General features: G+C 39.6%; 4 protein-coding genes across 6 annotated transcripts in view; 1 reads left to right on the top strand and 3 right to left on the bottom strand.

The window, feature by feature from the left end:
* Positions 1–349: 349 nt before the first annotated feature.
* Positions 350–11,281, bottom strand: LIPT1 (lipoyltransferase 1). Of its 3 annotated transcripts, none has more exons than XR_014297817.1 (2): positions 11,216–11,281; positions 350–598 (listed from the first exon to the last, which is right to left on the bottom strand). XR_014297817.1 is itself a non-coding variant. In XM_082672316.1 (2 exons), the coding sequence occupies exon 2, from the start codon at positions 6,218–6,220 to the stop codon at positions 5,099–5,101; it is 1,122 nt and encodes a 373-aa protein (XP_082528442.1). In that variant the 5' UTR covers position 6,221; positions 11,216–11,280; the 3' UTR covers positions 4,999–5,098. The 3 variants fall into 3 exon arrangements, 1 of the variants encoding a protein (XP_082528442.1); XM_082672316.1 differs by lacking the exon at positions 350–598 and adding an exon at positions 4,999–6,221 and having other exon boundaries at positions 11,216–11,280; XR_014297818.1 differs by lacking the exon at positions 350–598 and adding an exon at positions 8,490–8,675.
* Positions 11,282–16,152: 4,871 nt separating this feature from the next.
* On the bottom strand, positions 16,153–28,817 carry LOC309833689 (uncharacterized protein C2orf15). Its single transcript, XM_082672146.1, has 2 exons — positions 28,806–28,817; positions 16,153–17,102 (listed from the first exon to the last, which is right to left on the bottom strand). The coding sequence occupies exon 2, from the start codon at positions 17,033–17,035 to the stop codon at positions 16,760–16,762; it is 276 nt and encodes a 91-aa protein (XP_082528272.1). The 5' UTR covers positions 17,036–17,102; positions 28,806–28,817; the 3' UTR covers positions 16,153–16,759.
* A 7,451-nt stretch (positions 28,818–36,268) lies between these two features.
* LOC309834218 (large ribosomal subunit protein uL13-like) lies at positions 36,269–36,946 on the bottom strand (the record flags this gene model as incomplete). Its single annotated transcript, XM_082672853.1, is given in 3 exon segments — positions 36,269–36,658; positions 36,662–36,676; positions 36,678–36,946. Coding segments are annotated over 3 exon segments (609 nt in total). The 5' UTR covers positions 36,882–36,946.
* Positions 36,947–51,529: 14,583 nt separating this feature from the next.
* Positions 51,530–60,948, top strand: part of TSGA10 (testis specific 10) — a 75,109-nt gene continuing 65,690 nt past the window's right edge. Inside the window, exons 1-4 of the mRNA XM_082672639.1 lie at positions 51,530–51,601; positions 52,053–52,268; positions 59,512–59,577; positions 60,674–60,771. Coding sequence (XP_082528765.1) covers positions 60,721–60,771 — 51 coding nt within the window. The 5' untranslated portion in view covers positions 51,530–51,601; positions 52,053–52,268; positions 59,512–59,577; positions 60,674–60,720. The remainder of the gene's footprint in view (positions 51,602–52,052; positions 52,269–59,511; positions 59,578–60,673; positions 60,772–60,948) is intronic.

Here is a 60,948-nt window from a genome sequence, read left to right as displayed (position 1 = left end):
TGGGGGAGGAAGCACTATCAGGTGTGAGGAGATGGACGGGGCAGGATCTGCCAGACCAGGACTCCCACCTTCTCCCCTTTTTCAAAGGTGTGTGTTCTGTTCCAGGTGTAGTACCTGGATGGGTCTGGTTTGCAGCAGGACATCAGCATCCCAGTGGAGAATGAGTCATTCCTCCTCATACAGGGATGCAAAGTAACTCACCCGTCTTGGTGGGACGTCCCTTTACAAATCCCATTGCAAACTCCCCTCCCAGGTGGGACGGGGCTTGGTGTTCTCGGCAGCATAGCACGTAGATCCACTGTGAGAGGGAAACGGCTGTCTCCTGCAGTTTCCATACCTTACTGTGGGTATTGTGTGTCTAGGCAAGGGTCTCCCATCTGGCCTGTGGGGCAGCAGGCCCTCCTGGTTGATCACTCAAATGTCTTAAAGCCTGGGATAGTACTTTAGTCCATCTGGCCAAGGTGGTTTTTACCTGTTAGTAATTCAATCTGCTGCTTTAATGTTTCATTCTTCCTTTCTACCGACTCTGCTGGTTGTAGCTTGTAGGAGAGACAGAACCTCCTTCAGTGTCATGTTCCTTCACCCAATCTTATGTTGACTGAAAGAAAAAGGCACAACATAAGAGTTGTTAGTTTCAGTTTTATTCGGAAAACTTAGTGAGGACTATAGCCTGGGAAACAGCCTCTTGGTAGCCCAGAGGGGACTGCTCCCCAAGACACAGGGGAAGAAGCCAGTATATATGTGATTTTGGCTGCGGAAACGGTGCAGTGAAGTATACATCTCAGTAAAAGGTTAGTGCTGGTCATGAGGAACAGATATATTAGTTAATGATGTTAGTGCTTTTTCTATGTATGCAAAGATGCAAAAATCTGGGTTCTCTAAAAATCTTCCTGAGATATATCTATCTAAGGGGCCTGTTTTTCCAAAGCATATATGTTCTCATCCTGGTTTTCGTCCTGAATTCCTTTCAGGGTGCACCGTCAGTCAGCGACTGCAGTGGCTAATGACTTGATCCTTGTAGAGCTGGATGGTGGGCAACATTCTTTGTTCTACACTTGCATATCATGACCTTTAAAATGTGACTGCCCAGTCACTGTCTATTGGACAAGGGTATCCATAAATGGTACTCAGCTTCTCTAATGCCCTTACGGTGGCAGCCTGCTTTGCATGGCAACAGGGGAAAGCTTGAGTGAAGCCAGACCTGGTGGCCTCCTGGCACAGGAACAGTGGGCAGAACATACATTCCAAGGACAGGGGAGGAGGTTAGGAGCCTCTGATTGCCTGGGTCCAGTTTGAAGGACAACTGGCGGTCACATCCTCTTGATGGCCTCCTCCAAAAGGTGGGCTCCACCTCCCACCAAGATTTGTAAGTTGGAGGATTCCCCAAACGTAGGGGACTTGGATGCTAAACACTTTAAACTTTAGATGAATTACACAAGTCCACAATTATCCATTTTCATGATATACGATACTATCTATATGCTGTCAACTCCTATTAAGCTAAGACTTCTCCTTGGAATTCTAATCTCACATACTCAGCTGCCTGTTTGGCATTTCACCTGGCATCTCAGAAACACACAAGCATTTCAAACATAACAGGCCCCAACTGAACTTGATACACACTCCCCCACTGCTCCCGTGTACCCCCATCCATCCAGTTGCTTAAGTAAGAAATCTAGGCGTCATTCTTGATTCCTCCCTCCCCTTCATCCTCATATGCAGACATGCAGAAAGTTCTGCAGAATCGACCTGCAAAACATGCCTTTAATCCATGTGTTCCAGGAATGCTCGTCAGATTTCCCTTTTAGAACATGAAGCCCTTAACAGCCTTCACCTGATGTCCTCCTCTCGAGAAACAAAGGGTATCAGAACATCACGGCTGCTTTATTGCACCAAGCACATCATGTCAGAATTTTTATACCTTTCTTAGAAAATAATTTTCAGTTGTTGTGACACATGTAGTGCTTAAAAACGGGCCCATGAACAACCCCTTCAAAACTGTGTTTACTTGGTATTTAATATTGCAAAAGAACAATGGGGCCTGCCCGTGAAACCTGCCTCAAATGAAGAACATTTAGCCTGGCACCTGTGTTTGTCCCAGGAGCAACTTGAAAAATCCCCTTCCCTTACCCTGCTCCCATTTTGAGATAACCAGCTGCAGCAAAACCCTGTGTGTCCACCTCCGCTCCCCACAATCCCTCAGAAACAAGGATGGGATCTGGATCCACTGAGATACATGAAAGGAGAAGATCTCCTAAGAGGACTGAAATTAATGTGATAGCCAAACACTGGGTTACGTTGTTTCAGGCGAAGATGTCTGAAGGTCTCTGAGTCCTGAAACCCCTGTTATGGGTTGAATTGTGCAAACCGCAGCCCCCCCAACCCCCCCAAGAAATTCACACGTTGAAATCCCAACCCCTGGTACCTCAGAATGTAACCATATTTGGAAATAAGGTCTTCAAAGAAATAAGTTAAAATGATGTCTTTAGGGTGGCCCTAATGCAATATGACTGGTGTCCTTATAAGAAATGGACATCTGGACACAGATACGCACACAGATGAAAGACTATGTGAGGGCATAGCAAGAAGGTGCCACCTGTAAGCCAAGGAGACAGGCCTCAGAAGAAATCAAACCTGGGAATTCCCTGTCGGTCCAGTGGTTAGGACTTGGTGCTTTCACTGTTGGGGCCCAGGTTCAATTCCTGGTCAGGGAGCTAGGATCCCACAAGCTGCCAGGTGTGGCCAAATTAAAAAATAATTTTTTAAAAAAAGAAGATGACTTTATTTTTTCTTAAATTCCATATATATGTGTTAGCATACGGTATTTATCTTTCTCTTTCTGACTTACTTCACTCTGTATGACAGACTCTAGGTCTATCCACCTCATTACAAATAGCTCAATTTCATTTCTTTTTATGGCTGAGTAATATTCCATTGTATATATGTGCCACATCTTCTTTGTCCATTCATCTGATGATGGACACTTAGGTTGTTTCCATCTCTGGGCTATTATAAATAGAGCTGCAAGAACCTAGGGGTAAGACAGGAATAAAGACACAGACCTACTAGAGACTGGACTTGAGGATATGATGAGGGGGAAGGGTAAGCTGTGACAAAGCGAGAGAGAGGCATGGACATATATACACTACCAAATGTAAGGTAGATAGCTAGTGGGAAGCAGCCACATAGCACTGGGAGATCAGCTCGGTGCTTTGTGACCTCCTGGAGGGGTGGGATAAGGAGGGTGGGAGGGAGGGAGACGCAAGAGGGAAGAGATATGGGAACATATGTATATGTATAACTGACTCACTTTGTTATAAAGCAGAAACTAACACACCATTGTAAAGCAATTATACTCCAATAAAGATGTAAAAAAAAAAAAAGAAGAAGAAACCAAACCTGCTGTCACCTTGATCTTGGACTGAATAAATGACTGTTGTTGTTTTAAGCTACCAAGTTTTGGAGTGGTTTGTTATGTAGCAATAGATAACCGGTGAATCCGGATTACTCTCCTCCCTGCTCCACTTCTCATTCCTCAGGGCTCAGCTTCAATGTCAGGTCCCTGATCACTCTAGCTAGGGAGCCCGTATTGTCTAACTGCCTGGACTTTTCTTTCATACTTTTCTCATTTTGTAAGCATTTACTGATTTCTTTCCCTAGTTTTAAAAAACTCAAGTCTTGACCTATTAATGGGTCATAAAGTCAATTTTTAAAAGAAATAAAATTGAATATAAAATATCAGATAAGTAAGTAGTAAAGGATAAGCATCGTATTGTGAAACTTGTTAGGTATAGGCAACATATGTGTGTGCTGGTGCACAATATAAAATACATTTTGTACTCCAGTTTTTAAAAAGTTTGAAACCACTGCTCTAAACTGTCAGTTCTTAAGCTCAGTGAGCATGTCGCTTTCACTCACCATGAACATCCAACAACTAGCAAAGTCCTTGGCACAGAGTAGGCACTCAATAAACATGTAGGAACTACTGTAGAAATAAGAGGAGTATGTGAGTGAACTGTAGAGACAGGAAATGGTTGGCAGTGGTGGTACCCTTTGAAGAAGTCTGACAATGAAGTGATGGAGATAAACAGAGTAAAGCCTTGAGCAGGAGTCTTCGGGAAAGGGGAGACATGAGCGTGTCTATTCACTAAGGCTAAAGATCCAGTAAAAGTCGAGAGAGAGTTAGGCAAGATAAAGGAGATAAATAACTGATAGTACAATACAAAGCACAAACAGGCTGGAGAGGAAAAAGCCACCAGCCAATTCTCGAGCCAATTCTTTGAGATTGAATGAAATGAGAAAAGTTGAAGTAGAGAACACGGGGGCGCTGAAGGAGCTCATTTCTGAAAGCCTCCACTCTCAAATTATAAATCAAGGTTTGTGACCAGATTAAGAGTAATGGAATTCTGAGCTTAGGAAGAGTGGGAACATTTACGAATAAGGCCTCTGAAGAATGAGGGGGAGTCAACGGGTGAGTCGAATCTGGTACCAACAGAACAAAGAAATACAAGTTGAAAACTATGTGAATTTTCTTCTAGCATTGCCTGCCATCTGGGTATAAGAGTGGAAATCAATTGTTGGAAAAAAAAAAAAGGGTAGCTATGATAGGTCAAGAGAAACAAATGAGAATGCTGGTAAGAAATGGAATTGAAGCAAGAGACTGAGGAAAAGTTATTGGCTTAGAAAAGTGCAATAAGCTTGATTTAATGGGAGAGGACGGAAGGATAAGGAAACAATGAAACGGGAGAATTTTAGAGTTTAAGGTATCAGAGGTGGCAAGAAGCTGGGGTTATATTCCCTAGAGGTAAGAAAGAGAACGGACTCTGAGGTCAGAGTGTCCCATATGGTATACAACCCCAAGATGGTAACAGAGGAAGGAGGTGAAATACAAATGCAGCCAGGTATTAAAATCAATAAAGACAGAGAGGATCTTAGACATCAATGGAAAATATGGACTAGGATAGGTGATAGACAATTTCAAATAGGGAGAAGTTACTGAAGGAGACTAGATCTTTTTTATTTTAAGAGACAGACAATGTACTGTAAACATTTTTAATTCTGTCATTGAAACTGTCAATATTAAGAAATTTACTTGGAATCACATTATTCCCTTAATTTTTTCACAGAGCATATTCCATTTACTGTGTAGTTCATCATCTTCTGGACATGTTCTATGTAATATACTTGTAAGCATAGTCGTTTCAATTGGGCAAAATTTACTACCAATAAAACCTGAATTTAACTTGTCACGTATTTCCAGCGGCAACCAATGGTCAGGTGCTTCAATATTACAGATTTCAATTCTTCCATTCTTTATGTCTATGAATACTTTAATTTCCAAGTGTGAATGTTCATATAACACATTGAAGGAAGTGTTTACACTGAACTTTGGAGTTTTGCCATATATCCACTCCCAGGTCTGTAGTTCTTTGGCTCTGCTGTTTATTCCAGGAAACAGCGTCTCGTCTGTTGGGTTTATTAGGTGAATGTGATTATCGATTTGATGAGATGTAGCATACTCTGTGGCAATAGCATTTATCACTACTTCGCAGGTCAGGGTGGGATCTTTTTCCATAAGATTTTTTACTAAGGCAGGTGTGCTCGCAGTGGCAGTACTCCTGACCCCTTGGTAAGGGCTCTTCAACAAAGATGACAAGAAGGTCCCATCGGTACTGCATAGCAAAGTGCAGTGGTGATAAGCAGCGGTCTGGCCAATCCTGGAAGCTGTTCCTGAGATTTTAAACTGTCCATCAAGTAAAAGGTCAAACCTTTTGGTAGCCCGCACATCCAGCTGCGGCTGGACAGCCTTCAGAGCTTTAACAACTAATTTTAGATTTTCCATCCTATCGTACTTTTTTTTGGTTGTAAAAAAAGTCAAGTTGATGTTACCCATATCATGGTAGACTGTTCCTCCTCCACTTCTCCTCCGAGCTAGTTTTACACCTCCTTCTCTCATCAGATTCAGGTTACATTCCTGCCAAGGGTTCTGATGCCGACCAATTACAACAGAGGGAGAATTCCTCCAAAAGAAAAGAACCGGCTTGGCTTCTAGATTCATATGGTCATGGATCCAGTCTTCTACAGCCAGGTTTTGGTAAACATCATTGGAAACTGACTGTAAAATGAGCCCACTTTTAACTGTGTCTTTAAAACCAGCTGCTGGGACCTTGAGGTTACAAAGTAACTGGAAGCAATTCTTCATTGAAAATGGGATCAGCATGCTTTTAAAAATGGAAGACAAACAAATTAATGATGGAGAAAAAGAAAATTAAATTCTAGTTTGTAGCTATCAGTTCTTGGTTATTTAATCCAAACTTATTTAAGTATCCGGTCTGGTTGCTTTTCTTGCCTTTTAGCCTTATCATTAGTCTTTAGCAAAAATTGTACAACAGAGTACTCAAAGGAAATAAATGATACAAACCTCAAATTGTTTTAGTTGAAATGGAATAAGGGTACAGATTTTTCCAATAATAAAGCTGAAAACACATTATGTAATATATCTCAGAGACAAACAAATTATTTTGAATTCACAGGTAATACACATTATTTGAGAAAAATGAGAAAATACAGACAAGCAAAAAGAGCAAAATAAAAGAAACCATAACATGACCACCCGGAGATAATCCCAATTAACACTTTAGTGTGTACCCATTTTTTTATGTGCATGTGTAAAATACACACACACACTTTTCCCCACCAAAAGTGGAATGATACTCTTATTTCATTCAATGTTAAACCTATTTTTACATCGGTTTTAATGTCGTGTTACATTCCATTGTCAAGATACACCACCGTTTACTCAACCAGTCTCTTAGTTTGTAAGTTTAGACTGTCTCTAGTTTTTCTATGTTATCAACAATGTACTCATGAACATCTGTCTGGAAAGCTTTAATTATGTCCTTGTAGTACTTTAAAAATAATTCCTATTTAATTTTGAGATACATGTTTACTGGCAGCCTGTTTTATTTAGATCAATATTAAATTAGGATGGACCCCCTGAAGTCAGGGGAGAGGTGGTCAGAGTAGCAAGGTTAAATAGAAAGGCTAGGAACAATTTTATTATGTTTTGACACTTTACACATTATTTGTGCTAGCAGTGCTGATGAAAAGGCTGAAAATACTAGCTGTAATAATGAAGTATTTTGACTGGTTATGGTTGTAAAGAAACCATTCTATTCCGATTTCGTTTCTTAGAATGGTCATAATTTTCCTTTAGGTTAAAGACCTGGGAAGGACTGGGTTATTAAAGCCCAGAACTAGGCCCCATTCTCTTGTAGTTACATCCTAGATGCACAATTCCTAGGGTAACAAGTCTTCGTATTTTCATCACTCTTGATATATCTTGATAAGTTATGCTACAGAAAAGCTGAACCAATTTACACTCTTTCTATCTAGAAAGGTCAGGAGAGGTGTAACAGAGGAAGGGATACTTGAACTGAGTCTCGAAATCTGATGGTTTTTACCACGTTGATGGGAGTAGCATGTTCCAGGCAAATGCAAAGACAGAGAGTCCTCCAACAGTAAGGCATGTCTTGGGGACTTCCTCCTCAAAGGAGTTCCACTACCAGTCTTCCAGCTCCACTGAAACCTTTGGCTGTGCTGTCCTAGGAAGCCTCTGCAGCCAGATGCCGTTTCTTTGGTTAAACTCTTTGTTCTTGGTTCTGTTTGACCAAATTTGATATCAGTCCCTCCTTCACTAAACAAATGTTTATGGAGTGCCTACTAGGCACAAGGTAGAATAAAGAAGGGGAGGAGACAAATTCATGTAATTCTAAAGCATCTGGCCTTTTTCTAAAAGCAGCTGGATCTAGTGAGGTGTTTTAAGTAGGAAAGTGTTAAGTCAGCCATTATACAAAACTGCTTCTGCTGGCAGTGTTGAGCATGGATTAAAAACAGATAGACTAGGGGCAGGGAGACGGTTTAACCGACCCATGCAGTTGTCCCAGTTAGAGATAATGAGGGCCTGAACGAGGGTAGCAGACACTGAGAAGGGATGGACATGAGGACATTAAGGTCACAGACTGGTCCTTGCCTTCAAGGAACTCACTATCTAGTGGGAGACACTAAAAAGCAAGGAAGGTGATAATTAAAATACAGTGTCAGGGCTTCCCTGGTGGCGCAGTGGTTGGGAGTCCACCTGCCGAAGCAGGGGACATGGGTTCGTGCCCCGGTCCGGAAAGATCCCACATGCCACGGAGCGGCTGGGCCCATGAGCCATGGCCGCTGAGCCTGTGCGTCCGGAGCCTGTGCTCTGCAACGGGAGAGGCCACAACAGTGAGAGGCCCACGTACCACAAAAAAAAAAATATGGTGTCATAAGTGCTATGACAGGGTAAGTACATTAGAAGGCCATTTAACCCTCTCATCATTGGAAGTGACATTGAAGTTGAGACATAGAAGGGGTAAGGAAAAGTATTCCAACAAAGTACAGTAGCTTGGAGAAGAAGACCCATTCAAAGAATTCGAAGAATTTAACTAAATTGGCTGGTATTTAAGAGTGCAGGAATGGGGAGCTGCAAGAGATAAGGAGGCAGAAGTAGAGATCAGATTATGAAGAGACTTAAAATCCAGTTAGGGACTTCCCTGGCGGTCCAGTGGTTAGGACTCTGTGCTTTCACTGCAGGGGGCACGGGTTTGATCCCTGGTCCGGGAACTAAGATCCCACAAGCCTCGGGCCTAAATAAAAAAAAAAAATCCATGTTAAATACTTGAACTTCACCCTGAGGGTGATGAGCAGGTGCTGAAGAGTTTTACAGATTTACACTTCAGAGACATCGCCTAGAGATTTAAGCAGGGAGAATCTTGATATCTGGTAATTGGTTCAGTGAGGGTGAGAGAAAGAAGTCAAGGGTCCTTTATGGTATGATTACAAGCCAGCATTCAAATCCCAACTCTGTCTCTTCCCAGCTAAGGCAGATTAATTGACTTTTCTGTGCCGCAGATCCCTTATCTGTAATATGTGGGTAACTGACAGGACTCATATCAGGATTAAATGAACTAATACATGTAAAGTGCTTATAAGAGTGCCCGGCACATAGAAAGTACACAGGATGTTAGCTCTTTTATTAATTTTATGCATACCCTGACTTCTGGCCTGGGAAATGGGTGGAAAGAGGTGACATTTCCTAGGACAGATTTCATAGGAAGAGGAGATACAGGGTGAAGATAACTGGTCCGTTTTGACTGCATTGGACTTAAGAGTCTTTGGCTACCAGCAGCCAATGGCACAGAGCTGAAGAGATGGTAACTAAGGGCTCCAGAATTGATCCAACTAATGTATTAATAGTGATCAAAATATCTGTATTCATCCAGGCATTGTGGATACGGTGTGAGTGAAACACAGTAAAGATATTAATTCAAGAGATCTTGCATCTACTACGCAACAGGCATTGTTCTTGGCACTTGGGATTCATCAGTGAACCAAATCAAGGAAGGTGATGAGGACCATATGAAAAAGGAAAGGGAACAAAGGAAATGTGTATGTGAGAGGAACTGGGCTGCTATTTAATTTAATTTATTATTTATTTATTTATTTATTCATTTATTTTGGCCACGAGGCATGCGGGATCTTTGTTCCCCTACAAGGGATCGAACCCATGCCCCCTGCAGTGGAAGCACCAAGCCTTAACCACTGAACTGCCAGGGAAGTCCCCAGGCTGCAATTTCACATAGGGTTGTCAGGCTAGGCTTCATCAAAAAAGTGACCAAAAAAGCAGACTAAGTCAGAAAGAGAAAAACAAATATCGTATATTAACATATATATGTGGAATCTAGAAAAATGGTACAGATGACCTTATTTGCAAAGCAGAAATAGCAACAGAGATGTAGAGAACAAACATATGGACACACCAAGGGGGAAAGAGGGGGGTGGGATAGATTGGGACTGACATATATACACTACTATGTATAAAACAGATAACTAATGAGAACCAACTGTATAGCACAGGGAACTCTACTCAATGCTCTTTGGTGACCTAAATGGGAAGGAAATCCAAAAAAGAGGGGATATATGTATACGTATAACTGATTCACTTTTCTGTACAGCATAGACTAACACAACACTGTAAAGCAACTATACTCCAATTAAAAAAAAAAAAGCAGACTGAAAGTCGAGGGAGTTAGGCTAAGTGCCTACTATGTGCCAGAAACTGTTCTAGGCACCTGAACACACAAACAAATAGGACCCTGTGAAGAGGTAACATTTCCTACTGAGCCTCGTAGGACAAGAAAGAATCACACAAAGAGTGAGAAAAAGTGGGAACCCAGGGATGTCTGAGAAAACCTGAATGCCAATTTATTAATTTACAAAGAGAACTATAGGCTATCAACCGGATATTCAGATCGGCCTGTCCAACTACTCTCTCATCATAAGTTTGCTTGGTGAATACTGAATCCGGACAAAAGGATGGAGTTATATGACTTCAATGTCTGGTGGAATGAGCCTTGAGGAAAGCGCCTCTAAGCTCCTGGGCTCTGGAGAGACCCCACTGTTAACGCCAGGACACCCTGTCTCTCCCAGAGGAGGCCTGGAGTCATCCGGTCAGGCGCACCTCTCTTTTACTCCATGCTTCAAAAACAGATCAGACCGCCAGCTGCATGATGTACCGTCTTTTTTTAGTTGTCAGGATACTGTCAAGTTCTGAAGGCCTGATAAAATTTTGTCTCTTTAACTTTGCATATCTCTACTCTTACCTTTTAATTATTAATTTTTTATCGTTTTTTAATCAGAGGACAATCATATTTCCATGTTCTGGGAGGGACACTTAGCTACCACCACTTTGAATTTACCAAACCTGCTTCTCCATCATCGAACAGAAAGCAAAAAATAACAGGATCTCACCTACCCTCCTAGGCAGGCCCAGCTCCTTCAAAAAATCCCCTCCAAGTTTTATCTTGCCATCTTGCCACCTGTCTTAGTACATAACTTATCCAGTCTCAGGACAGCCGTGTGCCTGTTTGATTTCGCCTTTTTGGTTCTCGGTGGGCGCGCACGGGGCTGGCACCCAACATGTCTAATTTTTTGACCCTCCCGTGTTGCGGATAATCCGTTCCTAACCGTGGAGCTACGTCTTCCCAAGCTCTGACAGGACACTTCAGGGCCTGCAGCGCCAGCCGTGCGCACCGCCCCAGGGTCTCAGGTTCCCGCCCGCTGCCTGACCTCGGGGGCCCACGCTGCCTGCCCCGCCCCGCCTTGCCACGCCTCCGGTTTCACGCACCTGAGGCTTCCGGTCGCGGTCAAGCAGCGCGCGGGCCCGTGGGGGAAGGACGCGTGCGACCCGGAGTCCCGTCCTGCTGCGCACGCAGCCGCCCCGCCCGCCGCCCCGGCCCGCGGGGGGCGGGGCACCGGAAGCGCTGCGTAGGGGCGGGGCCGGGGGTTCTGGAGGGTCTTTACGACCGGCTGAGCTGGCGCCGAGCCAGAGGAGAGGCAGGGACGCCGCCCACGTTCGAATAGTAGTATCAATAATATCGAAAGTCCTAGAGCCTCAGGGCAGATGGAGGTTCCCCGCGTGACAGCCCAGAGCGTTAGCGGGGAACAGGTAGGAGCGGGGTTGAGTCAGTCTGGAGGGGAGCCCGCCTGGTACCCAGAGCAGTCGGGTCGGATGTTCTTTACTGAACATCCAGGCATTGCGCGGGGCTTTGCACGTCTCATAGTCCAAAGGGCAGGCAACTCCACTTGGAAGGGAACGAAACTAAAATCGGTTTTAAAAGATAAATGGCATTTAAAGGAATAAACGCTGGTATTCCCAATACAGGGACAGGTAGGAAGGAGTGGGTCGGAGAACAAACACACTGAGCGCAATGAACGTTACCACTCGGGGTGTCCCTCGGTGCAGCTGGCAAGAAAATCCTTGTGGCTTAGCCAGATGGGAAATTCCCCCGTCAGGCAAAGTTCCAAATAACTATAGCTGCGTAACAAACTGCCTCAAACGCCAGTGGCTTAACACAACGATTTATTCTAACATTTATATGGTCAAGGCTTGCTCACGTGGCTTCCTTCATTCAGCACAGGTTGGCTGAGCGGGGAGGTCCAGGACGGCCTTATTCACGCCTTTGGCGGCTGGTGCTGGCTGGCTGATGGGGCACCTCCGTTCAGCGCTAGCCTTGGAAGGAGCACTTTGGCCACATTCTGTTGACCAAAGCACCAGCAAAGGCAGCCCAGAGTCAAGGGGTGGAGAAATGGACCCCACCTCTTGATGAGAGGAGCCCAAAGAATTTGTGGTCATCTGTTTCAGGCTTCCACAGAAATCAATCTCTCTTTTGGCTTAGAATAGAAACCATCAAGACTTGCATCTTGGAGTAAGAAGCATCCAGTGTTCACAATTTGGTGATGCCGATACAATGACCAGGGCTCCATATAAAGCTACGATAAAGACACAGTGGCTCCTTATTTATTTACTATTACCCTCTTGAAGTCACTCTAATTAGTCTTTCTTGGATTATGCAGGTGGGAATGGATTCTGTGCAGTTAGTCCCAGTAGTTTTCCAAGTTATCATTAAAAAGAGCCACGCAATTCTCTTGCCCTTTGCTTATAGTACATCTTTCTAAATTCCATTTCTCTGGAATCTGAGGTGGTACAATTTTTCCCCCCCCTAATTTCCTACCGAAGTGTTTTTCAAGAATGGATCCGTCCTCCCTGCTCCTAGACTTCCACCCTGTGGTTATCTTAACCCCTCTCCTACTTCTTCAGCTTCTCCACTGGATCCTTCTTCTGCTGACACTCAAACACGACCTCCATCTCATCTTCCATCTCTCATGCTGTCTACTCCCCTTCAGAGTTGAGCTTCTTTGTGGAGTTGCTACACATCCAGTATCCACTTCCTCACTTCCCATTCGTTTTTTAACCTACTCCAATATGGATTCTGTCCTGGTGTTCCATCAAAAGTGCTTTTTGCAGGGTGAGCAAAATGGGTGAAGATGATCAAAATGTACAAACTTCCAGTTATAAGATAAGTAAGTCCTGGATATGTAAATGTACAGCATGGTGACTATAAAAATACCGTACTGTATACTTGAAAGTTGCTAAGTGAATATATCTTAAAAGTTCTCATCGCAATGAAAAAAAATAACTATGTGTTGATAGATGTTAACTTCTTACAGTGATCACTTTGCAGTATATACGAAATCATTATGTTGCACACCTGGAACTAATATAATGGCATATGTCAATTATATATCAATTTTTAAAATTTATTTTAAAAATAATAAAATTCTTTAAATCATTAAAAAACTATTCAGGGATGATGGAGAATTAGGTCAGCTACTTACTCTCAAATGGTTGGGAGGAGAGGGAAAGGCCTTTGTACCATGCTTGCAACTTTGCTGTAAATTTGAGATTGTTTCAAAATAAAAGGAAAATAATATATGTTAGGTGTCTGGCATTGTAATAAAGACTGTGAGCACCCCACCCAGGTCCCCTTTACCCTTAATTCATCATCCATTCTCCAGCTGGTGTGAATGAAGGAGCTAGCAGGCACAGGCACACCAGAGTGATTCACCCTGCATCCCTGCCCACCAGCCTCCCCACTTTGGCTTGGAGGTGGCAACCGATGCCTGACTGGCCTAGCGCTGCAATAGTCCCACCCCTTGCCTCAAAGTGGGACAGTGGGACAACTCTGCAGTATGATCCCTCCAGAGCACCCTGTGAGTCAGGCCATGAATTTATCTGAGTGCTCATTCTTCGTTGATTCCTTCTGCTTCCCTGACTCCCTCACAGGCTTACCTTAAAGAGCACACTCTCAAAAATCATGTGCATCTGGGTCCTTGTCTCAGGTAGCTCCTAGGGAATCTCAACTAAGCCAGTTACACAACAGCTCAGTAAATGATAACTATTATTACTGGCATCAATGACAACACCATTAGATGCAATACCAATGCATGTATTATAGGTCTTATAGGTATGTTGAATCTAAGGTCTCCTAACATCCTTATTTCTCCTGAACTATATTATTTTTATATGGAAAGTTTCTCATCAGAAACAACGGTAGAACTCTGAAAAATGTTCACTTTAGGATTCTTCTTGTAGAATTCTTCCATAAAACAAATAAACACCTAAGTGAGGCTGTTGTTCTGATTAAACTTATTCCATTCTACCCCTTCCAGGAAGTATTTGTGGATTTCCATTCCCAGGTGTGCTGCTAAAACTATGGCTTCGCTTGGATTTTGGGATTCCAATTCTCTGATGTCTTAGCAGCAATAGTTCTCAATCAGAGTAATTAATGCTTGCATTTGTTATCATCTCAATGACTGGATCGTGCTACAACATTTGACATCCTGCAATGCCTGGGGCATCACATACAATGAAGGACATCCCAAATTCAGTGTCCAACACACTATCAAATGTCCTGTTGGACATTCATGGAGGTGAAAAACCAGTCTGTAAATATTTGAGCCAAGTCCCTATTAAAGAAAAAAGTGGTTTTGCTAAGGTCACTAGTGCCATTCATGTTGCTAGATCCAGTGGACCTTTCAAGTCCTCATCTACCATTTCAGTTGACTGCCTCCACCTTAAAGACTTCTGTGGGCAATCTTGACATTATCCTGTCTTGGTTTTCCACCAACTCTGCCAACTCTTCAGTCCCCTTAGCCAGCTACCCCTGCGCTGACCAGCTACACCAACTCTGCCAACTCTTCAGTCCCCTTAGGCAGCTCCCCCTGCGCTGACCAGCTCCACCAACTCTGCCAACTCTTCAGTCCCCTTAGCCAGCTCCCCATGCGCTGACCAGCTCCACCAACTCTGCCAACTCTTCAGTCCCCTTAGCCAGCTCCCCCTGTGCTGCCCAGCTCCTAAGTGTTGTAGTTGCTTTATCTCACACTATACATCCACTATAAGCAACCTCTTTCGTTCCCATAGCTTTAGATACCATTCTGTATACAACTTCACAATTTGTATTTTTTCATTCCATACATAGTACTGTCTGCCTTAGAAACAGGTATGCCCAAAACCCATGCTCCCAAGCTCTTTCCCCCAGGGAACCTCCATGCATCTAGCTTTTTTTTTCTGTTTTTGTTTTTTTTTACTAGAAATCCTTTCATTTTCCTCATTTCCCACTTTAAGACCATCAGTCTGCCCTGCCAAACTTCACCTGAACTCTGTCCCCTTCTCGATATACCTCGACCATCACCATCACCTCACTTGGACAACCATGTCCCTGCAAAAGCTATACATGTCACGTCCTCAGAGAAGCCTTCCTAGTTCCCACAATTAAAAATCAAGTGTAGGGCTTCCCTGGTGGTGCAGTGGTTGAGAGTCCGCCTGCCGATGCAGGGGACACGGGTTCGTGCCCCGGTCTGGGAAGATCCCACATGCCGCGGAGCGGCTGGGCCCATGAGCCATGGCCACTGAGCCTGCACATCCGGAGCCTGTGCTCCGCAACGGGAGAGGCCGCAACAGTGAGATGCCCGCGTACCGCAAAAAAAAAAAAAAAAAAAAAAATCAAGCGTATGTGTTATGTCTCCTCTTCTGTCTCTCTGAAATTTAACTTTTTCTTCATGGCACATCACAATTTGTATCATATAATTACTGTCTGACGTTCTACCTTCCCTGGTAGACAGACAGTAAGCACTATGAAGGTAGTGGTAATTTATTCACCACTGTATCCTGAGCACCAAGCACAGTGCCGGGCTAGGTGAACAAATGAATGATTTGTGTATTTTTTCTCTCCCAAAGAATTATATTCTATAAATGATAAAGAGCATTATCTTAGTGGCTTACATCCCATTCAATTTTTTTTTTTTTTAACTCTACAAATACGTGACATCTGTTTGGTTTTTTTCTGATTTACAAAATATTTCTTCTCCTAAAAGAAGATGCCTTTTCCTGTTTGAATATGCCTTTTTCCTTTATGAATATTAAGGAGATTACTCAATTGAGCATTAGAGATCACCAGTAAATATTAAAGTACAGGAAAATGTTCAAACCATACATAATAGAAATATTTATAGGTCACTGTTTGTCCAGACACAAATGGTTTTTAACTTCAGCTTACATTACTTGGGACAATACTGCTGTTTCAAACTAGTAGATGTTTTAATAAGAATGGCAAACTGATATATACAAAACAAGAATTTTTTTTAACAACTAGGCTGTTTTATTATATTAAATATTGGTGGTATAAAATGGTAACATCCGCAAGATAAATTATTACACTTAGAAAAAACGGTTTTGTGAACTCTGAAATGAATTCCACGTGGGTGAAAAAAAAGTTTTAAAAGGATTATTTGAAATGTGAAATGCTTCTCAAGGTACGTAATTTACTGGTCTTTGAGTTTAGCTGCCAGTGATCTTTAACAGAACAGACATGAAAAAATGCAAGAAGATAAAGTATTCTAAAGCAAAATCCCTAACTGGAATTTCAACATACAAAATCAGTACAGCAGAAATCATGTGAAATACTGATGTCAAATTGTTTGGGCACTGTTTTTTTGGGTTTTTGATCACTTGTTAGAGAAATACATTATAATTAAAATGTTTTGGTGCCATTTAAATACTGTTACACAAAAACTCTGATTTTTTGACAAGGACAGAATGTAATACCAGAGAAATCTTCTTTGAATTTTGGAAAGCTTCTTCTCTCTAAAGCAACTTTTCTGAATATGTATCATCAAAAAGCGCAATCTACAGTGATTCATAAATAGTAAAAAATAAGCAATCGTCTTCCTTCATTTTGTTAGGTTTTCATAATAAGGTTAAGTTCTCATTCAACAGGCCCTCTTAGTCAAAACCAATTTTTGGTTTCTTTGGTAACATACACAAATAAGTTCATTCCACATCTATCATTTCTATTCCATCACTTTCTTTAACATACACCACTGAACCCAAGGCTTTCTCCGAAAGAGATCCTGTGCCAGTATCTTTGCTCCTTGTAAAGTTTTCTTGGTTTGTGTCTTCTAATCTTATTTTCTTGGTGTTTTGAAATAACTGAGTCACTGGTTCCAATTTGCTTTTCTCAGTGCCTTGCATTAAGTGATCATCCACTTTTGAATCCATACGCATAGCAGATACCTGAGTAGCAGATTTACTAAGAGAAAATCCCATTGGGACAGCTGAATAGAAATAGTTTGCAGGTCCCTCTTTAAGTAGTGGAGACGTTTCTTCAACTTGACTGCTTGGGGAAAAAATTGTTACAAGTGAATACAGCAGGAATTTCAACTAACGTCATGGCAATGTTTGTTTTAATGAAATTTCATGGTGATGATGCCAAAAATATAAAGTAAAATCGCCTTCCACCTCTCAGTGTTTACATTTTCTTTGTGGAAGGGGGTGCAGGTTCTACAGATTCTCCGAAAGTCTTTTTATTAAAAGGAATTTACTAGATGTTACCTTTCATCACCTTGCAGAAAATAATAGAACTTCTCTACTTAGTCCTGCCTATCATTCTTATTATCAAAAACTTTTAATTTATTATTAATGGATTAAAGAAATAATTACTGAAGGCCAAACACTCTGCTAGGTGTTCTAGGGAAAAAAAAAAAGCTGCCCAAACAACTGTAAACATTTACACACGTAATAATACACTATCAAAATAATGAAGGAAAAACTGACAGAAATGAAGGGAGAAATAGACAGTTCTACAATAATAGTTGGAGATTTCAAAACTGAACTGTCAATAATGGAGAGAACAACCAGACAGGACACAAGTAAGGAAATAGAGGATTTAAACCACACAATAAACTGACTAGAGCTAACAAACACATGCAATACAAAAAACCCAACAACAACAGGATACATATTCTTCTCAAGGGGACATTTTCCAGGATAGACCATATGTTAGGCCACAAATTAAGTCTCAGTAGATTTAAAAAGATGGATATCATACAAAGTATGGATATCATACAAAGTATCTTCTCTGACCACAATGGGATGAAGTCAGAAATCAACAACAGAAGTAAAACAGGAAAATTCACATATTTGTGGAAATTAAGCAGTATACTCTTAAACAACCAATGGATCAAAGAAATCACAAGGGACATTTTAAAAAATACTTAGAGATGAATATAAACAAAAACACAACATATCAAACTTACGGGATGAAGCAAAATCAGTACTAAGGGGGGAATTTATAGTTATAAATACTTGCATTAAAAAAACAAGAAAGATCTCAAATCAACAAACTTTACAGCTTAATGAACTAGAAAAAGAAGAAGAAACTAAACCCATTACTAGCAGAAGGAAGGAAACAATAAAGACTAGAGCAGAGATAAATGCAGTAGAGAACAGAAAAGCAATAGAGGATAATCAATTAAACCAAAAGTAGTTTTTGAAAAGAGCAACAAAATTGACAAACTACCTCGATGGACTGAGAAAACTCAAATTACTAAATCAGAAATGAAAGGGGACATTACTACTGAGTCTACAGAAATAAAAAGTATTATAAGAGAGTGCTATGAACAACTGTATGCCAACAAATTGGATATCCTAGCTGAATGGACAAATTCCTAGAAACGCAAAACCTACCAAGACTAAGTCGATAAGAAACGAAAATCTGAATAGACCTATGACTGCTCAGACCATTCAGTGGGGGAAAGGGCAGCCTTTTCAACAAAATGTGCTGGGAAAACTGGATATCCACACGCAGAAGAATGAAGTTGGACCCTTACCTAATACCATATACAAAAACTAACGCAAGATGGATCAAAGACCTAAATGTAAGACCTAAAGCTCTAACTCTTAAAAGAAAACATAAGTCAAAATCTTCCTGATGGATTTGCAATGATTTGAATACACCACCAAAGGCAGAGGCAACAAAAGAAAAAATAGACAAGTTGGAACTTATGAGAATATATAAATTTTGTGCATTAATAGACACGAGACTATAAAGGCAACCCACAGAAGGAGAAAATATTTGCAAACCATATATATGATAAGGGACTAATACCCAGAATATACAGAGAACTGAATCTCAACAACAACAAAATAATCCAATTCAAAATTTGGCAAAGGACTTGAATAGCCATTTCTCCAGAGAAGATATATGAATGGCCAACAATTACATGAAAAAATGCCCACCATCACTAATAATTAGGGAAATTCAGATCACAGCTACCAATTAGATACAGCCTCACAACCATTAGGATAGCTACTATTAAAAAAAAAACAGAAAATAACAAGTGTTGTTGAGGATGTGGAGAAATTCAAACCTTTTTTTAAAAAAATTAATTAATTATTTTTGGCTGCATTGGGTCTTCATTGCTGTGCACGGGTTTTCTCTAGTTGCAGCGAGTGGGGGCTACTCTTCATTGTGCTGCACGGGCTTCTCATTGTGGTGGCTTCTCTTGTTGCAGAGCACAGGCTCTAGGCACGCAGCCTTCAGTAGTTGTGGCTTGTGGGCTCTAGAGCACAGGCTCAGGAGCTGTGGTGCATGGGCTTAGTTGCTCCGCGGCATGTGGGATCTTCCCAGACCAGGGCTCGAACCCGTGTCCCCTGCATTGGCAGGCGGATTCTTAACCACTGAGCCACCAGGGAAGCCCGAAATTCAAACCTTTATGCACTATTGGTGGGAATGTTCAATGGTACAGCTACTGTGGAAAACAGTGTGGCAGTTCCTCAAATAATTAAAAATAGAATTACCATACGATCCAGCAAACCAACTTCTGGGTCTTGAAGACATATTTGTACACCCATGTACAAATAACATAAGCTATTATTCACAATAGCTAAAATGTGGAAGCAACTCAAGTGTCCAACGATGGATCATAGGTAAGCAAAATGTTGTATATAAATATGATGAAATATTCAGCATTAAAAAGGAGGAAATTCTGCAATATGCTACAACGTGATGAACCTTGAACACATTATGCTAAGTGAAATAACTCATAAAGACAAATACTGTATGACTCTACTTACATGAGGTAGCTAAAGTCAAAATCATAGAGACAGAAAGTAGAATGATGGTTGCCATGGGGAGGTGTTGTTTAAGGGGTATAGACTTTCAATTTTACAAGATGAAAAGAGTCCTGGAGATAAATGGTGGTGATGACAGCACAAAATTATGAATATATTTAATACACTGAACTATACACCTAAGAATGGCTAAGATGCTACATTTTATGTTACATGTATTTTACCACAATACAAGAAACTAAAGAAAAAAAAAGATGTCCAATAAAGAAACAGTACCTTTTATTACCAATGCCCAATCTGCTTAGAGAGATGAGCATGCAACATGGCGGGAGGGGCTTGGAAAGGTTGTGAAAGGAGGGGGCCTACGTCAGGGTTGGGCTTTGAAAGATGGTCAGGAATTTGGTAAGCAGAGTTGACCAGGATGGCAGAAGGGACCAGAGCTTGTTACAGAACAGTGATCTACTGAAGAAGCTCTAGCAGCAACTTGAGATCTGGAACCCACTCCACAGCTGTGAATGAAAGCACTTACTCACCTTTTAGAATGTATTTCTTTAATATTTAGGTACTGGAGTTATCTTTTATGAGTTTACAATTCCATCCCCATCAAGCCCTAATCATTTACTGACAGAAGATTTCTAAAGATATCATGTTGAAACCTTGTTTATCCATATTCGTGATTGAATATCAGTGTTTAATCTGTAACAGAACAGAGTCCAGGGTCTACAGTAGTATCCTAAACATAGTAGTTAATCAAATGTTGTTAGTATAACAAATACCTGTTTCTTAGATTTGGAAATTGAAGATGAATTTTTTTCTCATCAAGTGAATATCCAATACTACCTTCAAATGAGTAAAAGTGAGTTTATTCTGTTATTTGGTTCCTCCTCTTTGATGATTTAAAAAGGAAACACTCCTCTCAAAAATGCATAAGTTGGGGCTTCCCTGGTGGCACAGTGGTTGAGAGTCCGCCTGCCGATGCAGGGGACACGGGCTCATGCCCGGGTCCGGGAAGATCCCACATGCCGCTGAGCGGCTGGGCCCGTGAGCCATGGCCGCTGAGCCTGCGCGTCCGGAGCCTGTGCTCTGCAATGGGAGAGGCCACAACAGTGAGAGGCCCACGTACCGCAAAAAAAAAAAAAAAAAAAAAAAAGCATAAGTTGAATCTAATCATGAGGAAACAATCAGATAAACCCAAATTGAGAGACATTATATAAAATAAATAACCCGTACTCAAAAATGTCAATGTATGAAAGACAAAGAGAAGTTGAGGAACTGCTCCAGATTAAAGGGTACTAAAGAGACATGATTTCCAAATGTAGTCAATGATCCTGAATTGGGAGGTGGGGTGGGCTGGAACGTGGAGGAAATGTACTACAAAGGCCATTTCTTGGACAATTGGACAATTTGAATATGGATGGTTTATTAGATAATAATGTTGCATCACTGTTAAATCCCCTGATTGGGATAATTGTATTGTGGTTATATTAGTGAATGTCCTTGGTCTCAGGAGATAACATGCTGACATAGGGGTAAAGGATCATATCTACAACTTGCTTTCAAATTATCTAGTGAGAGATAGATACAGAGAGAAAGTAACATATGCAAAATGTTAATGACTCTAGGTGGGAAAGGATAAAAAATTCTTCAGTATATTATTTTTGCTAAACTTCTATATGTTTAAAACTTTTTCAAAATACAAAGTTAAAAAAAAATTAAAGGGACTTCCCTGGTGGTGCAGTGGTTAAGACTCCGCACTCCCAATGCGGGGGGCCCGGGTTCGATCCCTGGTCAGGGAACTAGATCCCACGTGCTTGCTGCAACTAACAGTTCATATGCCACAACTAAGGAGCCCATGTGCCACAACTAAGGAGCCCGCCTGCCACAACTAAGACGTGGTGCAACCAAATTAAAAAAAAATTTAAAAGAAAATACTAACAAAACTATAAAACATACCACATTTGAAATTGACAGAGGGTAAAATAATGGTAATGTATATAATTACCCACTAGCACATTAAACTTCACTCTAACAGAGGGACTGAGAAGGAATGAAATGCAATAGATTAGATTTGGCCCTATGAGTCTCACCTTAACTTCTCTGGGATTTTGAGGACAGGAAGGGAGAAGAAGTCTATTGGGGGCCTCTTTGACCTAGTATTTCAGTTGCCATTCAAAGGAAATCTTGTATGCATATGGAAGAATAAAGATCTATAAAGAGCTAAATAAATTTGGACATTCACACACAAAAAGCACAGAGACTTGCCATACCAGATTTTAAGATATGCCACAGGGCCTTCCCTGGTGGCTCAGTGGTTGAGAGTCCGCCTACTGATGAAGGGTACACAGGTTCGTGCCCTGGTCCAGGAATATCCCACATGCCGCGGAGTGGCTGGGCCCTTGAGCCATGGCCGCTGAGTCTGCGCGTCCGGAGCCTGTGCTCCGCAACGGGAGAGGTCACAACAGTGAGAGGCCCGCATACAGCAAAAAAAAAAAAAAAAAAAAAAAAAAGCTTCCAACAAACAAAAGTCCAGGACCAGATGGCTTCACAGGTGAATTCTATCAAACATTTAGAGAAGAGCTAACACCTATCCTTCTCAAACTCTTCCAAAAATTGCGGAGGAAGGAACATTCCCAAACTCATTCCATGAGGCCACCATCACCTTGATACCAAAACCAGACAAAGACACTACATAAAAGGAAAATTAAAGACCAATATCACTGATGAACATAGATGCAAAAATCCTCAACAAAATACTAGCAAACAGAATCCAACAGTACATTAAAAGGATCATACACCATGATCAAGTGGGGTTTATCCCAGGGATGCAAGGATTCTTCAATATATACAAATCAACCAGTGTGATACACCATATTAACTAATTGAAGGATAAAGACCATATGCTCATCTCAATAGATGCAGAAAAAGCTTTTGACAAAATTCAACACCCATTTTTGATAAAAACTCTCCAGAAAGGGGGCATAGCGGGAACCTACCTCAACATAATAAAGGCCGTATATGACAAACCCAGAGCAAACATCATTCTCAATGAAAAACTGAAAGCATTTCCTCTAAGATCAGAAACAAGAAAAGGATGTCCACTCTCACTATGATTCAACATAGTTTTGGACATCCTAGCCACAGCAATCAGAGAAGAAAAAGAAATGAGAGGAATACAAATTGGAAAAGAAGAAGTAAAATTGTCCCTGTTTGCAGATGACATGATACTATACATAGAGAATCCTAAAGATGCTACTAGAGCTAATCAATGGATTAGGTAAAGTTGCAGGATACAAAATTAATGCACAGAAATCTCTTGCATTCCTATACACTAATGATGAAAAATCTGAAAGAGAAATTAAGGAAACACTCCCATTTACCACTGCAAGAAAAAGAATAAAATACCTAGGAATAAACCTACCTTGTGAGACAAAAGACCTGTATGCAGAAAACTATAAGACACTGATGAAAGAAATTAAAGATGATACCAACAGATGGAGAGATATACCATGTTCTTGGATTGGAAGAATCAATATTGTGAAAATGACTATACTACCCAAAGCAATCTATAGATTCAATGCAATCCTTATCAAATTACCAGTGGCATTTTTTATGGAACTAGAACAAAAAATCTTAAAATTTGTATGGAGACACAAAAGACCCTGAATAGCCAAATCAGTCTTGAGGGAAAAAAACTGAGCTGGAGCTGACTTCAGACTATACTACAAAGCTACAGTAATCAAGACAATATGATACTGGCACAAAAACAGAAATATAGATCAATGGAACAGGATAGAAAGCCCAGAGATAAACCCACGCTCCTATGGTCAACTAATCTATGACAAAGGAGGCAAGGATATACAATGGAGAAAAGATAGTCTCTTAAATAAGTGGTGCTGGGAAAACTGGACAGCTACATGTACAAGAATGAAATTAGAACACTCCATAACACCATACACAAAAATAAACTCAAAATGGATTAGAGACCTAAATGTAAGACCAGACACTATAAAACTCTTAGAGGAAAACATAGGAAGAACACTCTTTGACATCACAGCAAGATCTTTTTTGATCCACCTCCTAGAGTAATGGAAATAAAAACAAAAAATAAACAAATGGGACCTAATGAAACTTCAAAGCTTTTACACAGCAAAGGAAACCATAAATAAGATGAAAAGACAACCCTCAGAATGGGAGAAAATATTTGCAAATGAATCAACGGACAAAGGATTAATCTCCAAAATATATAAACAGCTCAATATTAAAAAAACAACCTATCCAAAAATGGTCAGAAGACCTAAATAGACATGTCTCCAAAAAGACATACAGATGGCCAAGAAGCACATGAAAAGCTGCTCAACATCACTACTTATTAGATAAATGCAAATCAAAACTACAATGAGGTATCACCTCACACCAGTCAGAATGGGCATTATCAGGAAATCTACAAACAACAAATGCTGTAGAGGGTGTGGAGAAAAGGGAACACTCTTGCACTGTTGGTGGGAATGTAAATCGATACAGCCACTATGGAGAACAGTATGGATGTTCCTTAAAAAACTAAAAATAGAATTACCATATGATCCAGCAATCCCACTACTGGGCATATACCCAGAGAAAACCATAATTCAAAAAGACACATGCACCCCAATGTTCATTGAAGCACTATTTACAATAGGCAGGTCATGGAAGCAACCTAAATGCCCATCAACAGATGAATGGATAAAGAAGATGTGGTACATATATACAATGGAATATTACTCAGCTATAAAAAGGAACGAAATTGGGTCATTTGTTGAGACGTGGATGGATCTAGAGACTGTCATACAGAGTGAAGTAAGTCAGAAAGAGAAAAACAAATATCGTATATTAACGCATATATGTGGAACCTAGAAATATGGTGCAGGTGAACTGGTTTGCAGGGCAGAAATTGAGACAGAGATGTAGAGAACAAATATATGGACACCAAGGGGGAAAGCGGCGCGGCGGTGGCAGTGGTGGTGTGATGAATTGAGCGATTGGGATTGACATGTATACACTGATGTGTATGAAACTGATGACTAATAAGAACCTGCTGTATAAAAAAATAAATTAAATAAAATTCAAAAATTAAAATAAAAAAAGAAATTGTAAACAAAGTTCAGAAGACAGAGAAAGGACTGGAAGATGTGCTGTCCAAGCTGACAAGGGATTTATAGTTATAATATAACAAGAACAACTATGAATTAACAAGGAAAAAGGAAACCCATTAGAAAAATGGGCAAAGGATACAGAGACATAATTCACCGACTGGAGAATCCCCAAAAGATAACGTGTGCATAAAGCAATGCTCAGACTTATTAGAAATCAGAGAAATGCAAGTTTGCTACCATCTGAATGGCAGGTAGGTGGGTAGCACCGAATATTTAGTAGAATGCAGGAAACCTTGTGCACTGCTGATGGAGTAATTTTTAATTCCTACCTCACATTCCACATCCAATCCTTCAGTGAATCCTGTTTCTGTTTCTACCCTTGCCTATGCCTCCCCACTGTTTGTTCTTCTAACTGTATCTGGAATGAGCCTTTTAAAACATAAGCCATATCACATCCATCCTCTGCTCAACATGCTCTAGTTACTTCCCATCACAGAGTAAAGCCAAATTCTCTACCTAACAAGTCTCCAGCTGTGGTAGGCAGAAGAATGGTCCCCAAAGAAGTCCACATCCTAATCCCCACAACCTGCGAACGTTCTGTTACATGGCAAGGGGGCATTAAGGTTGCCAATCAACCTACCTTGAGGTGGGGAGATAACCCTGGGCTAATTGGTGGCTACGAATATAATCACAAGGGTCTTTATAAGTGAGGGAGAGGGGAACTCCCTGGCGGTCCAGTGGTTAGGACTTGGCACTCTCACTACCAAGGGCCTGGGTTTGATCCCTGGTTGGGGAACTAAGATCTCAGAAGCCACTCAGTGCAGCAAAAAAAGAAAAAAGAAGAAAAATTGAGGGAGAGACAGGAATGTCACTGTTAGAGTGATGACTGGCCATCGCTGGCTTTGAAGATAGAAGGGGACCACAAGCTAATAAGCAAAGCGGGCAGCCTGTAGCAGCTGGAAAGGCAAGAAAACAGATGCTCCCCTAGAACCTCCAGAGGGAATGCAGCCCTGCTGACATCTCAGTATTAGCCCAGTGAGATCCGTTTTGGATTCTAACCTCCAGGACTGTAAGATAATAAATTGGTGTTGCTTAAAGCTACCACATTTGTGCCAAACTGTTACAGCAGCAATAGGAAACAGATACACCAGTAACATTCTGTCATCCCAAGCTCTTCTCCTCTCCACTCTGCCCCCCGCCCCATGACCTCATTACTGTTCCTCCAGGACATGCTTCAGGGACCTCTTCTGCTTCAGGGCCCAGGCACTGACAGTTCCCTCAGGCTGAAGCAATTTCTGAATTGCAAACCACTTCTGATGGGGATGATTAGTGGAGATAGCTGACTTCTGCTTCTGTCCAGGATGGAGTAACATGGACCAGATTTATCCTCATGCCTTAAACATCTTAAAAACAAACAAAACACATGAAGCAATGGTTTTTAGATACTGGACAATAGGTAGTACAGGAGAGTGATCCCTAAGAGAAAGGAGATAAGGTTAAGTCTTATGAGTGCTCAGGGCCTGGAAATTTTAGGCTTCATCACAAGGAAGGGGAATCCAAATTGAGTCTGGCCACTTCAGTGAACTGTGAAGACAGACTTCAGAGTTTGCAGAGGCCAAGATGGCTAGAATTTGTGGAGAGAGGGGAGAGGTGCAGTGAGAGAGCGAGCTCCAGAGATCTGCAGAAGATTCCCCACAGTTCTTTGGCTGAATACTGATCAGTGTATGTGTGTAAAAAAACTATTGAGCCCTGGGGAAAATAACACCAAAAAGGAGAAGGCAGAATAGTTCTTAGAGCCTACACAGGGCCAAGAATAGAGTTCTCACCAGTCAGAGTAGAAAGAACTCGTAATACACTGGTCATTGAATAGAGTCCTCAGAAAGGTATTGCCTCAGTAATGGGGTCAAATTAGCCCTAAATAAAGACTATTTTGGACCTAACAAAGCTTAAAAGCAAGCTTCTAAAGCAGGTCTGTCCAACAGGACTTTTTGCAATGATGGAAATATCCTATATGGATTGTCTAATATAGTAGCCACTAGCCACGTGTGGCTGTTGGCAGGCGAGAATTCTAATACAGAACGACCGATGCAAGCTGGATGTTGGAATTTGAAATATACAGAATACAAATGAGGAACTAAACTTTAAATTTTATTTAATTTTATGAATACAAATTCAAATAGCTACATGTAGCTAGTGGTTACTATTTTCAACAGGGCAGCTCTAAAGGATCAAACTGTTTCCAAGTAAACTTGTTGCATCTCAGAAAAAAGCCTAAATATATTTAAAGAAAAACCCAAACCCAAACCTCCAGCACCCAACAATGTCAAATCTGCAACACCTGGCAGCCAATAAAAACTCACCAGGCATGAAAACAAGCAGAAGAATGTGACGCATAACCAGGAGGAAAAAAATCAGTTAATAGAAACAATGCCAAGAATGAGACAGATGATAGAATTAGTATACAACAGCTATTTTAAATATATTCCATATTTCCCAAAGCATGGGCATGATGAAGTGAGAAATGAAAGACATTTAAAAAAAATCAAACTGGAATCCAGAGATGAAAAATACAAATCGGACATGAAAAATATCGTGGATGGGAGTAACACTGCCAAAGGAAAGAACAGTGAGCTTGAAAATATATCAGTACAAACTATCCAATTAAAAAAAAAATGAACAGAGCATCAGTTAGCTGCAGAACAGCAAAAAGCAGCTTAACATGTGTATACTTTATTTTTAAGGGGACCAGGGAGGTACCGAGGAAGAAAAAAGGTGAAATAGAGGTTTTTGTAGCGAAGTTTGTGAAATGGAGAAACCCGATCTCAGACTTGCACAGGAGTATCTATTACAAGGGAGAGAGCTCAGGTGCTATAAAAGGATTAGGTGGGGCAGGAGGGGGCACTCAGCACTCTTTGGGTTTCCACAGAGGGAGGAAATTTTTCACTTTCTTGGGCTGAGGGAGGAAGTCAACAGTCCTTGATAGGAAAAGAAAGGAAACTCTTCACGCCCTGGTCTAGCTTTAAAATGATCTTTTCCCTACATTCTTTTTTTTTTTTTTTTTTGCGGTACGCGGGTCTCTCAGTATTGCGGCCTCTCCCGTTGCGGAGCACAGGCTCCGGACGCGCAGGCTCAGCGGCCATGGCTCACGGGCCCAGCCGCTCCGCGGCATGCGGGATCCTCCCAGACCGGGGCCAGGGAAGCCCTTCCCTACATTCTTTCCAAAGACTCTTTAGTAACATCTACGTGGCGTACATAAATGCTTAAACTCTTCTAATTTTTTCCCTAAAGGAAGTACTTTCCTACCACCTATATTAACAATCCCCTTCTCCCCACAAGCCTTCAACTCTATCTTAGAGTTTTGAGGTTTGTACATTTTCCCCCATTTCTTTTCAATAATGCTAGATCATGAGAACATTTTATTCAAAATAATCTTAGTATTTCAAGAGGAAATGAGATTATACTTTGTTTTCCCTAAAATAACTTTTCAGGATGGTCTTTGAGAGCTCATGCTTCTTTGTAACTTATTTTATCAGTTAGGTATAATTATATTTCACAGGAAATGTATCTCTTGGGACCTCTGACTTCTTTATCTAAAATAACAGGGACACGATTTAATTTTTTAGTATCTAGCTATACTTACAAAGTATATTATATCTGAAAATATGAGAAAATGTACTGGCACAAATAACAAATAAAATGTACTGGCATAAAAAAATCAGAGCAGAGACTGGAAAAACATATGGCACATATTTAAATGCACTTCTGTGAAATTCGTTCTAACATAAAATTTATTTATGCCTGTCAAAATACATTGTGGGAAAAAAATGAATACTCACCTGGCAAAAACAGGAAGCGTTAGTCTCTTGAAATGTGAGATTACTTTTGAAAGACACAGGCGAATACTATACCAAGATCATCAGAGAACAGCTATGAAAACCTAGTTTATTTCATCTGTAGGAAAAGACAGGGAGATAAAGCCACCTTTAGAGTTCAGAAGTCCTTGGGTTACTTAAGAAAAGTGGAACATGTTAAACATTAAGAAATGTTTAAAGGACAATATTTCTTTTCCAGCTGAGCTCCAAAAATTTGGCAGAATAATGCAATTCTCATTCTTTTTCCCTAAAAAGTTCATTTCTTCATTTTTAGGTAATGTGGTCAATATTAACATAGTTGGATGGCCAAAAATAATATTACACCTGGTTAACTTAAATGAGTGTTCCCAGACTGAAGGCTCCTATTTGAGAGGACAAATTTAAACGGTATTAAACAGGAGCAGAATCTGTACAATATTAAATATCAAGTGATATTTCTTTTTTTTGTTAACCATGATCAGTTTTTCTTCAAAGGGGACTTGGAGAAGGCCTGGACTGGGGAGAAGGCATACCGGTCAGGAACCTGCGCTGTCATCACTAGTTCTGTCACTCCCAGATTCAACCCAGACTGGATGGTGCCTGGCGGACGGGGCTCGGGGTCCGCAGGCTCCCCAGCTGCGGGCGCTTACCGCAACAGGACGGTCTCTCCCCCGAGGCTGCAAGCAGCAGCACCCGACCCGGGAGGCTCCCCGCAAACAGGCCCCTGACTGCGGCCCGAGAGCGCACCACCCTCCCAGCGCCCAAGAGCAACTCTGCGGAGTAACGAATTCACTGAACGTGGGTCCAGAATGGTACCCGATCCCTGGGGAAAATAGCACAAAAGAGCGGCAGCAAAGCAGCAGGTGTCCCAGAGCTAACTGAAGGCAGCCGGAGGGAATGGAGCCCCGCGCATGCGCATTCCACTCAGGTGCGGCCGCCGCCCCCAGGGAGCAAGGAAAAAGTCTTGGAAAAGGGGATAGCGGCTGGTTACTAGGAGACGGGACTCTCGGAGGGGTAGTCTACACGCTGCGTGGGCGTGCGCCTGCGCGGCGCGGATGAACCAGGAAGAGGCCTTATCCTCAAGCGCCCTGTAAGGCGGACAGGAGGACGTACGCGTCGCTACGTGCGTGGGTGTGCGCGCGCGGCTTGTAGTCCCCGCGAGAGGGAGGGTCGAGCCAGGTACGCGTGCGCACAGGGACTTGGGGCGCGCTGGACGGAAGCGGAGCAAAGGCTCCGGGGAGGTGGAGGACGAGTCCCCTCAGGTACAGAGCGTGAGGGCGGGGCCGACGGCGGCGGAGGCCGGCGCTAACCGTCCCCGCCTCCTTCCTGCCGGGTCCCGCCTCCCTGCGACTCCCGGGGCGGGGCCAGGTCGATTTGGGATGGGAAGGGAGAAGAAAGGGGCGGAGGATGGAGACCTCGAGGGACCTGGATCCCTGACGGAGGCGGAGTCCTGGCAGTCGCCAGGATGAGCTCCGGGGAGGATGGCAGGCCGAGAAGCCCGGGGAGGGACCCGCAGCCCCAGGTAGAAGCGCGGGGATGCGCCGTGTTGGGGTAAAAAGCATCTCCTGGGCCAGAAGGCCTCTGAGAGGGCAGGTGCAGGGGGCGGGTGTGGTGGGTGTCCGGGGCTGAGGGCGACCCCTGAGGTGGGTATTGGCTGCTGGAGCCGCTGTTAGGGGCGGTAGCCGGCGGAGTTGCGGTCCAGGGAAGCCCGCCAGGAGCAAACTTTGCCCGTGTTGTCGTTTCTCGGGAGCTTAGGGTTGAGCCCAGTTCCTATGGTGACCGCCTCGCTGCCTACCGCGGCTCTCCGCTCGGTCGTTGCGGGGATTGTTCTGTTTAGAAACGCTCTGGAGTGGAGCTGAGGAATTTGGAAGCGAGAGATTTGGGAGTTCAACCTGGCTCTTCCTGACTCCCAGCCTCTCACTTTTAAGCCACTTTATAGACTTGGCGAGGTGAAGGGCCGAGACTACGTAGTCAATTGCATGAAAATCTCATATAATTACAGTAGAAATTATACACCAGAAAGGCAGGGTACGCTGGCTTTCCTTGGAAAAAGTACTTGAGGTTTAAATTGAATAACTGCGGCGATCAGGGAGCTGATACCTAAACACGCATAGGAATACACTTTTTTTTTTCTTTAAATAAAGTCAAGGATAGCGATTTCAGGAAACGTTACATAGATGAGACAGGGTCTCTGTGTTTGTTTTCCTTTTTCCATTTAAGGCCATTATATCTCACGATATTCGTTGTTTTAAATTTCCTCTAGTGGTTTTCAAAATTTCAAGCACACTTTTTTTTTGTTTTTTCCTAACCTGTAAGGAAATAAATAGAAGAATAATCGGGTTGCAACTAGAAGAAAATAGTTTAGTTATAACTATGAAAGGAAAGGGTTACATTGCTCAGATCTGCCTCCAGGATACAACTGATTTTTGTTTGTATGTTTATTGATGAATGAGCTAAGCCATTTAGTCTTAATTAGTGGGTAGTAACTAGGAAGATACATTAATTATATATTTATTTTAAACAGTATACAGTTTAGCATTATTTAATGGCAGCTTCCAAAATAAATCTTGTTTACCTTCTGAAAAAAATCACTGCTTATGGGCCAACAGATGTAGACATTCTCTGACCTGTCTGTCTTCTTCTTCAGGTGCTTCTTTTTCCATTTGTTTTAGGATTATTCGCTTTTTTTTTTTTTTTTTTTTTTTTTGCCGTACGCGGGCCTCTCACTGCTGTGGCCTCTCCCGTTGCGGAGCACAGGCACTGGAGGCGCAGGCCCAGCGGTCATGGCTCACGGGCCCAGCCGCCAGCGGTCATGGCTCACGGGCCCAGCCGCTCTGCGGCATGTGGGATCTTCCCGGACCGGGGCACAAACCCGTGTCCCCTGCATCGGCAGGCGGACTCTCAACCACTGCGTCACCAGGGAAGCCCTACGATCACTTGCTTTTAAAAGTACTCCACATACAGAGGCAGTTAGAGCAGGTGTTGTTATTCATTCCCTTTTCCCATCACATGCTCCTCCTTGTTCCCTTTCATGACTTCTATGATAGCCACTTCCTTGCTTTTCCTTGTAGTTTCACCATCTTTGTATGTGACCATGCACTTCCTAGTTTGGCTTGTTTTTGAACTTTAGGTAGATGGGATTGTACTAAGTTTTCCTTTGTATTTTGCAAAGTTTGCTGTTGTAACAATGTTACTCAACATTGTTTTTACGATTGATCCTTTTTATTGCTTGTAGTTAGTTTGTTGTTTGGTGTTCCATTGTAAGAGTATACCACAATTTACCTACTGTTGGTGGACACTAGGGTTTCTATGTTTTTTGGTGAATATGAGGAACACTGCTGTGAATTTTCTTGTACACATACCCCATGATAATCTCTTGAAGTGTGCTGGTTGGTAAGGTAGTTCTGTTTGTCTTAGTTATGCTATTTATGTCAGTCTGTATTAAATTCCTTTGGTTCTGAAAAGCCTCTTGACAACAACTCTTTGACCCCCTTCTTATGTTTCCAAGAGGAACTGATAAATGATTCTTCTCCTAAGGCCATTGTTTTATGCTCCTTAAAAAGGGCAAGTTATTTCTTCACGGTACAGTCTGGATTGAAGAGAACTGAGGAGCTTTGGTTTGGATGGAGTGACTGGAGAGATTATTTCTTTTTAAGAAAGGTTAAACAAGTGACCTTACTGTTTTGTTTGAAGTGAATTTCCAAAACATATATTCACTTATTTTTTATAAATACAGAACCCACCTCAAAATTATTCATAAAATTTTATGTGGTTTTCTACATCCTTCTCTTAGTGAAGCTATTGCCTCCTACTTCAAAGTGTCTTTCAGTCTAAACTTTTGGAGACAGTTTTCTAAAAAGAAAACAAGTTGACCTTTTGTGGAACCAGATTTCAAAATCCTATATAAGATACTCCAGTATTTTCAATTATTCTATCAAAATATTCAGTAGACGTTTGTTGAGCACATATTATATTTTGCTCAGCACTGATGATACTTTTTAGCATGTGATCTCAACTCCTGTTTCACTGAAAAATTAAAATTCTGCCAGGCAGGAACTTCTTCAGATTTCTACCCCTTCTTATCTAAATCGTTACCTGACCTTGCTTTTTTCTGTCTTGTCTCAAGGGACAGTGCGCACCCTTTACCTGGGTTTTCTCTTACTAGCTTATTGGCCTTTCTCCTTTAGTTAACATTAACCCATGTCTTAGGAATCGTCATTGTGTTTATACTGGTAAGATTTTTTAACCTGGAGTACAAGAAATTTGGGGAGTTCTTGAACCCCCTGGAATTGTTTTTAAAGTTTTGTATGTGTTTGCATTTTCCTGGGGTAACGACCTAGGGCTTTTGCTTAATTCTGAAAGGGGTCCTTGATATAGAGGAAATTAAGAAGCAAGTTTTTCTCCTCTTCTGTTGGCCCTTCAACAGCCCTGGTCTTTTCCCAAATTTTGTTCTTTCTTCTCACAATCATGCTTTGTAAAAGAAATCTACACTTTCTATTTCTTTTTCTTCACTACTCATTCATTTGTTCGTCCTCCTACCATTGAAACTACCTTGTTTGAATCATCAAAATTCATTATTTGGGAAATGTTTTATTGAGTACCAACTTTGTGCTGGGCACTCTTCTAGGCATTAGGGATATAACAGTGACTGGACAAGAGCCTAGATCACTTGGAGCTTACATTTGGTGGGGGGTGACGAACAATAAACAAATGAAGAAATAAGTGATATAATTTCAAATAGTGTTAAGTGTGATAACCTAATGGGCGAGTGAGTAGGAGAGAGGCTACTTTAGGTAAGACGTTGGGGAGGATGCTCTGATATTTCAGCCAAATTGCCAAGGGTAAGAAGGAGCCATTCATGTCAAGGGCTTGGGGGTGAGAATGTTCCTGACGGAGGGAAAGCAAGGGAGGAGGCCTCAGAGTGGAATGAGATTGGCATAGTAGAGGAACAGAAAGAAAACCAATAAACCTGGGGGGTGAACAAAGAAGAGAGTAGTAGGTCTATTTAGGGAAGTGAAGGCAGGGGCCAAATCATGTAGGACCTTAAAAAGTTTGACTTTTTTTAAGAAAATTGAAATCGTATCAAGTATCTCTTCCGACCACAACGCTATCAGACTACATATCAATTACAGGAAAAAAGACTGTAAGAAATACAAACACATGGAGGCTAAACAATGCACTACCAAATAACCAAGAGATCACTGCAGAAACCAAAGAGGAAACCAAAAAAATACCTAGAAACAAATGACAATGAAAACACAACAACCCAAAACCTATGGGAGGCAGCAAAAGCAGTTCTAAGAGGGAAGTTTATAGCAATACAATCCTACCTCAAGAGACAAGAAACATCTCAAATAAACAACCTAACCTTACACCTAGAGCAATTAGAGAAAGAAGAACAAAAAAACCCCCAAAGTTAGCAGAAGGAAAGAAATCATAAAGATCAGATCAGAAATAAATGAATAAGAAATGAGGGAAACAATAGCAAAGATCAGTAAAACTAAAAGCTGGTTCTTTGAGAAGATAAACAAAATTGATAAAACATTAGCCAGACTCATCAAGAAAAAGAGGGAGAGGACTCAAATCAATAAAATTAGAAATGACAAAGGAGAAGTTAAATCAGACACTGAAGAAATACAAAGCATCCTAAGAGACTACTACAAGCAACTCTATGCCAGTAAAATGGACAACCTGGAAGAAATGGACAAATTCTTAGCAAGGTATAGCCTTTTAAGACTGAACCAGGAAGAAATAGAAAATATGAACAGACCAATCACAAGTAATGAAATTGAAACTGTGATTAAAAATCTTCCAACAAACAGAAGTCCAGGACCAGATGGCTTTACAGGTGAATTCTATCAAACATTTAGAGAAGAGCTAACACCAATCCTTCTCAAACTGTTCCAAAATATAGCAGAGGGAGGAACACTCCCAAACTCATTCTACAAGACCACCATCACCCTGATATCAAAACCAGACAAAGATGTCATAAAAAAAGAAAACTACAGGCCAATATCACTGATGAACATAGATGCAAAAGTTCACAACAAAATGCTAGCAAACAGAATCCAACAGCACATTAAAAGGTTCATACACCATGATCAAGTGGGGTTTATCCCAGGAATGCAAGGGTTCTTCAATATATGCAAATCATTCAACGTGATACACCGTATTAACAAACTGAAGGATAAAAACCATACGATAATCTCAATAGATGCAGAAAAAGCTTTTGACAAAATTCAACATCCATTTATGATAAAAACTCTGCAGAAAGTAGGCATAGAGGGAACCTATCTAAACATGTAATAAGGCCATATATGACAAACCCACAGTCAACATCATTCTCAATGGTGAAAAACTGAAAGCATTTCCTTTAAGATCAGGAACAAGACAAGGTTGCCCACTCTCACCACTGTTATTCAACATAGTTTTGGAAGTTTTAGCCACAGCAATCAAAGAAGAAAAAGAAGTAAACGGAATCCAAATTGGAAAAGAAGAAGTAAAACTGTCACTGTTTGCAGAAGACATGATACTATAAATAGAGAATCAAAAAGGTGCTACCAGAAAACTACTAGAGCTAATCAATGAGTTTGGTAGAGTAGCAGGATACAAAATTAATGCACAGAAATCTCTTGCATTCCTATAAACTAATGATGAAAAATCTGAAAAAGAAATTAAGGAAACACTCCCATTTACCATTGCAACAAAAAGATAAAATACCTAGGAATAAACCTACCTTGTGAGACAAAAGACCTGTATGCAGAAAACTATAAGACACTGATGAGAGAAATTAAAGATGATACCAACAGATGGAGAGTTATACTGTGTTCTTGGATTGGAAGAATCAACATTGTGAAAAAGACTATACTACCCAAAGCAATCTGCAGATTCAGTGCAATCCCTATCAAACTACCAAAGTCATTTTTCACAGAATTAGAACAAAAAATTTCACAATTTGTATGGAAACACAAAAGACCCCAAATAGCCAGAGCAATCTTGAGAAAGAAAAACAGAGCTGGAGGAGTCAGGCTCCCAGACTTCAGACTATACTACAAAGCTACAGTAATCAAGACAGTATGGTTCTGGCACAAAAACAGAAAAAGAGATCAATCGAACAGGATAGAAAGCCCAGAGATAAACCAATGCACATATGGTCACCTCATCTTTGATAAAGGAGGCAAGAGTATACAGTGGAGGAAAGACTGCCTCTTCAATAAGTGGTGCTGGGAAAACTGGACAGCTACATGTAAAAGAATGAAATTAGAACACTTCCTAACACCATACACAAAGATAAACTCAAAATGGATTAAAGACCTAAATGTAAGGCCAGACACTATAAAACTCTTAAAGGAAAACATAGGCAGAACACTCTGACATAAATCACAGCAAGATTCTTTTTCTTCTTTTTTTTTTTTTTAATTAAGAATAAACAGTCAATTTTATTGGGCTCAGACTAAGAATCCATGGGTTTTGAGGACCTCTGTGAATTTGTCAATTTTCTTCTCTGTGTTCTTTTCGGCCTGCTTCCATAGCCTCGTGAGCTGCTTCTTTTTCCAGTAGTGGATCTTGGCCTTCTCCTTTCTCTTCTCCTCAAGGGTGGCTGTTACTGCCTGGTACTTCCAGCCAACCTGATGAGCCAGGGACCCTAGGTAGGCAAACTTCCACATAGGTTTCAGATGCACAACCTGGAGGGCGGTAGGAACCACCATCCTCTTTTTCTTGTCATAGGGTGGCAGGATCCCATCAAACGCCTTGAGGCAGTTTAGAGCGGCCTGGCCTTGATTGGTCTTATTGGACAGCATGCCTTGCACTGTCTGCCAGAAGATGCAGCTGGGGGCTCAGAAGTGGTAGGGGGCTGTGGGAGGGGTTGGTGTTCATCCGCTTGCAGAGGAATGCCAGGTACTTCAACTTGTTTCTATAGAAATTGCCAGAAATGTTGATGCCCTCACAGCACATAACCACCACCTTTTGACCCAGAAGCACCTGCTCGGCCATCATGGCCACCAGGCAGCCCAGGAGATGGCCTTGGCCATCGAGAACCAGGACCTGCCCCTCCGCCATCTTTGGTAGCTGCCTCCAAGATGCTTTTTGACCCACCTCCTAGAGAAATGGAAATAAAAACAAAAATAAACAAATGGGACCTAATGAAGCCTAAAAGCTTTTGCACAGCAAAGGAAAACAAAAACAAGATGAAAAGACAACCCTCAGAATGGGAGAAAATATTTGCAAATGAAGCAGCTGACAAAGGATTAATCTCCAAAATATACAAGCAGCGCAATATCAAAAAAACAAACAACCCAATCCAAAAATGGGCAGAAGACCTAAATAGACATTTTTCCAAAGAAGAAATACAGATTGCCAACAAACACATGAAAAGATGCTCAACATCACTAATCATTAGAGAAATGCAAATCAGAACTACAGTGATGTATCACCTCACACTGGTCAGAATGGCCATCATCAAGAAACCTACAAAAAATAAATGCTGGAGAGGGTGTGGAGAAAAGGGAACCACCGTCTTGCAGTGTTGGTGGGAATGTAAATTGATACAGCCACTATGGAGAACAGTATGGAGGTTCCTTGAAAAACTAAAAATAGAACTACCATATGACCCAGCAATCCCACTACTGGGTATATACCCTGAGAAAACCATAATTCAAAAGAGTCATGTACCACAACATTCATTACAGTACTACTTACAATAGCCAGGACATGGAAGCAACCCAAGTGTCCATCGACAGATGAATGGATAAAGAAGATGTGGCACATATATACAGTGGAATATTACTCAGCCATAAAAAGAAACAAAATTGAGTTATTTGTAGTAAAGTGGATGGACCTAGAGACTGTCATACAGAGTGAAGTAAGTCAGAAAGAGAAAAACAAATACCGTATGCTTACACATATATATGGAACCTAAAAAAAAAATGGTTTTGATGAACCTAGGGGCAGGACAGGAATAACTACGCAGACATAAAGAATGGACTTGAGGATGCGGGGACGGGGAAGGGTAAGCTGAGATGAAGTGAGTGGCATGGACATATATACACTACCAAATGAAAAATAGATAGCTACTGGGAAGCAGCTGCATAGCACAGGGAGATCAGCTTGGTGTTTTGTGATCACCTAGAGAGGTGGGATAAGGAGGGTGGGAGGGAGAAGCAAAAGGGAGGGGATATGAGGATATACGTATGCATATAGCTGATTCACTTTGTTATACAGCAGAAACTAACACAACGCTGTAAAGCAATTATACTCCAATAAAGATGTTAAAGGAAAAAAGAAAAAAAATATATGAGCTACCTTTGTAGGCTAGAGATTAAAGTAAAAAAAAAAGTTTGACTTTTATTCTGATTTCAGTGGGAAGCCATTGGAGTGTTTTGAGCAGGATCTCATTATTTTAAAATGATTGTTTTGATTTCAGTTTGGAAAACAGGTTGCAGGGAGCAGCAGTAGAAGGAAAAAGACCAGTTAGGAGACAATTGCAGTAATCCATGTGGGAGATGATGGTGACTTGAACCAAGTAGGTGATAATAAAAGTGTACAGAAGTGGATGATGGATTGGGGATATATTTTGGAGGTAGATCCAAAGGGCTTGTTGATGGATTTGATGAGGTTCAGGAAAAGAGGAAACAAAGACAACGCCTTGGCTTTTGACTTTGATCACTGCACAAATGACAGTGCCATGTGACATGGGAAAGACTGGGAAGGAACATGGTGGAGGCAGGGTTGAGAGTAGAAGTGCAGGTGGGGGAATTGAGGTCTGGTTTGTTTTTTGTTTTGTGGTACGCGGGCCTCTCACTGTTGTGGCCTCTCCCATTGCGGAGCACAGGCTCCGGACGCGGAGGCTCAGCGGCCATGGCTCACGGGCCCAGCCGCTCCGCAGCATGTGGGATCCTCCTGGACCGGGGCACGAACCCGTGTCCCCTGCATTGGCAGGTGGACTCTCAACCACTGTGCCACCAGGGAAGCCCAAGAGGTCTGTTTTAACATGTTAAGTTGTGATGGCTTTGGACATCCAATAAACAATATAATGTGTTAAGTGCTCCAGTATGGATATGTTCATAGTTTGGAGGGAACATGGAAAATATATGCTAAGTCTTTGGGGGGAAGTAGAAGTCAGAAATACTTTTTTGTAGTCCTGTATTCCCTTAGCATACATGTATGTGGCACGAATCATACTGTACTGTAATTTCTGATTTGTTTTGGACTTCTCTAGATTCATTGAGGCTTGAAATTGTAAGTTTTTTGTTTTAATTTAATTTAATTTAATTTATTTTATATTGGCTGCATTGGGTCTTTGTTGCTGCACGCGGGCTTTTCTCTGGTTGCGGTGAGTGGGGGCTACTCTTCATTGCGGTGCGCAGGCTTCTTGTTGTGGTGGCTTCTCTTGTTGGGAGCATGGGCTCTACGTGTGCAGGCTTCAGTAGTTGTGGCACACGGGCTCAGTAGTTGTGGCTCATGGGCTCTAGAATGCAGACTCAGTAGTTGTGGCGCACGGGCTTAGTTGCTCCGCAGCATGTGGGATCTTCCTGGACCAGGGCTCGAACCTGTGTCTCCTGCATTGGCAGGTGGATTCTTAACCACTGTGCCACCAGGGAAGCCCCTTGAAATTGTAAGTTTTTATTTGTTTTCTATCTTTCTAGCTTCCCAATCTAATATTGGTTCATTCTTATCCTAACTGTTTATAAATTTGTTTGGTAAGTGAATAAATGTTACAATCTGATAGTATGAACTGAAACAGTGATAGTAGTGATGGAAGAAATGTGTTTGAGAGAGATTTTAGTGAAAAGATCAGTAGGACATGACGGCCAATTAAATAAGTTGAGTCAGTGAGAGGAATTAGTAATAATAGTAATTGTAAATAATAATAATATATATATAGCAGTTATTATTTATTGCCAGGCACTGTTCTAAGTGCTTTACATATAATAACTCATTTAATCCTCACAACAACTCTATGAGGCAAGTACTGTTTTCATCTCTATTTTAGAGATGAGGAAGCCATGGCCAGAGAAGTAACTTGCCTGTGGTCACGCAGCTAAGAAGGGGCAGAACAGGCATTATGAACGGAAGCAGTCTGAGGCTAAAGAACATGCTCTTAACCACTGTGCTGTGTTGGTTCCCCATTGAGAATGACTGTGATTCTAGCTTGGGTGTTTATGATGACAATTTGCTGCTTACAAAGTACTTCACTTGCGTTCTCTGAGATCTGTACAGGAACACAAGTTCCATTCAAAGCTCCATCTAGAGATCACTGGAAGGTGGAAGATATTCAGGTAGCCTGAGGTGGAGAAACTGGCATGCCAGGCATGGGCATTTCAGATACACTGATTTCTCTCCCTTTTTATTGCCTCCAAAGTTAGTGTAGGGAAAGTCGCAGCTCTAATATGATGGCTCACAATTGTCAGGTAGACTCTTGGTCTCTTTATACTTCTGATTTCTAGACTAGACTGATAGTAAACGTGACTGTTCATTTTACCAAAAAGAAGAGGGAAGGTTCCATTTTATCTGCTTTAGTACACTGCTTCATTATCAACCTCTACAAATTTGTATTGACACCTTCCTGTTAGCCAAAGAACTGTGCAGATTCATGGAATACAGAGAGCTCTAGGATATTATTTGTTAAGATTCTAATAACTGTGTGAGGAAGACATAGCCAGAAAAAGTAAATAGCTACATAAATTGTTCTGTTACCAAGATATTTGGATGTCTCAATGAAGAGGTGATCACCGTTCGATGGAGAAGACAGAGAAAACCTCCTAGAGAATATGGAATTCAAGCTGAGCCTTAGAAGTGTCTTTACTTCAGTGGAGAAAAGAGTGAGGGCAAAGCTCATGAACAAAAGATAATATGTTTCTGAATGTATGTATAAAGAAGGTGTAGAATAGTTTGTCTTTAATAGAGGGGTTCTTGGAGGTGTCAAGTAGGAGGTAAATTTGAAGAAGTAGGAAGGGACCAGATTATGAAGAACTGTATGCTAGGCAGGTTTAGATTTTAGGTCCTTGCTATTCAAGGTGTAGTCTGTGTGCTAGCCAAATAGGGATCGCTGAGCAGCTTTTTAGAAATGCAGTATTTCAGACCTACTGTGAGTAATAATCTCATTTTAACAAGATTCCCAAATGATTCGTATGTTTACTAAAATTTGAAAAGTACTGCTATAGTGAGGAGTCATTTGATTCAGTTATACTTAGTCACATGTTTATAACTAGGAACACATTTTTCAACAGAAACTATGTAAGAAATGGTAGTTAGGATTTCAGCCTAACCCATAAAGGCCTAAAACGATTCATAGTTAGAAATGCTGTGTGAGATCTAATGCTGAAGTTCCAGGAGAGGCAGGAACTGCTGGACTGGAGAACAGAAAAAGCAGATTTGTGTCTTGTTTAGGGAAAGGGAAAAAGGGAAATAAACCTGTCGGACTGTTAAGGACTGGGTTGTACAGGGCGTTAACACAAGGTCAGTGATCCTGAGCCTGAATTTCCCAAGCACTAGATTTTGGAGCATAGCATCTGTGTTGCTTTGCTTGTAGCAAATTCTCTCTTAACGTAATGGTAGCCTTGATTCAGAGAAAGAAAAATTATTTCCTTAAATTATACAGTTTCTAAGATACATAGTCAAGTAAAAAAAGCACAGTGAAGAGTAGTATGTGTAGTATGCTAAAGTGAGAAATCTTTTAACACTGCTATTTTGCACATGTGCAAATATGTATGTAGAAAAATTCTGAGAAATGGAATTATTTGTAAAGAAGCTATGTGCATTTGTAATGTTGCTAGATTTACCCAGTGGTTCTCCATAAATACTGTGTCAATTTACACTGCCACAGAATGCTAATTTATATATCCAACTTTATGATTTTGCCAATGTGATGGTTAAAAAATGGTATCCCAGTGTTGTTTTAATTTGTATTCCTCCAAATGGTGAGATTGAATATCTTTAAATCTATTTAAAAGCCATTTCTGTGAAATATCCATATTCTTGGCCAATTTTTATATTAGGGTATTTCTTTTCCTTTTTTTAATTATAGGAATTATTTATATATTAGGGAAATTAGCCCTTTGTGATATGGGTAGCAAACCTTTTTGTTAATATACAAAAATAACAATAAACAGGTAGCTAGTGAACATCATAGCCCTGGAAGTAGACTACTTAATTTGCTGCTGACCCATACTCCCTTAGATAGAGTGGAGTATGTCTTTTTTGAAAAGCATGTTCAATACTATAGTTTCATATTTGGAAAACACACAGAAGAAGTTTTATAATATAAAGTTTTAAGAAAGTAAATGTTGATGAAGTCCTTTTAGCTGGTGGAACAGGTTAAAAACAATTTTTTAATTGAATGTTGTTAATTTTCAAAATTATGGTTGTTGTGGGAAATCACAAAGCTGCTTTAAACCTGACTGTCTCTATATTATTCCCATTCCTTCCACTAGGTTACCACCAAAGAACATGCTTTTGATCTAGGGGCTCCAGTTTCTGAAGCTGAAAAACACCAGAATATTCTCCAGCTAGAACAAGAAGTGAGAAATCAAGACAAATTCATTTCTTCACTGAAGTTACAGGTTACATTTAATTTCTCTGCATATTTCCCTAAATTAATTTGGGATGGGGGCCTATATTAAAATAAGATAGAGAATAAATACCAATTCAGTGCTCATTTAAATTGTATGGGTCTAAAATCATTCCATTTTTATCTTAACCATTTTGAAACACATAGATTCAGAGTTAGTGAGTGAAAACTATATCCCAGGTGTTGTATCAGATGCTTTCAAGTACATAATCTTACCTAATCATCCCAACTTTGTGAAATTGTGATGTTATTTCCATTTTACCAATGTGGAAGCCCAAGTTCCAAGAGGCTAAAGAATTATGATATTTGACTAATGAGTGACAGAGCTAGGATTTCTCTGAACTCCCACGTTAGCTAGAATTTGAATCCAGTTCTCTGAACTCCCAAGTTCATTATTGTTTCTGTTCTCCTGGTGTCTGACCTGTGGTATAGCTATTAATAAAGGCTATTAAAAGAAACTTCCTCTTCTAGGAAAATGGAGTAGACTTACTTTTCCTTACTCTTCCCACTAAGTACAGCTAAAAACCCTGAATATTATGTATAAAACAAGCATAAGAACACTCTGAAAGGTGGGAAGAAGGAAGACTGGCTAGAGACCTCAGCACACAATGAATGTTAGGACATGTTAGGGAGTTCCTGGTTTTTCTTTTTGTTCCATATATTCCAGGCAGAGTACTGGAAAAACTGGCAACCAGAAATCATGGGTGCAGATTTATAAAGGTCTCAGAAAAGCCATCCCTTTCTAGCTGAAGGACTAGGAATTGGGCAATCTAGCAAGGCAGATTACTCTTAGAGAAGAACTGCCCATTTTAAGCAGACACCAGGGAAAAAAACTAGCTCCATTCCTGCCAGCAAAGCCTAAGAGCCCAGACACCCACCCTTCTCATGCTATAACAAAGAACCCCATCCTTCCCTCATCCCCCTACCCTGCCCCACAAGGCCCCCATCCCACCAGGGTGGTATCAAAGAAGGCTGAGTGGGGAACCAAGACTTTTGTGTCATTCAGGAAGTAAGGAAGTCCCCAACCCCATATTGTCAGCAGAGACCACATGGGGAGCCAAGAAGTCCACTGCCACCTGGTAGTAAGAGGTGCCCCATTTCCTCTTTGCTGGGATGATATCAGAAGAGACCTAATGCGGAGTCAGAACCTTTACCACCCTCCAACAGTAACAAGTCCACCCACCCACAGTGGCAGTGGAGGATACATGGGAGCGGTAATAAGGAGCCTCCATTCTTCCAGCTCTGGTGATATCAGCAGAGGCCTGGTGGGTAGCCCGAAGTCCCATCCCTGCCTAGCCGTAACGAGGAGCCCCACCCTTCCCAGGTGTCAAAGGAGGCCTAGTGGAGAAATTGGGCTTTTACTCCCATCCAACAGTAACAAGGCAGTGTCCCCCTTTTCTTGCTGGAGCGGTGTCACAGGAAGCCTACTGAAAGATAAGAGTCAGTGTCTTAGACTATGAGGTCTCAATTAAAAAAAAGGAAAAAACACTCCTCATCCCCAAAATCAGGAAGATTTCAACCTCTATGAGAAAAGACAATCAAGAGATGCCAACACAGAGATGAATCAAATATGACAATTATCTGACAAGGATTTTAAATTAGCCATCATATAAATGCTTCAACAAGTAATTTTGAGCATGCTTGAAACAAACAGATAAAGTACAGCCAAGTGGAATTTTGGTAGCAAACAGGCTGTTCGAAATAAAAGATATAAAGTAGAGGCAAGTGGAATTTTGGTAGCAAACAAGCTGTTCTTCAGTAGGTGAATAGAATAAACAAACTGTGGTATATAATAGAATATCATTCACTGATTAAAAGACATGAACTATCAAGCCATAAAAAGACATGAAGGAACCTTGAAAGGATATTGTGAGGTGAAAAAAGCCAATCTGAAAAGGTTACATGCTCTGTGATTCCAACTATACGACCTTCTGGGAAAGACAAAACATAGAGACATTAGAAGATCACTGGTTGCCAGGGATTTGGAGGGAGGAAGGGGTGAAGGGAGCACAGGGGATTTTTAGGGCAGTGAAACTATCCTGTATACAGTAATGATGGATACATGTCACTGTACATTTGTAAAAAGCCACAGAATCAACAACCCTAAGAGTGAACCCTAATTAAACTCTGGATTTTAGTTAATAATAATGTATAATGTTGGCTCATCAATTGTGACCAATGTACCACACTAAAACAAGATGTAAATAAGGGGAAACTAGGGTGAGTTGGAGGGGGGAGAAGGGGTATGTGGGAACTCTCTGTACTTACTGCTCAATTTTTCTGTAAACCTAAAACTGCTCTAAAAAAAAGTAAGTTCTATTAAAAAATACATGGGAGAAAAGACTTCCAAATTATGTATCTGATAAGGGATTAATATCCAGAATATATAAAGAAATCCTATAACTCAACAACAAAAAACCCCAAAACAATGCAATTCAAAAATGGCAAAAAACTTGAATAGATGTTTCTCCAGAGAAGATATACAGATGGCCAATAAACATGAAAAGATGCTCAACATCACCAGTCATTAAGGAAATGCAAATCAAAACCACAATGAGATATCACTTCACACCAATCAGGACCACTATTATCAAAAAGCAGAAAATAACAAGTGTTGGTGAGGATGTGGAGAATCTGGAGCTCTTGTGCATTGCTAATGTAAAATGGTTTAAGCACAGTACAAAATTTTGGCAATTCCTCAAAAAGTTAAGTATAGAATTACCATGTGATCCAGCTATTCCACTCCTAGGAATATCCCCCAAAGATTAAAAGCAGGGACTCAAACAGATACTTGTACACCAATGTTCATAACAGCATTATTTATGATAGCCAAGAGGTGGAAACAACTCAGATTCCATCGATAGATGAATGGATAAACAAAATGGGGTACGTACAAACAATGGAACATTATTCAACCTTAATTCTGAAAGGAGACTACAAGATGGAAGAGCCCTGAAAACAGTGTGCTAATTGAAATAAGCCAGGCACAGAAGGACAAATATTGTATGATTCCACTTATATGAGGTAGGAAAATTCATAGATAATTATTTAATGGGTACAGAGTTTCAGTTTGTGATGATGAAAAAGTTCTGGAAATGGATATGGGATGGTTGCACAATGTTGTGAATGTACTTAATGCCATTGAATTTTACATTTAAAAATGGTTAGAGTGGTAAATTTTATGATGTTCTATTTTACCACAATAAAAAAGTTTAAAAAAATACAGTAACTGAGATTAAAAACTCAGTGTTCTCAAACAAAAACATGAAGAGGAGGAGAAAAGAATGAATCAGTGAACATGAAGATAGAAATAAAGAAATTACCTGATCTGAACAATAGAAAATAGATTGAAAAAATGTGAACAGAGGCTCAGGGACAGGTGGGAATATAACAAAAGATCTACATTTGGATTGTTGGAGTCCCAGAAAGAGAGGTAAGAGAAGGTGGGGCTGAAAAAATATTCAAAGAAATAATGGCTACATAGTCCCCAAATTTGGCAAAAGACATAAACAAATGAAAGAAGGTGAGTGAAAAGCTACCAGGAGTCTCCCAAAGAAATCTACACTGAGACACTTCATATTCAAACTGAAAACTAAAGACAAAAAAAATCCTGAAAGAAACAATTCATTATTTATAGGGGAGCACCAATTCAAATGGCAGCAGGTCTGGAAATGAGATCAGAAGGAAGTGGCACAACATTTTTCAAGTGTTGGAAGAAAAGAACTGTCAACCCAGTGCATATTCTGTATTTAGAAAAGTATGAAGGGAAAAGTAAGAAATGAAGGGAAAATTAAGATATTCTCAGATGAAGAAAACTGAGAATTTGTTGCCAGCAAAGCTACCCTAAAAGAATATCTAAAGGAATTTCTCTAACAAGGAAGGAAGTGGTAAAAGGAGTAGTCTTGGAAGAATAGGAAGGAAGGAGGAACAACATATAGAGCAAAAATATGGGTAAACGTGATCGAATTTCCTTTTCTACTTTTCTAAATTATGTTTGTCGAATGTAGTTCTCAGTGCATGTAGAGGAAATATTTAAGAATCATTTTATTAATAAAGGAGGGTAGAGGGACGTAAAGGGAGGTAAGGTCTCTGCACTTCACTTGAACTGGTAAACTGTAGGCTGTGATAACTTATGAACATATAATGAAACACCTAGAGCAACCACTAAAAATCTGTAAAAAGAGTTATACTCAGAATTGCTATGGATACCTCAAACTGGAATTCTAAAAAATGTTCAAGAAACCCAGAGGAAAGTGGGTAAAACAAAACAGAAAGAAAAATTAAAAAAAATAACACAACAGAAAACAACAGAAAAGTCACACTTGAATCTTAACGTAAAAGTAAGTACATTAAATATATGTAATCTAAATACACCAATTAGAAGCTAGAAATTGGCAGAGTGGATTAAAAAACCATGACCTAGCATTATGCTGTCTATAAGAAATTCACTTCAAATATAATGATATAGCTAGGTTGAAAGGCATTCAGACCCAAATGAAGAAATAAAACTATCCCTGTTTATAGATGACATGATCTTCTTCCTGGAAAATCTCATACCATCTACAGTGTAAAAACTAGAACTAATAAATGAGTTCAAAAGGTCAGAATACAACACAAACATACTGTATTTTTGTTTTAAATGTATTTATTTATTTATTTTTTGGCTGCGTTGGATCTTTGTTGCTGTGCGCAGGCTTTCTCTAGTTGTGGTGAGCGGGGGCTATTCTTCGTTGCGGTGCACGGGCTTCTCATTGCAGTGGCTTCTCTTGTTGCAGAGCACGGGCTCTAGGTGCCTGGGCTTCAGGAGTTGTGGCTTGCGGGCTCTGGAGCACAGGCTCAGTAGTTGTGGCACACAGGCTTAGTTGCTCCGCGGCATGTGGGATCTTCCCGGATCAGGGCTCGAACCCGTGTCCCCTGCACTGGCAGGCGGATTCTTAACCACTGCGCCACCAGGGAAGCCCTGTATTTTTGTATATTATCAATTAACCTGTGGAAATCTAAATTAAAAATTACATGCCATTTACAGTCACTCAAATAGAAAATGGAATCCTTAGATGTAAATCTAACAAAATAAGTATGAACTCACATTCTGAAAACTACAAAATGCTAATAAGAGAAATCTAAGAAGATCTAAACAAATATTCAGGGATTGGTAGCCTCAACATAGTAAGATATCAATTCTCTCCAAATCTATATCCAAGTTTAATACGATTCCCATCAAAATCCCAGCAAAGAACAATTTTGAAAAAAACCAAAGTGGAAAGAGTCATTCTCCTTGATTTAAAAACTTAATATACAGCTACAGTAATCATGACTGTATGGTATTGCTAGAGGGACAGACATAGATCAGTGATACAGAATAGAGAATCCAGAAATAGCCTTACACGAATACAGCCAAATGATTTTTGACAGAGGTGCAAATGCAATCTGATGAAGAAAGGTAGTCTTTTCAACAAAATGTGCTGGAGCAATTTGATATCTTTTAGGAACAAAAATGAGCCTAGACCTAAACCTCACACCTTATACAAAAATTAACTCAGAATAGATCATAGATTTAAATGTAAAACATAAAACTATGAAAGTTTGAAAAGGTAACATAGGAACAAATCTTCAGGACCTTGGGCTTGCTGAAGAGTTCTTAGACATGACAGCAAAAGTGTGATTCATAAAAGAGAAAATTGATAATTTGAATTTCGTCAAGATTTAAGTCTTTTGCTTTGTGAAAGACCCTGTTAATAGGATGAAAAGACAAGCTACAACCCCTGTTTCTGTCAAAGGAATCGTATCTAGAACATGTGGAGAACTCTCACAACTCAACAGTAAAAAGCAAACAATCCAGTTAGAAAATGAACAAAGAATATAAAGACATATGTCACAGGAGGATGTATTGTTGACAAATAAAAAGATGTTCATCTTTTCTAAACATCAGGGAAATACAAATTAAGACCATGATGAGATAACAATGCACACTGTTAAGGAACGGTTAAAATAAAAAATAGTCATAATACCAAATGCTGGCAAGGATGAGGAGAAACTGGATCACTGATACATTCCTGGTGGGAATGGGGAATGGTACAGCTACTCTGGAAAATAGTTTAGTTCTTAAAAAACTAAACATACATTTACCATACAGCCCAGCAATTGCACTCTTGGGAATTTATTCCAGAGAAATGAAAACTATGTCCACTCAAAAACCTGTATACAGTTATACAGTTGTTCATAGCAGCTTTATTTGTTATAGTCCCAAACTGGAAACATCTAAAACTTCCCTTAATTGGTGAATTATTAAACAAACCGTGGTAATCCATACCATGAAATATTATTCAGCAATAAGAAGGAATGAACTGTTGATCCACTTAACAACTTAGATGTCAGGGGCACTGTGCTGAGTGAAAAAGCCACCGTCAACAGATAGCATACTGTGATCTCTATCACATGATTCTATTTATGTAACATTCTCAAAATGGCAAAATTATTATAGAGATCAGTGGTTGCTAAGAGTTATGGGTGGGGAGGGATGGCTGTGACTATACAGGAGTAACGGGAGGGTGATCTTTGTGGTGATGGAATAGTTCTGTGTCTTATTGAGGTGGTAGTTACAGCATTTTACACGTGATAAAATGGTATAGAACAATAGGCACACGTTGTACCAATGTCAAATCTCTGGGTTTGATATTTTACTGTAATTTAAGATGTAACTGTTTGGGGAAACCAGGTTAAAGGCACATGAACCTCTGTACTATGTTTGCAACTTCCTGTGAACCTTTAGTTATTTCAAAATAAAAAGTTTTTTTTTTTTGGCAAGTTTTTTTTTTAATAAAAGCTACTTTTTGAGTACCTATTGTCTGCCAAAAATTTTACTTGAACTTTTATATCTCTCTAACTACACCCTGAAAATTGTAGGTATTCTCTCCATTTAACAGATGAAACTCAAGAAGCTTCCATTTATTTTTTTCTGAAGTCAGATGCATCTCTTAGGATCAAGAAAATATGGTAAATTGTCTGAGGTTAAGTGACTGGTGAGGAACTGCAGCAGGATTTAAACCTGTCTGCCTCAGTCCAAAGCCCACATCCTTTGTAACCTCCTCTTCTAAAGTACTTGTGTCTTGGAATTAAGTAAAAGTGGGGCTTGATGTCAAGGTGAGGGAAGTGTTCATTTATTTATTTATAATGTATTTGTTTTATTCATTTAATAATTGAGCATCATGTGCTAGATATATAATAAATGATACAGAAAGGAGAGGTATGTTGATACAGAAATTAGAGACATGATCCCTTTAAAGTCGCTTAGAACTTAGTGGAAGGGACAGGGAAACAAATGATTATAACACATCTTATAAAATACTAAGATAAAAATATATAAGAAGCTGTATGGGAGCCCAGAGAGGAAAAGCATGTAACCTTTCCTGGTGGGAGGTCAGGAAACATTTTTAGCATGTTCTTGTTGCTCAGAGACGTGGCCCTGTTGAAGCCATGAACAAAGACAAAAAGATAGATAAATTGAAGTTTGTTTATCCCTATAGTTAAAAAAAAAATGCTAGTAATGAAAAGAGGTAATAAGAGTGCGGGAAAGTAAAGAAACAGTGAAAGCATGGATAAGCAGAGCAAACAGGAAATCATTGCATGGTTTCTGTACTAGTTGCTAGAGGTGAGCTGCAGATTTCTTTAAAATTACTACAGGCAAAAGCAACAAGGAAATTGTAAAGTAATTCACGGTACAAAGAATAAAAACAAACCAGGTATACAAAAGAAGCACATGTTTTTCTGAAACTGAGACCTGAGCAAAGTTTTCCCTGAGGATTCTTTTTTTTTTTTGTGGTACGCGGGCCTCTCACTGTTGTGGCCTCTCCCGCTGCGGAGCACAGGCTCCAGACGCTCAGACTCAGCAGCCATGGCTCACAGGCCTAGCCGCTCCGCGGCATGTGGGATCCTCCTGGACCGGGGCACGAACCCGTGTCCCCTGCATCAGCAGGCGGACTCTCAACCACTGCACCACCAGGGAAGCCCCCTGAGGATTCTTACAGAGAGGGTTCTGTGATATAGTATATAACATTTTCAATAAATTTCCTAACAGGTTTTAAAATGAGTTTAGCAAGTTTCTTACAGCATGTCTAGAGCTTAGGTGTATATTGGAGATGGTGGAGAGAGCTTGGACAGGGCAGTAGGCCTGGGACCACAAATGGTATTTGTTCATCTTATTCTCAGTGTAATGAAGCACCATAAGGCTACAGGAATTACTTCAAATTTGCATTTTCAAAGAATTTTTAGCTGTAGTTGGGAGAATGCCAAAAAAGAAGAGAGTAAGAGGTATTGCTGAAATTCAGCCTGGTTGTGATAAAAGGCTCAACTACAGAAATAAGTGCATTTACAGTTTGCCTTTTTGCTTTTTAAAAAATTCTTCAAGTTTTTTTTTTTGTCTCCTGGTTTTGACAATTTACTCTTTTCCTGTAAATCTCACAAGTTAGTGTGCCTTACAAAATACCAAAGTGAGAATTGGATTAAAATAATGGCTTTTATTGTGCTTCTTGAGTATAATAAATGTCATTGTGGTATAGTTAGTTATATATAATTCATGACCTTTAGGATATTTCTTTATATAGTGACAAATAATAAAGTTTCTATTTTTAAAGAAAACTTTGTTGATTTTGATGGTTTGGAAAGAGCTCTCTCTAGTTACTTGAAAAGGGCAAGGTTACAGCAAAAATAATGTTAGAACTAAGAATAACGTTACATAAGAGATTTAGCAATTTTAGATGCTCTTTAAAGACCAAGACTGTTTTTTTCTTCTGTCTTTTCACATCTTGCACACACAGTGCCTTGAATATAGTAGGTGCTCAATAAATATTTGTTAAATATACAGTGAGAGACAAATCCTGTGGAAAAGGGCTTTGTGCCACCCCTTTATCTCAGATATTTCTCTTACGGCACTTAACATACTGTATATGTATTTCCACAAGTAAACAATACATTCTCTGAGGCAGATAGCTAACCTGTCTTTGTATGTGTTGAATTTAACATAGTTCTTGACATATTATCATTATTCAATTGGTGTAACATATCTTTTTTCCTTTAAAGGCATTTGGATACCTTCGTGATAGAAAAGGCCCTTTTCTTCATCCATTGATGGTTTGATAGTGGGCTAAGAAAGAAAGCTGTGGTCCTCCACATAAGTCAGCAAATACTTGATTGATTTGGTATTTAGCTTAGTCAAGTAAGTTACTGATATGTTCAAAGGACTTTTCTAAAGAGTTAACATATTTTGATGACAGTAGTTAGAAACTTAATTCTAAAGAATGCCTAATTGATGATATTAATTATTTAAATTATTTCGAGACTGGTTTCTTTTCTGCAGATATAAATATTTGGCAATTTTTCTAATAGTTTTGTTAAATATCAACACTAAGTGGTTTTTTTTGTTATTAAGCTGTAAATTGTTTTGAGAATTATAGCTATAAACCTTTAAATTTTCACTTAGTATATTTTTTTCAGATAGGTAACACAGTCACATGGTACAAAATTCAGAAAGTAAAAAAAGATATATAGTTAAGTCTCCTTGCCAGGGAAGCAAACCTCCCTTCCTGAATCTAGTCACCTAGTTGTTCTCCTCAGAGAGAAGCTAAGGAAATAGTTTAATTTGATTATTTTCTTTCTACTTGTAACAGATTGAAGATCTCAAACAGACAAATCATGGCTTGGAAGAATGTGTTAGGAAACTCTTGGACGGTAAGGAGGTGGTAAGCAGTCAAGTAGAGGATTTAACCAGCCACAATGAGCATCTTTGTCAAGAACTGATTAAAACTGACCAACTAGCAGAGCAACTAGAAAAAGAGAAAAAGTTTGTGGTGGATACTGCCAACAAGGAACTTGAAGAAGCAAAGGTATTAGATTGATCACTGATCAGGTTTTTTTTTTTAATTGAGGTATAATTGACATATAACATTATATTAGTGTACAACTAGTGTACGATTATATTCAGGTGTACAACATAATGATTCAATATTTGTATGTATTGTGAAATGATCACCACAAGTCTAGGTAACATCCAACTACTGATCAGGATTTTAATTCTACTTTAAACATATAGTTATTAATGCAGTGGAAGAAGTGGCATTCTCATTTACATCATTTGAAAGTTTTTTAGATTTGACATTGTAATTAAATGTCTATTCTAAGGATTAAATTGTTTTGTGTTTCACATTTTATTTCTTTTAAAAATTTTTACTCAAAAATTTTCCTAAGTAATATGTAGTCATAGTAAAAACTCAAAGCAATGGGAATGTTCTGTATATAGAACATTTCTCTTTCTCTCTAATCCTTTTTTCCTCTGCAGAGGTATCTACCAACAAGTATATATATGTATATTTCCATTCTTCTTTTCTGTTTTCACACATACACAATTTATTTCACACTTTAAAAAAAGGTGGGTTTTTTTTAACCAAAGCTTTTAAATTTCTATGTAGTCAAATTTGTCAATCTTTACTGAATTCTGAGTTTTGATCTTTTATTTTTTGAGGTCCCACCCCCTTTTAAAACATTTGAATGAGACATCCCTGGTGGCGCAGTGGTTAAAAATCCACCTGCCAGTGCAGGGGACACAGGTTTGATCCCTGGCCCGGGAAGATCCCATATGCTGCAGAGCAACTAAGCCCGTGTGTCACAACTACTGAGCCTGCGCTCTAGAGCCCACGAGCCACAACTACTGAGCCCGTGTGCCTCAACTACTGAAGCCCTCGGGCCTAGAGCCCATGCTCCACAAGAGAAGCCACTGCACTGAGAAGCCTGCACACCGCAATGAAGAATAGCCCCTGCTCACCGCAACTAGAGAAAGCCCACACGCGCAGCAACAAAGACCCAATGCAGCAAAAATAAATAAAATAAATAAAAATTTAAAAATATATATTTGAATAGACTTTATTACTTTAGAGCAGTTTTAGGTTCATAACAACGTGAAGCAGAAGGTAACAGAGATTTCCCATATACTCCCTGCCCCCACACATGCCTAGTCTCCCCCATTATCCACAATCCCCCACCAAAGTGGCACATTTGTTACATTTTATGATAAAGAATTGACATATTGGGACTTCTTGGTGGCACAGTGGTTAAGAATCCGCCTGCCAATGCAGGGGACACAGGTTCGAGCCCTGGTCTGGGAAGATCCCACATGCTGCGGAGCAACTAAGCCCATGCATCACAACTACTGAGCCTGCACTCTAGAGCCTGCAAGCCACAACTACTGAGCCCATGTGCCACAACTACTGAAGCCTGTGTGCCTAGAGCCGATGCTCCACAACAAAAGAAGCCACTGCAATGAGAAGCCCGCTCACCACAGCAAAGAGTAGCCCCCGCTCGCCACAACTAGAGAAAGCCCGTGCACAGCAACGAAGACCCAATGCAGCCAAAAATAAATAAATAAATAGATAAATAAATTTATTAAAAAAAAGAATTGACATATCATGATCACCCAGAGTCCATAGTTTACATTAGGGTTCACTCTTGATGTTGTACATGCTATGGATTTGAACAAATGTAAAATGACATGTACCTACCATTATAGTATCAGAGTAATTTCACTGCCCTAAAAACCCTCTGTCTCCACCTAAGGTTTTTTTTTTTGGGGGGGATACGTGGGCCTCTCACTGTTGTGACCTCTCCCGTTGCGGACTACAGGCTCCGGATGCGCAGGCTCAGCAGCCACGGCTCGCGGGCCCAGGCGCTCTGCGGCATGTGGGATATTCCCGGACCGGGGCTTGAACCCGTGTCCCCTGCATCGGCAGGCGGACTCTCAACCACTGCGCCACCAGGGAAGCCCTCTCCACCTAGTTTTGAACCTTGTTTAGGAAGGCCTTCTCACCTCAAGAACTACAAGAATATTTTCTACAGTTTTCTTTAAAGAATTCTTAACATGTATATTTAAAGTTTTAATCCTTCTGGAATTTCTTTTTGTTCTAGTATGAGGTATGGTTGAATAGTCCTTTCTTCAGTCACTGATTTAAAGCGCCATTTTAACAGCTACTGAATTCTTGTACGTGCATGGATATGTTTCTGGACGATTTGGTTTCATTGATTCATTTGCCATCTTCTATGCCACTACCGTATTATTTTAATAACTATAGCTTTATGATATTTTGATAAACATTTTATTTCTTGATTAAATTTTAGTACCCTACCATGACCTTTAGAAACTAGGAATTTAAACACTACTATAAAATGAAGACTTTGATTTCTCCTTGTTGTCTAATGGCTTACAGGCAAGACACATGGTATATGTGAAAGCCAGAAAACAACCTGTTGAAATTTTAAGTGATAACATGTGCTTATTCATCTTGATTTTATTAATCACCAAATTAGTAAATTGTGTCTGTAAGATGGTAGTTTCCCAAAGCTAATTGTTATTACATGTTATTTCATACACATCCTTTTAATATACTCTTGGTAGCATATATAATATAATAAAGCATATATTATTATATAATATAATAAAATAAAAATATATTATTTATTATAATAATTTAATAAAGCATATTATATGGTACTCTTGGTAGCATATGATAAAGCACTTAAATGATCAGGCTATAAACCTAAGTGTTATTGAAGACATTATTTGTTACAGTAATTTGAAACCTAAGAGCCTCGTTAATGAGCACTAGGATGGTATTTGTTTACATACAGTAGCCTCACTTATTTAGAGTGTGTAAAGGATAAGTCTGTATTAATGAAAAGTCTGAATAATGGAATATTTAAATACATGAAGTTTATTACTTTAATATAAGGACACAATCTTCCCGGAGGAAGATTGTGTTGCCTGGAGGAGGTCCTTAGGAGAACTATTTGAGAGAGTAGATAAGAGTGATTTGTTTTTAACTTGCAAATTATTTATCTTGTAATAGTTGTTACCAAAGTATTTGAAGGGTATTTAAAAGTAACTTAACTATTTTAAACATTCTCAACAAACTTTTTTGTTTGTATTGTTTCTTTTTTAATAATAGTTATCATTCATTCACAGTTTAATGGTAAATTGAGTTGTCTTAATTATAAAAATTGTCAAAAAACACTGGATTGATGTTTTATTATGTCTTTCTTGTTTTCTTCTTCAAATTTAAAATTAACAGCACTCCTTCCCAGACTGTGGGAAGCCTAGTTGGCCAAATTCCCATAAAGAGAATGCCTGGTTTAGAAGTCATCAATTTTAAAGGGTTGTTAGGGTCTGTGTTCTAGAGAGAGAGTGAGTACTCTTTGAGGGTGAATCCTCTGCTATCAAAAGGAAGAATTTCAGGAATGCAGAACATCTAAAATAAAAGAGCTAGGATTTACCTAAAACTGAAAATATTAAATTCATAGATGGAAATTCTGCCTAGCTCAGAAAAGAGTGTTTCTAAGAAATAGATATCCATATATATATGATTTGGAATGTTTGGTGTATTCGAGAATTCGAAAGCTATTTGTAGAAGAGGTGGACTGTAGTCTTAGGGTAGAGATAACATTGCTGATGCAGGGAAAACATTGGAAAGTTAATAAAGAGAGGACAAAATGGAAATAGGTCCTTTGTGTTGGTAAAATGCCCTGAAATGAAAACACCAACCTCAGTGAGGGGATGTTCCAGGTAGAATGGGGATTAGAAAGATGCGTGAAAGGTGCTGGGAATGTGAATACCAATGCGTGTTGTTATCATCATGAAGTCATTGGGTGTACAGTTTAGGCATCCAGTCACTGGGGAGAGATTCCTTGTCTGATTTGTGAGATGAGACTTGAAACGAGAATTTCTAATTTGAGAGCTGAGAATGTTTGGGTCCCTGTACTATTTGAGATTATTCTTTAGATATGTGGAGGTAGAGTCTGAGGCTAAAACTGCTGTTTGTCTAGAATTGAGATAGTATTAAATTTATTTACTCAGAAGAGTTTACTTTTAGTCATATTTTTAAAGTCCACTGAGTAACTTCTTCCATCATTCATTCCATGAAAATGTTTTGAGGATTTGCTATTGTATTATCTATCACTATGTAACAAGTTACCCCTAAATCTTAATGACTTCAAACAACAAACATTTATATCTCACAGTTTTAAGTGCAGCTTAACTAAGTAGTTCTAGTTCATGGTTTCTCAGGAAATTGTGATCGAGGTGATGGCCAGGCTGCAGTCATGGCTTGATTGGTACTGGAGGATTTGCTGTTAAGATGACTTATTCAGATGGCTCTTGGCTTTTGACAGGAAGCTTAGTTCCTTGACATGTGAACCTCTCCCTAGGTTGTTTGATATATTCTTTTTTTTAAAATATAAGTTTATTTATTTATTTACTTTTGTTTGCATTGGGTCTTCGTTGCTGCGCGTGGGCTTTCTCTAGTTGCGGTGAGCGGGGGCTACTCTTCATTGCGGTGCGTGGGCTTCTCACTGAGGTGGTTTCTCTTGTGGAGTACAGGCTCTAGGCACGTGGGCTTCAGTAGTTGCGGCACACGGGCTCAGTAGTTGTGGTTCTCAGGCTCTAGAGTACAGGCTCAGTCGTTGTAGCTCGTGGGCTCTAGAGTGCAGGCTCAGTAGTTGTAGTGCACAGGCTTCAGTAGTTGTGGCACGTGGGCTCAGTAGTTGTGGCTTGCAGGCTGTAGAACGCAGGCTCAGTAGTTGTGGCGCACGGGCTTAGTTGCTCTGCGGCATGTGGGATCTTCCCAGACCAGAGCTCAAACCTGTGTCCCCTGCATTGGCAGGCATATTCTTAACCACTGCGCCACCAGGGAAGTCTCTTGATGTATTCTTTATGGCATCTGTCTTCCCATTGGAGCCAGTGATCCAAAAGAGACAACAAGGAAGAATTTCCAGTGCCTGTTATGATCCAGTCTCAAGAGTTACATACCATCACTTCCACCATATCCTGTTCTTTAGAAGTGAGTCACTAAGTATAGACCACACTTAAGGGGCAGAGAAATTAAGCTCCGTCTTTTGAAGGAAAGAGTATCAGAATTTTGGGACATATTTTAAAGCTTCTACAACCGTAAGCCTTCTTTGATCTTTTCTTCTTGAGTTGTTATCATTCATGATTTAATGCAGTGTTTCCCAGATTACTGAACACAAGTTTGTGAAATATGAAGAAACACAGTTGCAATTTTACCGTTACTATTTCTTCATACAGTTTATATTTTTAATTAACATGGGGCCATTATTGGACTGGATCTCTGGTAGCTCTTGTCATTACTGTTACTTTGTATGTGATTCGGTCAAAAATGCTTCAGAACCTACTATGAGGAAGACAAGGCGTAAAGCCTGTATCAGTTTCTGACCTACACCCCCAACCACACATGCTTATTCCCTCTCTCTCTCCCTGATTCATTTTTCTCTAGCACTTTCCTACTACTTTCCTCCTCCTTCCCTCTGCTGCAGCCACACTGACCTCCTTACTATTCCTTGGAAGTTAGCAGACAATCTTTTGCCTTTTGCTATAGCTGAATGTTCTGCCTGGAATATTCTCCCGAATTTTTACATGGTTGACTCCCTCAGTGAGGACTTCCCTGATCACCCCCTTTAAAATTCCAGCCTATTCCTTCATAAACACTCCCAATATTCTTAAGGATATTGCTCTTTTTTTCTAATCTAGTATGTAATTTATTTGTTAGGTTTATTTTTTGTTGTCTATCCAGCTGGAATGTAAGCTGTCCAAAGGCAAGGATCTTTGTCTATTTTATTCCCTTTTTAAAAATCTTAAGTATAGAACAGATGTGAGTAGTCATTATATATTTTTGAATGACACAATGACTATCTGATATATACTTTACCTATTATCTTTTATTTTTCTCTTTTCAACGAGAATGTAAGCTCCATGAGGGTAGAGGTTTCTGTCTGTTTTATTCACTGCTATAGCCGGCAAATAACACAATGTCAGACACATAGTAGACACTCATTAAACAATTGTCAAATAAATGAAAGCACTGGGCTGGCATCTTTTCATTTGAGCCAGTTATAAGTTTGTTTTTCAGAGTGGAATAAGCATTAATGTTTTTATCTTTATAAAAGTAATACATATTTTTTTAATAGAAGAGTATAATGAAGAAAATAGTATGTACCGTTAATCACACCTTGCTATACCTAGACATAATCTATCTTGCGCAATTTACTTATTGGTTATGTTCCATCTGTACCTAGGATATGTGTGTATGAATTTATTTTTTACAAGAATGTGTCATACTAGATAAAATTTTTGGCAGTGTGAGTTTTTATACTTAATATATATGGACATCTTTGCACATAATTCAGTATGGATCCATTTTTTTTTAGTGTCTACATAGTAGTACACATTAAAGCATTGAAAAATTATCAAAATTATCCAAAACCATATATAACCTTATCCAAACTGTATGTAAGTTATATTCTATACCATAACACCCCTTAGTATATCATAAACTAAAATATAACTGCCAGAGAAATCTTAGAACTTTGGTCTAAAGAACAAATGAGAAGGAATAATTGCAGAAAATTCAAATTTAAAATATAACAGGAGACATTTGTGATTAGAATAACAAGGGGGAGGTTTACGAATTGAGAAATCCATTAAACTAATATGCCAACTTTTAACAAAGAGATTTACAGCTTTACATAAAAACATAGTCAGTATCCTCCAGGAAGGTACAATCTAGTCATAGACTAGATATATGATTGCAGGTGGCTATACTGTAAGACTTTTAAGACAATGTTATAAAACTGATACAAAAAGTATTTTGTGGGTTGGATTGAACTAAACTATTAAAAGAATTCAGAGGAAAGAGCAATCACTTCTGACTATGGTGACTTGGGAAAACTTATTCTAGTCATTCTTTTGACTCTTCCGCATTATCATCTTCAAAATTATAATTAGTATTAACAGTTTGTTCCAGTTTATGAGGAGCAATTTGACAAAATAAAATCAATTAGTATTTTATACAAAACATTAGACAATTTAAAGGAACTGCTTCATTTCATTCTAGGTTCTTTTACCATCAGAAGTAGGTAAACATAAGAGTGGATTATCTTTTCTTTCGTAAAGTATTCACTGTCTGCATGTTTTTATTTTTAAGCAGCTCCTGTTTTTGATGCTCTCTTTCCAGTGAAATCAGTTTAAACATTTTACACCTAAATAACAATTTTTTCTGGCTTGTTTTTCAGATTGAACTCATTTGCCAGCAAAATAATATAATAGTATTGGAAGATACAATAAAAAGACTCAGATCTGTAAGTACATTTTTCATAAATATATATTAAGGAATCATTTTTATTCTGTTAGTAGGACAGCAAAAATTGTACATATGTTTTGGCTCTCATGCATTTTGTGAACAGTAAAAAATGTTTGTTTTCTAAAATCAGCACGCTCTGCTTGATGCCCAGGGGTACTCCCATCCGTAAGAGCGATGCTATTCTTGCTCTATTTCATCATTACTTCTTTCTTTCCTAGAGCTGGAGAGAACTTTTGGTTGGTTTTATTAATGCTCTTAGCTGTTACTTGATTAAAATGACGGCTGTGAGTAATTTAATTCTCAAAATGTAAGATGTATTTGTGTACACATTTATTCCTCTTAATAATAAATATTTTAAAGTCAAATGTTGTTACTTAGTTCTGAGTAATATGTTCTCTTTAACAATGTGAAATGAAAATTGCTCTGATTAGACATTTTAGTGTTATCATTTAAAATATTTGAAACATCCTCTCTAAAATATCTGTACTTTTTTCCCAATAAAGTATTGGTAAAATAAATATTGTAAAACAAATGTTTCTAAATATATTAAAGTGAATGGAAATGCACTTGAAAGTATATATACGTATAGAATATCCAGCATTCATTTAATTTATTCATTCATTGAATGATTATTGAACAAAATTGAACGCTATGAACAGGTGCTTTAATAGTAGCATACAAGTTTCTCTAAGCAAATTAATTCCATTTTTAGGATTTGTTACTAGATCTGATACAAGAAACAATTCTGGCCTCTCTGAAACTTCTTTACTATTTTTTCTTCAAATTATTGAGTAAATGTAGGGACATTTTCAGTGAAATAAAAATACACTACATTCAGAAATGCTGGAAAAGAAAGGTGTCTAACTGCTTTTTAAAAAGTATTGATGAATTATTATTTTTTGAATTATTTTCAAAATACCAAATTTATTATTTTTAAGGATCCTGTTTGCTTTCAACTTTCATTTAGAAAATGATGCTATAGTTTAGCTTGAAATAATGGCCTAATTTTTTCCTCCTTGGCAAGATAATTTTAGAGACTGAAAAAGCACAAAATAAATCTCCTTCCAGACTTGATTCCTTTGTCAAAACTTTAGAAGCAGACAGAGAATACTACAAGAGAGAAGCTCAAAATTTGAGAAAGATGATCAGAAGTAGATCTAAAAGCCCAAGACGCCCATCTCCATCTTCCCGGGTAGGTTTTGGAAACTTATAAATACTTTGGAGTTTGTTGCTCAGTGACTTTTATTCTTTGATTTATCTAATCTGGAAATAATTCCTTTTAATTTGGCATGAATTGGTATACCAACGAGGATGGGAGACAGAGCTCTCTTTGATAGCACAGTGGACCGTTGAAATTGGCCTTTATCCC

Source organism: Grampus griseus (assembly GCF_964374135.1).
Source record: "Grampus griseus genome assembly, chromosome: 15".
In the NCBI taxonomy this organism is placed as follows: Eukaryota; Metazoa; Chordata; class Mammalia; order Artiodactyla; family Delphinidae; genus Grampus; species Grampus griseus.
Note: the sequence above shows the minus strand (reverse complement) of the source record. Positions and strands in the feature narration are given on the sequence as shown.

What these genes read in the sequence shown, in the direction of transcription:
- LOC309833689 (XM_082672146.1), bottom strand. Translation starts at nt 17,035, where the DNA reads ATGGGATTTTCTCTTAGTAAATCTGCTACTCAGGTATCTGCTATGCGT.
- LIPT1 (XM_082672316.1), bottom strand. Translation starts at nt 6,220, where the DNA reads ATGCTGATCCCATTTTCAATGAAGAATTGCTTCCAGTTACTTTGTAAC.